At 56.2% G+C, this 69,868-nt stretch overlaps 3 long non-coding RNA genes across 7 annotated transcripts; 1 reads left to right on the forward strand and 2 right to left on the reverse strand.

The window, feature by feature from the left end:
* Positions 1–22,531: 22,531 nt before the first annotated feature.
* Positions 22,532–25,183, reverse strand: LOC124508036 (uncharacterized). Its single transcript, XR_006961205.1, has 2 exons — positions 25,144–25,183; positions 22,532–24,069 (listed from the first exon to the last, which is right to left on the reverse strand). It is a non-coding gene; the product is annotated as an uncharacterized LOC124508036 (long non-coding RNA).
* Positions 25,184–31,089: 5,906 nt separating this feature from the next.
* On the reverse strand, positions 31,090–45,359 carry LOC124508435 (uncharacterized). Of its 2 annotated transcripts, none has more exons than XR_006961242.1 (4): positions 44,407–45,359; positions 33,155–33,936; positions 32,174–32,365; positions 31,090–31,129 (listed from the first exon to the last, which is right to left on the reverse strand). It is a non-coding gene; the product is annotated as an uncharacterized LOC124508435 (long non-coding RNA). The 2 variants fall into 2 exon arrangements; XR_006961241.1 differs by having other exon boundaries at positions 32,764–33,936.
* A 9-nt stretch (positions 45,360–45,368) lies between these two features.
* Positions 45,369–49,176, forward strand: LOC124508434 (uncharacterized). Of its 4 annotated transcripts, none has more exons than XR_006961239.1 (3): positions 45,369–45,561; positions 46,006–47,453; positions 48,189–49,176. It is a non-coding gene; the product is annotated as an uncharacterized LOC124508434 (long non-coding RNA). The 4 variants fall into 4 exon arrangements; XR_006961238.1 differs by having other exon boundaries at positions 45,371–46,205; positions 46,340–47,453; XR_006961240.1 differs by having other exon boundaries at positions 45,376–47,173; positions 47,266–47,453.
* The last annotated feature ends 20,692 nt before the right edge of the window (positions 49,177–69,868 follow it).

A 69,868-nucleotide genomic window follows, 5' to 3' on the forward strand; every position in this document is an offset into this window, starting at 1 on the left:
TTTTTTTAATGTTTATTTTTGAGAGAGACAAGAGAGTGAGCAGGAGAGGGACAAAGAGGGAGAGAGGGAGACACAGAATCCGAAGCAGGCCCCAGGCTCCGAGCCGTCAGCCCAGAGCGGGATGCGGGGCCTGAACTCACGAACCATGAGATCGTGACCTGAGCTGAAGTGGGACCAACGAGCCACTCAGGCACCCCCCCGTTCTCCACGTTTTAAGGAGCGATGTGTCGTGACGTTGATGTGATCAGGTCTCAGGTAATGATAACCGTTAAAAGCTTATTTGCCTTGTGTCGTAGACTTGTCCTGGCACACGCCATTGGAGGACTCCCCCGGAGCCTCAAGCGTGCCTATGTGATAACCCCCCCACGACAGTCATAAGGGGAGGGGGCTGAGGCCCATGTCACTAAGCGTGGGCAAGGTTACATGGAGACTCGGATGCCAGCACTCTTGTCCAGAGCCCTGCCCCAACTCTGCTGGCTACTGGCCGTGCTGGAGGGGGACTGTGTTGGGTCAGACGTTCTTTGCGGTTCTGCTCGCCAGGAGGTGGTCAGAAATGGGTACACTTTCTTCTAGGTGTAGAGGAGAGCAAGCTCTGGGGTAGAGCAGCTTGCCAAACAAGGGGCAAAGCAGAACTTTCGCCGCCTGACTCAACGGCGGTGAGCCTGGGGTGGGGGTCGACGAGGAGGCAGAAGCAATGTTAGATTTCTGGAAGGGGGGTTTCCAGTTTTTAGAGAATCTATAGACTCCTAAGGTGACACACCCCATATTTAAAGGTTGCAAATACCAATTTCATAATAAGGTGGAGGCTGGCTTTCACTGATCTCTATTAATGGCATTTACAAATGATTTACCGATGAAAAGGAAGAGAAAAGAAAATCACCCCCCCAAAACCTCACATCACTATGATTTATCTGATGCTAAGGTTTAGGATATCCTGAGCAAGAGCTGTGGCTTAAAAAATGCAGAAATAAATTTTTCAATACCAAGGAATCAATACACTACACTCAGACGGAGGCACAAGGTAATGTGTAGAAAGAGCTCTGGAGGTCATAGATGTCTAAGAAGCTGTGTATATGTGAGGATGGGTACATATATGTGTGCGTTGTACGTGTATCTGTGTATATGAGCGTGTAGGTATGTGTGTGTGTTGTATATGTGTGTGTCTGTGTGTACACGTATGTGTGTTTTATGTAAGTGAACGTGTCCGTGTATGTATAGCCGAGTGTGTGTGTGTGTGTGTGTGTGTGTGTGCGTGTGTGTGTGACCTTGGACATGTCCCCTCTGTGTCTAGCCTGCAGTCCCCCCAATGAGAAAACGAGAAGTACAGCGGCACCTGGGTGGCTCAGTCGGTTAAGCGTCCGACTTGACTTCCGCTCAGGTCACGATCTCACAGTTCATGAGTTCGAGCCCCGTGATGGGCTCTGGGCTGACAGCGTGGAGCCTGCTTGGGAGTCTCTGTCTCCTACTCTCTCTGCCCCTGCCCATTCGCATTCTCCCTCTCTCTCTCGCTCTCTCACCTTGGGTTCATCACAGAATCACCAGGGATGGGGGGGTTGCATTTAGCAGTAATGGTGTCCAGCCCTTCAGCAAGTGAATCAGAATCTCTGAGCGCGAGGACAGGCCCCAGCACTGCCCATGTCCCCCGATGATGCGAATGTCAACAATTGCAGTTGAGCACGCCTCCCTGGTGGCCGGAGAACATCCAGGCACTCTGGACCGTCTGCTGGTCTCACAGAGACCCAGTTAGGTCTTCAGCCATCACTCCGCTCCCGAGCTTTCTGTCGACCTTGGAAACTACAGATTTCAGGACCACCCCGGAGTTTCTGATTCCAGAGGTCTGGCTCGGACCCGGAAATCTTCACTGAAACTAGCTCGTAGGCCCCTGATGGTGACGCAGGGGGTCCTTGGTCCTTCTCCAGCCCAGCAGCGGGAGGCTTCAGGGGCAGGGCTGCGTAGCAATGGAGGGGTGCCCCAGGGCCTGTGCACAGGCTGCTTTAGAATAAAACGCTGTCGAGGGGCGCCTGGGTGGCTCCGTCCATTAAGCATCTGACTCGAACTCAGGTCACGATCTCGCGGTTCGTGAGTTCGAGCCCGGCGTCGGGCTCTGTGCTGACAGCTCCGAGCCTGGAGCCTGCTTTGTAGTCTTTGTCTCCTCCTCTCTCTGCCCCTCCCCTGCTCATGCTCTGTCTCTCTCTGTCTCTCCATAAGAAATAAACGTTACAAAAAATGTAATAAAAAGAATAAAACGTCGTCGATGGCAGGAAACCCTAGCTCCCACTGCTCTCGCCTCCTCAACCCTCAGACGTCCTTAAAAAAAACCAGTCTGACTTGTTCCTTCCTTCCTTCAGTGGCTCTGATGATGAGACGCTGACCCCTAAACCCCTGGCCCTGCCCGGGGCCTCTCCTCGAGCCCGCTTGGGCGGCTGTGGGGCCCGTCGTCCCCGAGGCTCCCTGTTGCCGGCCCCCCGACCTGGCTGAGCTAAACCTCCTGCCCGCCTCTCCGAGCCCTCCTGACCCCAGATGGGTCCGGGTCCCCAGTTTCTCCCGCCCACAAGTCCCCAAGCCCCAGGATGAAGCCCAGCTCCCCCACAGACCACGTCCTTCGGGAGGGCAGGCCCGTGTTGCTGGCACTCGCCACTCTTACCTGGCATCCTCTTGTCTGCCCCGGGCCAGCCATGTAATAAGGGCTCAATAAATATTTACAGAATGAATAAATGACACAGCGCAAACACACACTTCCTCGGTCTCGATGATTCTCACCCCCAATAGGTTTTCCAGCCGCGCTGAGTGAGCGGGCGGGGGAATGCATAACTGAGGATGAAAAGAACGCCAGCCACCCCCGGCCCGTGTGTACGCGTATGTGCACCTGCATGTGTGCGTGCGCGAGTGTGTACGCATATGCGCGTGTGCGTGCGCGCGCGCGCGCGCGCGTATGGTAGCCAGAGGCTGCATTTGGGTCGCGCTCGGAGGCAACTTGACGCGCGGCCTTTTTCCAGCGATCACGCGGCGGCTCCTGGAGTCTGGTTTTTTCCTCCGTGGAACAGGGCCCTCCCCCCGGGGCCTGCGGGGCGTGGCAGCGCTCAGGGCCAGACCGCCCGTGGGAAAGGGGACAGGGGACGTCTCGGTTTCGGTTTGACCACTGTAGCTTGTGGGTAGTAGAAAGAGCAGAGCTCTGAGTCTGCTCCGGGTTCAAGTCCAGGCTCTGCCTTTTCCTCGCCAACGTCGTGATCTTGGACCAGTCCCTCCTTGTCTTCTTTGGCCCAGTGGGAATAACACCGATGACCCAGCCCGCTGGGGAGGGGCGGGGGCGGGGACTGGCAGGACCAGCTGCTGATGCCATGGGGTTTGGCTCTCACTTTTTTAAAGGGAATCTTTCTTCAGGGGCGCCTGGGTGGCTCAGTCGGTTGAGCGACCGACTTCGGTTCCGGCCATGATCTCACCGTTTGTGAGTTCGAGCCCCGCCTTGGGATCTGTGCTGACGGCTCAGAGCCTGGAGCCTGTTTCCGATTCTGTGTCTCCCTCTCTCTCTGCGCCTTTCCCGCTCATGCTGTGTCTCTCTCTGTCTCAGAAATAAATAAACATTAATTTTTTTTTTTTTTAAAGGGAATCTTTCTTCAAACATCTGTCTCCTCCTCCTGATCTCCCAGCAATGCCCGGCACAGGGCAAGGCATACAGCTAGCGCTTAATAAAATCTCGTTGGCTTGATTTAGCCCCTAGCCCAGAGGCTGGCACAGAGTAGGCACTCAGTAGCTCCCTTTCCCTGCTTGTGATAGCGCTGGCCCGAGACTCAGGGGCCCGGCATCACAGCCCGGCTGTGCGTGTGCACGCGTGTGCCCGCGTCCCGTCCCCCTGACCTTGAGCAAGCACATACCCTTTTTCCGGGCCTCGGCCTCTTCTCAGGTCAAAGGAGGGGGCCGAGCCCATGCTGCTCCCGTGTTAAGTTCTGCCTTGGTTGAAACCAACCTGCCCAGGAATGGTGTGGGCCCGGCTGGGGTACCCCGGGAGGCTGGTGCGGACTGAGGGCTGGCCATCAGCACCAAGCTGGGTGTGTTCCTATAGGAAGGGGAGCCGTGTGCCTTTCTTACCTGCTGATAATAGAAAGCTGCTCCTTCAGTTGACTCGTTCCCTTCTTTCGCCCTAAGCTATGAGGAGTAGATTGGATGAAAATTATCAAGCCTCCTCGTCTAGAATAAATATTCTTGAAATGGAGCAAGTTATAAATAAGCAAGCAGCAATATCCTGTGTTATGAATATATAATTTCCATCTTTAATAGCTGACTAGGCCCCAGGGACTGTCTGAAAATGGCCTGTCTGGTCCTGATATTTGATGTGTTTTTTTTTTTAAAGGCCCCCCAAACTTTTGTTTCTTAACCCTTGGAGAGTTAAGTCTCTGAGAGAAATAATGAGAGTTGAAAGTCACGGCGAGCCCAGGTACCAAGGGCAGGTAGTTTCTTTTCGAGAAATTCTAGAGAGTGCAAAGGCTCGCACAGCATCAGAGTGAAGGCTGGGAGGGGCGGCTGAGTTTGACTTCGCCTAAGCCCTCATTTTACAGAATCGGAGTGGAGGCCCAGAGAGGCAAAGAGACTGGCCCGAGGTCACACAGCGATGAACCATATCCCAGAAGCCCTAGAATGCAGGCCTGTCCGATTCCCCAGGCTACTGGCTGGCTCTCTCTCCTAAGAGGCTGCATTCACAGGTGAAGGGAGAGCCTCGGGACCCCCCAGTTCTGCAGTCAGGGCTCTCCCCACACTAGGGCTGTGGGGTCTCACCGATTGGCCCCTCCACCTCCTGGCTCTGCTCAACAAGCTGGTTGGATTCTCTCAGCCTTGATGTCCTCATCTGTCGAATGGGTATGGAGACGGTTGCCAAGGACTAAATGGGATCGTGGGTGGAAAGTGACCAGGAGGAGGCCAGGCAGGAACCAAGGGCTGTGAATGGCATCCATCCTTCCAGGGCTGCACGCTGAGTCCACATCGCTGCAGCCGTGACCGTGACTTACCGCAGACCAGCCCCCCTGAGAGCCCCTGGTGTGGATGAACCAAATGATTTTGCGTTTGTTCATCTCACTTTCCAAGGAGAATGAGTCTTCTCCAGAGCCCCACATCCGCCCCTCTGGCCCCCAACAGCGCTCAGTAGAGGGCTGAGTGCCAGACAGCAGATATCAGGCGTCGACTGACTATGTGTTACCTTCAGAAATGCGTTGACTCATTTAATCCTTAGCATAACACTGTAAGATGGGCATCGCTAGCCCCATTTTAAAGATGAGCAGGGGCGCCCGGGTGGCTCGATCGGTTAAGCGTCTGACTCGGACCTAGGTCATGATCTCGCCATTCCCGAGTTCGAGCCCCGTGTTGGGCTCCGTCCTGCCAGCCCAGGGCCTGGAGTCTGTTTCCGATTCTTTGTCTCCCTCTCTCTCTCGTTCTCTCTCTCTCTCTCTGTCTCTCTCTCTCTCTCTCTGCCCCGCCCCCGCTCACGCTCCGTCTCTCTCAAAAATAAATACACATTAAAAAAAAAAAATTTTAAAGATGAGCAAAAGAAGGTTTGCTGAGACGATTAGGAAACTTGCCCAAAGTAATGCGGCCAGGCACCGTGGGGCTACAGCCTGATGCAAAACCCCTTGTCACTTCTCTCTGCTTCCTTCCTGCAAGATGGCCCGCTTTTCCCAGGATCAGGGTAAAACTGGAAAGCCAATGAATTCAGCAGCAAGTTCCCCGATGGTGGGAACAGGGGCGGCGAGGGGGGAGATATTAATGCTTGTGCAGCGTGTGTGTTAAAATGTAAATGTCCTCTCCTGTGGGTCTCGAGGTACGCTCCTAATTACGAGCCAGCGTCTGAAGTTCTGATCTTGATGGCATTCGCTTTAATGGCTTTATTTTTTTTTTTAAGCTGTTTAATTACTAATCAGTGCTGCCTTGCAAGCTAATGTGAGATGCGCGCTTTGCATATGAGGACAAGGGCCTTCCTAGGGGTTGGAGGGGGGGCGAACAGCTGAGAAGCCTGCCAGGGGCCGTTCGCTAGGCCAGCTGGCCTCTTTCCCCTTTGAGGGGTCCCCCATCGCCGGTCCCCAGACCTCTCTGCTCTTTGACCCTTAGCTCTGAAATCACAGAATCTCATCCCCTCTGGGAGGAACCTCAGCAGTATGCTAGCCTGGTCCCTCCCCCCCTCCCCCCTCACCAAAGGGGAAACTGAGGCTCCAAGTGGGTTGCGATGACCAGACTTGGTAGGGCTCCTTTCTCACTTGCTAATTGATTTCTAGCACATATACTCATTTGCATTCCCAATTTCAACAGTCAAAAACTTTCCAATGCTAAAACCTCATTTTCTGAAGCTAATTTAGGTGTCATTTTCATTAATAGCTTGGCAACAATCACGCAGCGGAAATTTCTTCCAGGTCAGAGTAAGAGCCTGGGCCAGGGACTCAGGGTATCTGACAGAGCCTGCTGTGCGTCTGGACAAGCTGAGTCACCTCTGGTCTGCAGTGTCCCTTCACGATCCGACGGTGGGGGGGATCGAGTTATCTCAGTGTTTTTCCAAACACTAGTCTAGAAACCGCTCTGTAAAACAGAGCATGCCACAAGACGTAAATATTTGTCATTCAGAGCCGACAAAATTTTTTTTTTTTTGAAAGGTTACAGGGTCTACTGAGCTTGGGCCATGCCGAAGGCAAGGTAATCAAATTGTTGCTTTTGTTTCCTTCTGTGTTTGTCAACGTGTATATGCTATGCGCATTTCCTATTCTAACCCAGCGCCTGGTGGCTTTCTAAGGGGTTATCTTTTCAGGGCATATATGTTAGTGCCTTTGGAGCACACGGGTTCCCGGGAGCATGATATGGGAAACGCTGGTGGGGACGGGTCCCAGGTCTCTTCTGCCCTCACTCTACGGGTCTCCTGGGACCCCAGGAGACAAGGAATAAAGGAGACAGCTCTCGAGACATCCCCTTCGCCGTCAGACTCGGACCAGTCGCTTCCCCCAAACGTCACCAGGCTCTGATTCAGGGACACCCTCAGGCTTTGCACCCAGGGTCCATCTCCGGGCCTTGATTTTGCCGCTCTTGGCCAGGAGACGTGGGGTTGGCCATACCAAAGCTCGCCTTGCCCTGCCTCGCGGCCCTGGACAACTTTGGGTCCCCCTCGGCCCATCCTTCTCTTCACATGCTTTTCCCCAGTCCTGCCCGTCACGGGAGCCTCGTTGAGAGGTACAGCCTCAGTGCCCTGGCATGAGCCCGGGCTTGAAGTCAGAGTCAGATTCGGGGCCTGTGTCTGCAGTTTCCTCGTTATATGGCGCTGGTCCAATGGCTGAACTTTCCTAACCGGGAAACGAGAAGCGATCGTGGTCCCGACCACTCGGTTTGGGGGCGCGGAATAAAAGGGCCCGACCTCTTGCCTTAGCCTGAGCTCCCTAGAAAGCAAAGCCCGGGGCAAAGGCTTACGTGCTACCGCTGTTTTAAGGACTACGGCTCCAGAGATGCCAGAGTGAGGGAAATGATAAGCAAAGCTGGAGAGAGAGAGAACGAGAGAGAGAATGTTGGCCGCCCATGCTGTCAAACGTGGCTGATGCGTCGATCTCACGAACACGGCTCTCAGAAGGCCAGATGGTGGCCGCGCCATAGGATTGCCCACCCAGGGAGAGGAAGGACGAAGAACGCACCGGAGGCTCCCGCAGCCATGGCTCAAAGGGGTCCCCGTGGTCTGTTTGGTCCTCCCGCTTCCTCATGCACGGGTATGGGTGCCGCGTGGGTCTTCTACTTCAGGCCTCCACAGAAGACCCCCCGCAGCAAGAATGGGGCGTGCGTGCGTGGGGCCGAGACATGACCGACAGTGCTTCGGGCTCGTGCCCGCCTTCGCTTATCAGAGTCACACAGCGTGGGCCACTGCGGCGGAATGAGGCAGGAGCAAGTGTCCCAAACCCCGGAGACCGGCGAGGCCAGGCGGATCCCAAGTGGCATGTGAGAAAAGCGTCCCCCTGTGCGGCCACCCCCTGTACCGCCAGATCTGCTCTGTCCCGGCCCCCTAGCAACATCTGGGGCCCCAGCTTCTTCTGAAAACAGAAGGTTCTCAGCTGTGCTCCGGCGGGAGCCCGCGATGGGTCGCAGAGTCTCCTTCCGACCTCTGGGAAAAGTGAAGGCAAAAGGGTTGGTGAAAAAAGCCTTAAGGCAAGCAGTGATGGCTGGTCCCGGGGCCCCAGTGGGGTGACCCAACGCTTCGAAGCCCCACGACTCTGCCTCCGCGTCCCCTCGTCCTCAAGCAGCAGCTTGGCCGATCTGAGTTCCTTACCGGGTGGGGCGATCCGGACCACCATGCCCTAAGGGATCGGCGCCCTTAGTTTGCCACGTCTTTATTGAGTTGCTCTGTGGCTGCCACTGCTCATTCACAGATCCTTTTCATCAGGCCAAGGGCCACCAAGACCCCCCCAGAGGGGTCCTGCCTTCAATGGCGGCAGCACCTAATCGGGGTGAGTTGCCCCCCGCCGGGACGGTGATTGCTGTCCTTGCTTGCTAGTCTACTGATATGATCAACCTAAAGAGACGGGGGTGGGGCTGGGGGTGTCACAGCTTTAAGTCCACCGGGATCACGGTGCCACCTGCCAGGAGTGTGAGCCCCACGATGGAGGTGTCAGCTGCCTGGGGACCACGGCCCCTCACCTCACAGATCCTGAGTTTTGTGGGGACAGGGGGGCGTAAATTCTGCCTGAGGACCCCTGGGGGTGACGGTGATGGCAGACGAGCCCTTGTCGCCGAGGGCCATTTACTGCTTTTGGGGTTAGGCCCTTAGACCACATTCTAAAGGACAATAGTCCAACCCCACAGGGGATTGTCCGCAAGCTGGCACCTCAGTGCCACCTTTAACAGGCCCTTTCACCCTTGTAACAGGTCCTGCTTCTGGGCGATGGGGACACAATAGACCGGGGGATCCCATGGCCCTGCGCTCACTGTCATACCCCTTTTACCCAGATGGGCCACTTGATGGGAGCCACTGGCATGTGGGAAACTGTGTAGGTAGGTAAGGTGTTCTACCCAGTGATGCCTTCGTATTGAGCGTAGGAAGGAAAAACCCCCATGCGGCAAGAACAGATCGCTTTTCTCTCAGGGATAGGAGGAAGGCTCTCCTGCGATCCCTAGATCCCTCTAGTGCGACTCCAAGAAGCGGTGGGGTCGTCTTCTGCAGGGAGGGTTGTACGTTGGGGGTTCAGAGACGACATTTGCTTTTGGCAGACCGGGCGCTTTATAGCAGCAGTAATGAGATGAGCCTTGGTGAGAGGGGTTCCTTGCTGCTGGGGCGATCCATGGCTCCCTTCCTGGCCACCATGGCTGATGAGGTGGGGACAGAAGCTAGTGGACACCCGCAGGATGAGTTGTCCTGCCCTCCTGATTGGTAAATGCCTCCCCAGCAGTGGGCGTTGACGTGAGCCCCCAAGACCTGCCCGCTGCATGCCTGTTCTTAAGTGCATGCGTGTACTGTGCCTTTCCTTTAGTCTCTTATTCCTTCCAGATCTTCCCATTTTCTTCCTTCCAAGCCCTTGACCACCCAACAAGCCGTTTCCCACTGCCTCTTTGTACATGCTTTCTCCAGGTCACCTTTCCTCGCGGCTCCGTCCACCGGGAGAATGTCCTTCCACCGCTGTCCCCTCAAGCCACGTGGATTGGGACCGTCGCCCAGCACAGTCTGTTTTCGACAGACGACGAGGCTTCACGTTGACCGATCTATGAACCAGGCCTGAGTTGGCTCCTGAGTGATCACGGAGGATCCCTGCCCCGTGAAGTGCGTCGAGAGGAATCAGTGCAACAGTCTGGACCACCCGTTTGTGTAATTTACTCGTCCTTCTGGACGTGATTGGCCTCGATCCTGAACGTTCTGTCTCCATCGTCAGTAAACTACCCAACCTGAGGACTTGGCGCATGTGATAACACACGGCTCGTGATGGGCGGGTCTGGTCCCCCAGTGACTCAGTGTCCCATGCCAGTTCCGGGTGGTGTCCAGAGCAAGAGCTCCCCGCCATGAGATTGATGGCCTTTCCCTGGAACCTTGAGGGTACATCTTGCAACTTTTCAGTGAGTGCTTGCCGCGCATTTCCGCAGCCTTGTCTGCTGTGGAGACGTCTAGCAGAGGTCCTTCTGGGTCAGATGGGTCCAGCGGTGGGCGGTTCCAACCACAGCCTGGACGTGCTCCGGAACCCTGTCTCGATCTCAGAAAGCCAGCTTGCTTTAGTCACGTGCAACTTACAAGATCTAAGAGGGTAGTAGCTTTGATTTTTATTAATTTTTTAATTAATTGTTTGAATAGACAAGGCATTCAAATAGTTCCAAAATTAAAATGTAAAAAAGGCATGTAGTCAACAACCTCCCCCCTCCCCCTGATTTTCTTTCTAGGAGAGACCAACTGTGTTTACTTGCTTGTGAATTACTCTAGAGATAAATGCGTGCGTGCGTGCGCGCGTGTGTGTGTGTGTGTGTGTGTGTATCTTCCAACCTCCCACCATTAGCTAAAACGATTGGTAGTTTATAGCTCTGTCCCTTAGTGTAACTCAGCAGTGTAATCCCAGGGGCACCCGGGTGGCTCAGTCAGGTAAGCATCCGCCTCTTGGTTTCGGCTCAGATCACGATCTCACGGTTTGTGGGTTCGAGCCCCGCATCGGGCTCTGCGCTGCTGGTGCGGAGCCTGCTTGGGATTCTCTCTCTCCCCCTCTCTGCCTTCCCCACCTTCTCAAAATAAATAAATAAAAATTAAAAAAAAAACACAACGGCATAATCCAGCCATTTTCAGACAGCAACACACAAAGAGCTTCCTCGTTATAGTTCACAACTTCCTGGGAGGTCATCTCATGGATGTGCCAAACCATGTAAGCATCGTCCTAGGGGTGGACGTTTCATTGTTTCCAATACTTTGTAATCACAGAGAGGATAGCAATGAATAACCCACTACACATGGAAGTACAGCTTCCCGGGAGGCGTGCCCTTGTCATTTTTAAGGATATTTTCAGATGGCTCCACTTGAAGTCTGTACCGATTCACATCCCCACTGATGATATAGAAGGGTGCACATCTTCCCATACCGCCTCTCTGAGTGCGTTTTAATTTTTGCCGATCCGATCAGCAGAAAGTGTCATTTCCGTGCACTTTCATTTGCTTGTAGGTTGTTTTACGAAACTTTGGTGGGTTTATGCCTCGTGTCACCGGCCAGATTTGAAGGGACTTGGGCTCTCGCAGACTCCGTGTCGTAAGTCTTGTTATCTAATCACAGAAATGAAGGAGGGGAGCGAGCACCAGGCCTAGCCTGTTTCTGGCCCTCTCCCTAGTTCCAAGTGTCTGGCGCCTAGTAAATGCTCAATAAACACTTCTTAAAGATGGGCTGGATCAATCAGGCCTGGGGCCTGGGACTCTGAGTGCAGTAGACTTACTGCTGAAAGGTCAAGAGGCAGAATTTGAGTCATGGTGGCCTTTATGGGTCATGAAGAAGCCACAAGCTGTGAAGAAGGACTGAGGAAGCTCTGAACGAGCAGAGGAAGCCGGACAGCAGACAGGGAAGCCAGAAGTGTCCAGAAGTGAATTTCTTCATGTGATCCCAGGAAACAAAAAGTGAGAGTGGTTTCTGTTACCAACGGCTTCCCAGTTGAGTCTCGTGATTCCTGGAAATGAATTCAGATTTCGGTCCTTAGATTTCCACCTGACCCTGGCGTGACCTGACAACAAGCGTTTCTCTGCTGGAGACTTCCTGGATTGAGGGTCTGCTCCTTGCCATCAAAACATGGATCCCATGTTACAAATGTGGAATCTGCGACTCTGAGGGGTGGAGTCCAAGTTCTCTGCCTGCCACGTCAGCTGGCTCCGTGAAGTTGGAAGCTTGGACCAATGCACGTGGGAAATAGTCAGTACATATTTGGCCATCGCTTGATTGGTTGACTGGTTTCTCAGTGGCTTGATTTGAAGCAACAATAGATTTTGTAGCAGAATGTATTTTTCAAAATGGCGGCAACAGTAACTCCTGTCCCCCGTGCTCTTTGGCGATGCAACTTTGACCTTGCCACTCTCCACTTCCTTATCAAGAAATGGGCTCGAATTCATGTTTCTGGAAAGAACTGGGCTCTAATTCATGTTTCTGGAAAGAACTGGGCTCTAATTCACGTTTCTGGAGTCTGGGCTGGGCTTCGTAACTCCCTTAGAACCAACACAATGCTTGAAGCTTTTGCTTGGTCTCTTGGAACACTTGACCTTAAGATGCTCTCCCTCTCAGAACCCAGCATCCATGCTTCGAGAAGCCCTATCCACCTGGAGGGCCCACATGGGGGTCCTCTGCTGATCAGCCGGGCTGAGCCCAGACTTTGAGATATCCGGCCCAGGTACCAGACAGGTGAGTGAAGAATCCTCCGGAAGATTCCATTCCCCAGCAGTTCAGGCTACCCCCAATGCTTTCAGACCTTCCCTGCTGAGGCCCCTGACATGTCAGAACAGACACAAGCCATCCCCACTGTGTCCTTTCCAAACTCCTGACTTCCTGAAGCTATGAGCTTAATAAATCAGGCTTTATTTTACCCCACTAAGTTTTGGGGTGATTTGTTACTCGATAGGTAACTGAAATTGCTCACTGGAACAAATTTTCTTTCCCCTAAAATTGTGACTTCACTTCTTATTCACGTCCAGCTGAGGGGTAACAGATAAGTTCTAAATCCAGTGAATATTACCCTGACTTGAGTCCATACACAAAGGCAGAGTTTTCCAAGACCGGGACTGGCTATAAAAAGAAGTTTCCTTGACTTTAAGCCCGAGAGAGCTTTGTCCTTCAAAGTTGGTGAAAAGAGGTCTTCCTGATACATGAAGGAATGACATCTGTTTCTTGGGTTAAACGCACACACACACACACACACACACACACACTCTAGCCTGGCTTCCTGTGCAGACAATGTAGGCTCAGTTTCTCAGTTTTCCGGGAAATAGTTACCCAGTTAGGAAATTCTCCAGTCAAGAAAGCCCAATCTGGCCATTTTGCTCCGGGGAGGGCGCTCTGGCGGAGGAGTGGACCAAAGAGTCATCTCTTCCGGCAAGCGTCCTCGGGGAAAGCTGGCATCCCCAAGGAGCCCCCCAGTACCCACATTGCCATCCCGCGTATACCGCAAGCTCCCACCCGGCGCGCTGCTTTTGCAAACTGTGAAGAGCTCTCCAAATGCACAGCTGTTAGCCTGGACGCTGGCCCTCGAGTGAGCAGGCTTGGGAAGGGAGGCGACTGCGACATCCCAGGGAACGCGGATTTCCCTGGCGTCTTGGCATGGCTGAGGGGAGCGTCCCACATGGGGCTCCCTAGCTGTGCTCGGGACCGTGCGGTTGGCACAGAGGTCTGTCTTACTGCCTTCGCTGGCGCCTTCATCCACCAGCAAAGTCCTATTTCCATCTCACTAGCGCCAACCTGAAGCTCAGAGGGGCTGAAGACTGTACGAAAGGACACACAGCTGTTGGGGGAGGGGGGTGGTAGGAGCAGGGGCTGAGACCCGGGTCCCTCTACGCCTCGTCCTCGGGTGGCCCTTGCACGGCGCCTGGGGTCACTGCTCCTGCCGTCTGCGGAGCACTTGACTGCCGGCAGGTGCTTTCATAGGCAACATGTCAGCAGAGTGGCAGGACCCGTTCCCTATCTGCACGTTATAGACGAAGAATCTGCGGTTCAAGTGAATTGCCCTCGGTCCTGTGATGGAGCAAGTGGCAAAGCCAGGCTCTGAGCAGGGTCTCGCCCTCAACACAGGGCAGCATCACTGAAACGCGTTCATGTGCCTCTCTTCTTTCTCGGCCTGCCTCCTGGAACACTCAGGAGGCCGGGCAGGGAGGCCAGCGGCCTTTGAGCAGCGACATCCCTGCAATTATTCAACCTTTATTAAGTAGCCACAGCATGTAAGACACTGTCTAGCCCGTCGTGGCGGCGACTGACGTGATATTAAAGGGCAGCCGTGACCTGGGCACCGAAGGGCTTGGCACGCTGACGTCAGGTCTCCCGCTGGGCCCCTGTGGCTCTTCCCAGGCCCCGGGACACCCCACCTGCACCCCAACATTGGAGGGCTGATGTCCCAGGTGCGGCCACAGGAGAGCAGGAACCCCGGAGGCTGCCGTGTGATTAAACTCTCTGTTGTGAGAAAGTGACACTGTGGTCTGATTCATACCAGTAAATATGTGATTTACATTTAATTCTGAGTAACCTTTCTGGGCTCGGCGAGGTGTGAAGGAATCTGATGGCTCCGTGGAAGAGGAGACGATTCATATTCATTAAGACCTCTGCATCAGCCAGCTAAAGGGTGACAGGCCCCAGCCCGCCCTCCTCCCTCTCGCCCTGCAGGGTCAGGGCTCCCGGGAGGCCAACAGCCGGGCAGGCTGCCACTTGGGGTGGGGAGGTGGGGGGTAGGGGGGAGTAGTGGAGAGGGCCAGAGGCGCCGAGGGAAATCGGGAGGAAAATACACAGCAGGTCCACAAGTGATACTGCACAGGCCGACATTGCTGCATTAGCTGTATTGATCTCTCGAGGGCAGGGGGAGGGTTATCGATTGAGGAGGGTGGCGGGTCTCTGAGCCGCCCCCACCCCGCACCCCCCGCCCCGGCCCATCTCCTTTGTACATATTTGCAGGGGACTGTTCAGTCATCACTGGTTCATACAGGCCTGGGGCGGAGAGGGAGAAATGCCAAAGAAAGAAGGTCCCCTGGCCCCTCGGGGCGTTTGTTTGGGTCTCGACTACCTTAGCTGGGATCACGGCCGGTGCCTGTGGTCTGTTACGCTTGAGACGGCCCAAGGAGTGCTCTGAGGGGAAGAACTATACCTTCTCCCATGGACAGGCTGTCCGGACGCTCTCAGACCCTCAGTTTGTCTGTCCTCTTAGTGGGAATAACTGCCATGACGAACAGCAATTCTGATGTCTGCCGACGGGGCAGGAGGTGGGGGGGGGGGCGGCGAGGAGCTCTCACTGAATCCTTCTGACAACTTTCTGAAGAAGCCTTCGCGTCCGCAACCAGTCTGTAGATGAGAACACCCATCATGATGATGATTCCAGACGACGGGCCCCACTGGATAACACGCAGACAGGAGTGAAGTGACTGGGGGCCGCGGCCTGTTCGAGGGGGGATGCTTACTCCCCGAGGGGCAGAGTGAGGCAGGGAGGGTGCTCCGGGAGGACTCCCCGGGGCAATGGCCACTGAGCTGGGAGCTGAAGGTGGATGGAGCACCCAGCAGCTGAGAGACGGGGAGAGTGTCCCGGCTGCCCCGGGAGAAAGGATAGGTGGGATGTCATGGGGAGCGAGTGGCCCCCAAGGGCGGGCAGTGTCTCTGTGCTTCAGGACGGCGGACAGGCACGCCTGTTAGTGACTCTGAACTTACTCCTGAGGATGACAGGGACCTATTGAAAACTTTCGAGCAGGAGAGTGTTAGAATCAAGTAGGCTTTTTAAAAGCTGGCTCCAGCTATGGGGAGCGAACGTGGAGGGCGAGAGACCCCGGTGAGGCGGCCGGGCCATCACCAAAGGAGGGCAGGGGTGGGAGAGCCGACTGGGCAAGGAAAGGGTCCGAGGTGACTGGCTGCTCAGGGCGTAAAGTTGGGGGGTGGGGGCAGCCTCCAGGACGATGCTCTGATTTCTGGTGTTTGTGACTGGCCCAGCCTGGTTTGGACGGAAGGATGACGGGCTCCACTTTGGACCCGCTGAGTTTCGAGGTGCCTGCTGACTGCTGCGGGGTGGGGGGCAGTGCAATGCCGACGTGAGGGGCAGGAGGGAGGTCTGGGCTGGCGATCACGACGTGGGGAAGCCGTCAGCTCAGGGAAGGCACGGGAAGACGCCGGTGTAGGCGAGGGGGGCCGCCAGGGAGAGTGGACGTCTGAGCAACAGGCCGAGGGGGAGGGAGGGGACGCTGTGTGTGTGATCACAAGGGGGCTGCCAGTGGCCGGGGGAGGCCGGGAGACTGCGTTGTCTAGCAGCCAAGGCCAGAAAGTGTGTCAGGAAGAGGAAGTGGTCGGCGATGCCGGGCCCCCTCCACAGACCACGTGGGATGTGGAGTTAAAAGTGTCCATTAGATTTAGCAACCAGGAGGTCAGAGGTGGCCGAGGGGGGCCAGCCTCGGGGGCCTGGGGGCCCAGAGCCAGACTGAGGGAGGTGGGTGGGGAGGAAGTGGGAAGTACTTAAGACAGACACCCCAGTTAAGAGGTTTGGCTGCGGAGGAGAGGCCAGCGATGGGGCAATAGCTGGACGGGGCCAGCAGGTCAAGAAAGGGATGTTTTCAAGGCAGAAAAGGCATAGCCCATTGAAATGCTGGTGCCAGGAGCCAGGAGGGAGGGAGAGAGGTGGGGAGCACAGCAGATAAGGGGCTCGGGGGTTGAGCGGGTGTCTGAGGGGGTGGAGGTCTGGAAGGGGCAGGGGAACCAAGGTGGTGGGGACAGGGAGGAGGCAGGGAGGGCAGAAGGGAAGGAGGAAGGGGTGTGGACGCCAGCCGTCTGCAGGGTGGTGCACATGCTGTGGTGCGGGGGTGGGGGGAGGAATGGGGGGGGCTGGGGGGGCAGTGGAGCCGTTGTGCTCCCAGGGAGACAAACAGGGTTTTAATCCGTGCTTGGCATCCGCCATGCAAAATGTCACAAGGTGACGGTGTAGGGGACCGGGCTCCCACACGAGGGTCGTCCCCAGGTGGCTGTCATCACCCCGGCAGGCAGGCAGGCAGAGCACGCCTCCTGCAGCCTCCCTGCCTCTCCTGGGGTCCAGAACCAGGCCCCTCTCCTCCCACAGAAGAGACGAGACGCCTGCCCGGTGGGACCAAGCCCACTGCTGTGCGCTGTGCCTTCTGGCTGTAGCCACTTCTGTTCTTACCTCCAGAGGCAGTTTCTCCACCACGCAGGCCCCAGGTCCCCACGTCCCACTGCTCCCTCAGGAAAGAGTTGCCACGATCCACAGAGAGCACTCCAGTTAATTTTGGTCTTTTTCCTTCCACAACATATGCTGGGGGAGGAGAGGGGGAAACTCGCATAGTTCTCATGAAAACTCTACCCTTTTGGAAAGCTTCTGGGGGGTCGGTTGGCCTCCAGAAAGACGAAAGGCAGGCAGGGCCATCGGAGAAGGTTGTGCAGGGCGTGCCCTGCTCAAAGACACCCTGACAGGATGAGGGGTGGAGCCAATGGAACATGAAACCAGCCCTGGGTCCGCTGGCCAAGTCCAATGCCCTGCGTGTGCAGAGGCACCTCTCTCCGGTTCCCGCAAAGGCGTCGTACAGGCTAGCCGAGTTCCCTAGAGAAGCTTCCTGCACCTGTCTCCAGCGAGGTGACTCCCTCGCTGGGCCACGATGACTCCCGCAGACAAACGATTGTGACGAGAAGCTTCTGGCAACCTGGGCATGCTGCTCTGGTGGCCAGGAAGAGAGCTGGGAGTCAGGGGATTTTCATCTCACCGGTCCCATGGAAGGGCAGGGGCGGACTCAGGGTGAGGCAGGAATGGGTGCGCGGAGGGTCCAGGAGGGCAGGTTCATGGCCAGGAAGGGGAAAGGTGAGCAGAAGATGGCACTGGCCAAGGGCATCCAGGGACCGACCACCGCTCTCCTGGAAGGCTCTTGGCACATCACGTTCCCTCCCTATGCCTCAGTTTCCTCGTCTGACGAATCCAGAAAAAGGGAGGGCGGGGGGGGGGGATGGGGGGAGACCAGAGCAACGACTTGAAGCTGAGGTCACAAGAGACAGAGTCAAAGCGACCGTGGCCGGGTCATTTGACACATCAGAACTTCACGCCTTCCTCTGGTCCCCAGACGGTCATTTTTGCCTCCTCTTTTTAGCTGGCCGCCCGGGTGCCCTCCCGCTCCCCGCCCGCCCGCCTCTCCTTCCTGAAGGGAACAAACCAGAATAGGACTTGTCTCTCCTTTGGGGGGAGGGGGTTCCGTTTCCCTCAGCCCCAGGGAGAGCAAGAGGAACAAGAAAATTACAGTATCAGCATGGAAATTACAATTGGAGGCGTCTGATTCACCAGGGAGAATGACTCCTTCCTCTTTTTTTTATTTTTAGTCGCTATTATGTTGGTAAGGAGGCCTGTGCTCATTAACCTGTATGGCCAGAGCAGAGACTCTGTGAAACTGGCGGGTGAATAAACCTGTCCCCACCCGCCCCCTCCCCTCTCATCAGTTATTTATAGCCTTCCTTCCCTCTGGTGAATTAATTAACTTGTACTAATGGCCTCAGACACTGGCTCTTGTGTTTACTTGGGCGTCCCTTTGAGGCCAGGAAGAGAAGCATGTGGAGGGCCCGGGGCCAGGGAGGTCCAACCTCCCCCACGCCAGCCCTGAACCCTGCCCCGGACCCTCCCCATCCCCCCGCAGAGTAGGATCGAGGGGTCCTTGTGGACCCCCAGCTTCCCTCCCTAGAGGCTTCAGAGGTTTGGGACTGTAAAAGCCGGCCAATCTGTCCCCATTTGCAGAGTTTCACAGCGTACCAGGAAAACGAAGTCCAAAATACATCCGTTTCCTTCAGCGGGGGAGCAAGGCACCAAAACATAAGGGCTTCAGAATTCTCTGGGCCCGGAGCGGTAGGCCACTGAGTGCCGAAGTGCAAGGGACAGGGGGTCCCCTGGAGGTCTGGGGGATTCTGGGGCAGGATGCGGAGCGGGGAGGGCGCCCCCGTAGGGACCCGGTGAGCAAGGATGGGGAGAAGGGCTGGGACACAGGAGAGGGAGCCCCTTCAGGAGGGGCTCCTCAGGCCCAGGCTTCTACTTCACAGATGGAGAGACTGAGGCCCAGAGAGGCAGTATCCTGTCCATTCATTCAGCCACCCCTTCCTTCATTCGACACACGTTTTTCAACTTCCCGGGCGGTGGGTGAACTAGGAACCTGTTCTAGGGGAACTGGTCTGTCCCCGCGGGGGTCCTGTCCAACGGGGAGCCAGTGTGCCGCAGGGAGGACGTGTCAGCCAGGTGACATCTGGCCCGCTCCTGACAGGTTGCAGGGCTCCGGTATCACTCAGGGACTTCTTCCACCAAAGTTACTCCCGGAGGCGAGCCCACAGCCAGCACTTCAACCGTCTCCCCCATCCCCCCACTGGCACTCCCAGGGCCCCCAGACTCACACGAATCGGGTCTAAAGAGCACCCTGGCCTTGCCAACGCAACCTCCAGGCCCGTGCCCCAGGTGCTCCCACCCCTGGTTCCCCCGGAAGGATTCTCCCGCATCCTGTATCCCAGAGCCCCTCCCCCATCCCAGCCACACCCAAGGTTCGGACCCCAGGGCGGGCTTCTGGACAAGGACACACGCAAGGACGAGCCCTTGTCACCTCCCGCAAGCCCAAGGTCCCAGACACCCGCCATCCAGATTCACTACCCCCTGACCCCAAAGCGTGTGGCTGACCTGGCTTTTGGTCACACGGGAGGTGCACGTCTCCCGCGGGAAATGGACTTCTTGCTTCTTTTTCCGCCCTCGCCGTGCTGACTCCTGGAGGAAGGGGGTGGGACTGGGACTGGGCTGGGGCCCCACCCATGACATTGAGGAGCACTTATTCCTCGGGCCACACTGCATCGCTGCTCAGAAAGCGCTTCTGGCCAGTGAGTGCCAGGGTCCCCTGCTCCAGCGCCGGGTCCTGTGCCCCAGAAGTGGCCTCCCAGGGTGGGTTCCTGGTCCAGCCCCCTGCGCCGGCCTATAAAGGGTGTCAGGCGACTGCCCTCTCCCGACACCTTGAACAACCTTGCTGAGTATTATGATTAATCCTCATCAGCACTAGTGATAATATGAAAATTATTACAGTGAAAGCTGCCAGGCTGGCCTTGCTCTGTGCTGCCGGTTACGTGAATTGCTTAGAGGGATGGTTCCCACCTCCCGGCCCCACGCCCACCCCCCAGTCCACCGCCTTGGGACCTTCCCAAGGTCTACACTGCAGACCTTGCTTCCTCCAGCAGTCCTGTCTCCCCTCGGCCCCCCGGGGGCTCAGGCCAAGTCCTCTGGGCAGTTTTGTGCCTAAAATTACCTCCTTACGCCTGCAGTTTGCCGTTTGCACCTTCAAAAGCCCCGGCAACTGGCTAATTGCCATGGCAATTAGGTAATCGCAGGTGCAATTAGCAACTCTAGGAAAGCAGAGGGAGAGGGAGAGGAGACAGAGGGGAAGAGGGAAATCAGAGAGAGGAAATGCAAGCTGACAGAGGTTGTGAGAGAGAAACCGATGGGTGGAGCAGAGGGAGAACAGGGATGGGTGGACCCGGAGGGAGACTGGGGTGGCTAGAAAGAAGAAAGAGGTGTGCACCATGCAAAATAAGTCCACAAGACAAGCCCCCCAAGCCGAAGGCCTACAGTGAGCCCAGCAGGGCAGAAAGCCGGATGCAGGAGCAGGGTAGGCTGGGGGCTGGGCTTCGTGGGGAAGCTGAGCTTGGACCACAGAGTGGGCTTTCCGCGAGCAGACAAAGGGAGACGGGCACTCTGTTAGCCATCAGCACAAGCAAAGGTCCTGAGGCGCGAGAGCCCAATCTGGGGGCTGAGAGAGGCTACGTCCAGCACTGTCCAACAGAACCTTCTGCCACGATGGAAACGCTTTACATCTGCACCATCCAATGCGATAGCTACCAGCCACCTGTGACTACTGAGGAATTGAAATGTGGCCGGTGCAACTGAGGAACCGGGTTTTTTATTTAATTTAACTTTAAGTTAAAATACAAATAGCCACATGGTTGGCACAGACGGCTGGAGGAGGGGCAGTGAGGTCCGAGTGACAGCGCGAGGCCTTCCAGAAGACACCCATAGAAGGAGGGGAAGGTGGGTCTGGGATGGGGAGGACAGGGGAGGAATTGAAAAGAATGGGCGGGTCCCCATGTGCGCATGCGGACTCTTTCCGTTTGGGCACAGACAGATCACCAGGAAGAGGTACATCTCACAGGTGTCTCGGCCCCTCACAGGTGTCTCCCGGTGTCCCATTTCATGAACGGCCCATGGTCCGGGAGGAAGAGGGGGCCCCGCATCTCCCCGGCCCTCCAGCCCCACGTCCCCAGGCCCTCCCCCAACCCAGGCCCCCTGCTCACCTTGACAGTGAAACAAGAAGTAACGCGGGCTAACAGGACTGCCGCCCCCACACTCACGTGCACACACACCCAAACACACATGTACACCCATGGCCACACAAGCACACTTGGACCTGCTCACGTGTGCACCCCCCCCCCCCCGGAGTGCTTTGGATGGCTGTTCCTGCTGGTGGAAAGCCACAGAAGGGCTTGGCGGGGGCGGGGGGGGGGGTCTGCCCTGTGCAGGTTGTCGGGGTGAGGATCGCTGTCAGCACCAGTGCGAGCAAGATGCAGGGCCCCAAGACTCACTACAGGGATGCATTCTGCGCCCCACGATCTCTGGGTCCCCTTCCCTTTGGTACCTCAGGGTGGGCAGGGTGGTGGCCTGGCTGGGGCCAGGAATGCCAGGCTGCATGTGGGGAGGGGTGGGATCCTTGCCCTGCTCCGTGGGGTGTCCTGCCTTGCCCCAGCCACCTCCTCACTCCCTCCCCTGCCTTCCCCCCCCCACCACCTCCCACAACCCCACTCTGCCCACCTGCTCTCCTCCCCATCTCCTCTCTGTCCCCTTGTTCCGCCTCTATGCCCCCTCCCTTGGGTCCTTCCCGGTTTCCTTCCCTCACCATCTCTGGCCCCCTCTCCTCTTGCGCTACACCCCGACATGCTAACCAACGTGAAACTCCCATCCAGAGACTGCCATTTGAGACTTCCAGAACATTCTTTTCTTTGCCCATACGGGGGTCTGCCTGTGAAAGTTCTCGAGACCCAGGACTGGAGGTCCTCAGACTGCAGCAGCAGGATGAGTAGGACGGGCCCCCAGGCTGGCCGAGGTGATGGTGGGCTTCGTAGGTGGCCAAGGGGCTGGGCCTTTCACATACACGTCCGTGTGTGTGTGTGTGTGTGTGTGCACGCGCACACGCGTGAGGGCTGCAGTTTCCTGTCGCGTGTCTGTCCCCAATGTGCGGCGCCCTGGAGAGGACCGAGGAGGCAGCCCAGAGCAGCCCGGCCTTGGCTGGGCCTGTATTAGATTTTACTAGAAAGCAGAGCACTGTGGCCAAGACAGTATGTGACGACAGAGGTGCCCTTCCAGCCCCGGGACCCTGCAGTAGGAGGAGGGCTGGTGGCCTCTATCCTTGTTCCCCCCGCAGGGCTCGATACAGGCCTGGGAACAAAGCGGTAGGTCAGCCAGAGGAGGCCTGGAGGAGATGGCCAGAAGCCTGAGCTTCTGAGCTCCAGCTCTGTCTGTCTGTCTGTCCCCTCGTGGTTGGTGCTACTCAAGTCCAGATGGACAGCGAGGAGGTACGAGACAGGCGGTGGGGAGACCCCACCCCGGGACTCAGCGCAGTGCAGGTGGAGGCCAGGCCGTGGGACGGCCCCCACCTCCTCCATACCCCTGTATGCACCCCTGTACATCCTCATTTTGAGGCCCCATACACACAGATGAGAGCAAGGCAGCCCTGTGCGTGGAGTTCCCCTGCATAACGTTCCAGCACAGCCTCGACCTGTCCTTCAGAGCCCTGTTGGGATTCCCCTAGGCGGGGGTGGGGGGCACAGAGGGCCGAGGAAGCAAAGGAAACCCAGTGTGTTTAAGGAGAAAAAGGATTTATTGAAGGATTCCAGGCGGATGCCAAAGTCAGTCTCTGGGGGAACCAGAGGCACAAATACCCCGCCCGCAGCCGCACCCCTGCCAGACGGGGCCTCCCCACACCTGCATCGACACACGCCTTCCTTGGGATCCACGTCCCTGTCAGGCTGAGCCAGGTCTGTGGCCGCACCCAGGCTGCAGAGGTGTGGTGCGTTGCCCCCAGGAGGGCCGGGACTCCCAGGCGGAGGGAAAGTGCCAGTAACCAGAAGGCCTGATGAGTGGCCCTGATCCCCCAGCAACTACCAACAACCTGCTCCACCGGCCCGCCTCCCCAGCCCCTCACTGAGGACCCGGTCCTGTTGCTGTCCTCACCCCTTCCCCCCTGGTTTTCAGAGGCCCCGGTCCCACGCAATCTGCCCCAGGAGGCCCTCCGCCTTGGGGACCCTGTGTGCACAGCAGGTTTCTAGGGCTCAAGGGGGGGGGGGGAGTGTCAACACAACCACAGGCTGTGCCTTTCCGGTGACATTTGGCTCAGGCTGAGGCTGAGGTTGGCCCCCCCTGACACCTCCGGCTTCGACAGAGAAACCCACCCCCTCGAGCGAGCTGTTGTAAGAAGGGCTCTGCACGGAGGCGCCCAGAGCAAGGGGACCCCTGGTGTCCGTGGAGCATGGCCATGGCTGCAGCCACCACTTAGCGGGCGCTGGCTACATGCCAGGGGCCACGCCAAGCTCTCGGCTCTTAGAGTCCCTGCGGCAACTTGGTGAACGGGGAGCTGTTCCCACCCCCCGACAGGTGAGGCCACCAGGACGGGGCAAAGAGAGGTTAAAGAATGCACCCGGGCCACCCAGCTGCTACGTGGCCCCTTACACCGCGTATCTCCCCTGAGCCTCTACTCTCCCTCTACAAGATGGGGCCCCAGGAGGTCAAGGGACAGCTCGCGTTGGTGACGTTAGGGCTCTGCCTGCTGCTGGTTGTGTGATTTGGGGGAGTTTTTTAACAGCTGTGGGACTTAGTTTCCTCCCTGGCAGCCCAGGGCAACGGAGTCCCCCAACGGGGCGTCTGTGGGAGTAGTGAGGGGTGGGTGCTTGGTACCCGGTGCATGGCAGAGGTCCAGGAAATGTGCGACCAAGGGCATGGGAGCCTGAGCCCCTCAGATGGCCCCCTAGGATAAGCAGGCTCTGCGGCCCCCTCTCCCACCAATATGTCAGAACATCTTAGATGCCCAGAGCAGGTGGGATCATGCCCCCCTCCCCTCCCTAGGCCCCTCTGGAAAGCCTTATGCCTCTGTCTCCACGTGTCCTGTGTCCCCTCATCACGCAGGTCCCTCCTGTCCTGAGGAAGCAGCCACATGCCCTCCCCACTGTGGGCCCTGTGGTCCTCGGGACCCACGCTTCCTTTGACCAGAGGAATGCGGAAGAAGGCAGCGCTCGGCCCCATCAGGAAAATGCCTCTTCTCCATCGAAGGGGAGGGAGCATCTTGAATAGGGAAGTCTCTCCAAGTCAGAGAAGAGAATCTTCTCAGAGAAGAATCTTCCTGTGGGAGGGCAACAGATTCTGTGTTGGGTTACCGTCTCACAAAACAGTACGTGGTAGCTGCCTGGAACCCTGTGTGGAAGATTCTGGAAGCGTAGCCTGACTTAGTGGGAAAGAACACTGTGACTGATTACTGATGTCTGCCTTGGGCATGCTATCTACTTGCCATTCTGGATCCGAATGTCTGCCCACGGGGCCCCGAACCTGTTCTCTCGGCCCCAAAACTGTTCTCTCTCCCCACCGCCCCCGTCCCTTCTCCCCACAGGTGCCCTAGAGCAAGGGATCTGTCATCCAAGTCACTTTCCAACAAAACTCGCCCATAGACTTCAACCATGGCATGGTTGTTTCATTTCTCACGCAGTCCTCCTTTTCTTCTAAATAAGGAGGGTCCAGAGCAGTGCTTTCAGTCGGGGGCATTTTTACCACGTGGGGGAAACATTTGTCAATGTCAGGGGACATTTTGGGGAGCCAAAATGCGGGAAGTGGGGAGCGGGCAGAGGGTGGCGTTACCGGCATTGGTGGGTGGAGGCCGGGAATGCTGGTAAGTGTCTACAATGCACAGGACAGCCCCCACATCAAAGAGTTATCTGGGGGCGCCTGGGGGGCTCGGTCGGTTGAGCGTCCGACTTCGGCTCGGGTCATGATCTCACAGTCCATGGGTTCGAGCCCCGCGTCGGGCTCTGTGCTGACTGCTCAGAGCCTGGAGCCTGTTTCGGATTCTGTGTCTCCCTCTCTCTCTGCCCCTCCCCTGTTCGTGCTCTGTCTCTCTCTGTCTCAAAAATAAAAAAAAAATGTTAAAAAAAATTAAAAAAAAAAAAAAAAAGAGTTATCTGGTCCAAACCAATAATGCCGAGGTTGAGAAATCCAGACCTAGAGAATAGACAGCTGACCCTTGAACAGTGCCGAGGTAGGGGCACCGCCCCCCCTCCCCCACGGCCAAAAATCTGCCTATAACTTTTGACTCCCCAAACTTAACTACTAAGAGCCCACCATGGACCAGAAGCCTTACTGATCACATAAACAGCCGGTTAACACAAATGCCGTATGTTTTCTGAATCACATAGTATATTTTTACCATAAAGTAAGCTAGAGGAAAGACGATGTTATTAAGAAAATCATTTACAGGGGTGCCTGGGTGGCCCAGTCAGTTGAGCGTCCAATTTGAGCTCAGGTCATGATCTCACAGCTCGGGGGTTCGAGCCCCGCGTCGGGCTCTGTGCTGACCGCTCAGAGCCTGGAGCTTGCTTCGGATTCCGTGTCTCCTCTCTCTCAAAAATAAATAAACATTAAAAAAAATTAAAAAAAAAAAAAAGAAAATCATGTACAGTACGGTATTGTATTTATCCAAAAAAAAAAAAAAAAAAATTGGGGTGTAAGTGGTCCAGCCTTGCCTGGGCCTGATCCGAGGGGCCAGCCCCTGTTGGAGTCCCCACGGAAGAGTGGCCCTGGGGCAAGACGCTTCACCTCCTTGTGTCCCCACCCTTCTGTAAAATAGGGATAACAATCAGACCTACCGATGGTTGTCATGACTCAATGAGTTGATGTAGGGACAACGCTTAAGGCCATGCCTGATGCGTATCAGGGGCTAAACGCCGATCATCACGTGATTACCCTGCTCACGTCATAACCCCCGGCTTGAATGCTCTCTGAGTGTCCCATTTCATCACGGCTGTTCCCATCTGGGAACCATGACTGCCTTTGCACTATGGCTGACTCCTCGTTCCCGTCCGATCTCCTCCCGAACGTTCAGATGCCCCAACCGCCCTTCCAGATTGGGCCCTCCCCCTTTCCTCCCCTGGGCTCCTGCAGGCCCAGCCTCCCTCGTCTTCCTTCTGCACCAAGCCCCCTTAGAAGCCCGACAGCACCCAGCACAGGGCCAGGCCTCTTATATTTCCTGGGGAAGTCCTTGCTGGGTGAGGGAATGACTAATGGCACTTGTCAGTGGGAGCCAGGGGCTGCAGGGAGGGGGAGTGGAGGCCGGGTGGGGGGGAGGCGGGGAGGTGGGCCTCTACAGAAAGCTCGGGGGCTGTTTCCAGGCTGGCTGATTGGTCTTGACAAGCAGGATGGAGGCTAAGCAGCCCCATGTCCTCTGCACTTTAAAAGGCCAGCGCCCCTCCCGGAATCTTTCCTTGGAGACCTGCTAAAATAATACATTTAGACCTGCCAAACCCAATCGCTTCCGTCTGTCAGGCTCCCTGCAAATAGCACTTCTTAGCAGAGCTCAGCGAAAATACGATTCCAAACAGCATGGGGGCAATCATACATCAATCGAAGAAAAACATTTTTCCCCTTCCCTTCCACCAGCCCCCATAATTGCATTTTAAAGCCGTTCCTGCGTTTCTGGGAGAGACACCACGGTACCTGTTGCTTTTTAACTCAGAGCCGAGCGATGCGGCAGAACGAAGCTAAACACAGCAAAGTTGTTTTGATCTCTCTCCTAACGTTCGGAATGTGGAACTTGCTGCGGGGACTCAGCCGCGAGAAGACGAGCTGATGAAAATGTATTTTTCCCTGTCGTTACTCTTAAATAGACGGGTGTTTTATTCTTCCTTTTTGCCACTTTGCTGTGCTAGACTGAGCTTTATGGCATCCTGGCATGCCTGCGTCTTGCTTCTCAGTGTCAGAACGGCTGCCCCTCTCCCCCCGCGGCAGAGAGCCGCAGTACCCCAGGACAGATGTCACCTTGGGGTTTCTGCCGTGCCCTCTCCAGGAGCCCCTTTTAAAGCGGAGCCCCTCCTGAAGGGGCGGGGGGGGGGGGGTTGTGCCACCGAGGCTTTGCCGGGGATGATTCTGTAGCAATCCTCTCCTCTCTGCCTGGGAGTCAGGGAGAACGGGGGAGGGAGTTTGAAGGAGCCGGAAGGAAGGGAGGGAGGGAGAGGTGGGTTTGAAGACCAACGTGGACAGAGCCACCACCTGCCATTGGCCAAAGCACACCTGCCAATGAGTTTAGAACGCGGAGCCCTGGATCTGACTCGTGGTTCCACCATCTGCCATCTGGGAGGTGGCCTCGGGTGAGTCCCTTATGCAGAGTGGTGTTACGGGTAACTTGACTCCCTGCCCTGCGAGGTCCAGGCCTTAGTCCCCATCACCTCCACCGGAGGGGCTCAGAACCCTCTTCTTCCTCCTCCTCCTAATACCTGCTAAGTCTGGGGTGCTCACCGGGGGCTCAGTGGCCCAGGCCCTCTGCCTCTGGCCTCCTACGGCCAAGGGGATCTCCCTTGGGCTGCAGACCATGGGGCCTCCGGGAGTCATCTCAGCGCATCCTGCCTCTCTCCCCTCACTGGAGGCTTGCGGGTCAGCTCCAAACCTCCTCCCTCCTCTAGACAAAGTGGCTTCCTCTCCTCCCGAGGGGTTCCCTCCCACCCCACGGCCTCATGCGTTTTCTCTTGCAGAGACTTTTCTCTCCCTTAGAGAAATTCCATCACTGCTCCTAAGGCTGTTCCCACTTTGCAAGAGAGTGAAATGGATTAACGAGGGGCTAGAGAGCTCACCCCAGGACCCTGCCTCAGGCGCTCTGTTCTAGGGGAGGCCCCTTGGGGGCTGAAGAACCACTCCCCACCCCCACCCCTGCTCTGTCCCCACAGGCTCTAAGGGGTAGGTGGAGACGCTCTGATCCCCAGCGTGTCTCCCTTTCCTCTTTGCTGTTCCAGCTGATGCTAAGGCCAGCGTGGGGCACCTCGGGCCCCACCCAGGTGGGTAAGCAGGCTCCACGCTTGAAGTCCACGTGGCTTCTTGAAGGCTGAACGTGAGGACAATTCTTCCTCCTGGAGAGCACTGCTCTGGGGAGTCAGCCCACCTATGGTGCTTCGTACATGGCCTTGGGGGCCAATGCATCCCCCCGAGCTTCAGTTTCCTCGGGTCAGCATCTATGCGGACTGTGATCCCGGTGCCTGCCCGATGCAGATGTTCCCCGCAGTCTCTTCACACAAGATAACGCGAGCCCTGTGCCAACCCCAACATTTCCCAGCCCGTGTCCCCGGTGAAGAGGACATGTGATGTCCCTCTGTAGATGGGGGCAATGGAAGCCCGAGAAGCTTCCCTCAGATGCTGGCTGGAAGACCCCGGTGTTCCCAAATCCCCGGGCTGTGTCCCGAACACCTGCGTGGAGAACAAGGCCTCCGGGCAGCCCGAAGGGAGCTGCTTGCCAAGCCAGGTTCAAGGGTGGGCCCAGCGGGTTGCCACGGAGACACCAGTATTGACTGACTTGATGGCGGGGGCGCACAGGCTCGTGGCATGGGTTACAGGGCCTGGAGCTCCCGGCACAAGTGACCTCCTGCTGTAAGGCAGGTCACAGACCCTTGCCCCCCACGCGCCATGGCCCTGGCGGGCCCTGGGCGGTGGGACAGCGCGTTGGGCTTCCCTGGCCGCCGACTGCCATGATTGTCCCTTTGCCCCTTGAAATCTGTGAGCTCGGGCAAGCTGCCAGCCTCTCCCGTGCCTTATGTGGGTCCCTCCCGGGGTGTGGTGAGGGTAAGTAAGGTGAGGAGCACTTCAAACTGTGCCCGCATGTAAGAAGAACTCTGTAAACGTAAGCTGTGGCTTTTTAATCCATGTTCTCTGAGGCCCAGGAAAGGCGAACATCCAGGGCAAGAACCACAGGGTCCTGGCTGCCACCGAGGTCCCCTGTCTCCTGTACCAGACAAATTTTTGCCCGTACTCTTCGCAACCCCCTGAAATGTGCTTCTACCCGGTCCCCAAATGAAATCCTGACCCTAAAGTCAGGCTCGCGGGCATCCAAGAAGCACCCCCAAGCCCTTGGGGGGCACTGAAACAGGGCCCACTCTCCCTGCCAGCTTCCTGGCCACACCGCTGGCCCCACCCTCCTCCTGGGGACCACGGGCTCCACCGACACAGAGTTACAGAAGCCTCTGGAAGTAAGCCAGGGGGCTGAAGCACAGACCCCGGCCCTGAGCGACACGGGAGGTGACACGGTGGCTGCTGGTCCTGGGGGCTCCCCCCAGGCCAAAGCCCGGGCTTTCTTGGCTTTCTTGGCTCTTGGCTCATTCGGGCTGCACAGCCTTACCCTTCAGGTGAGAAAACACAGGCTTCGGGCAGCTGAATAACGTATCCAAGGTCACACAGCAAATTGCAGAGCAGGGGCTTCTAGAACTTTCTAGAACTCAGGCCTGCATGACCCACAGTCAGGGATGTGAGGTGCCTTGGGTGCACTGAGAACGAGGCCAAGAGGGTCAAAGGCCAGATGTCAGGATACAGCTTGCCGCTATCACGGGAAGAAGGCCCAGAAGCCTCTGCCCCGCCTCTCCAGCCCTGCCTGAGGCTCCCGGGAGTGGATTAGGATGATTTCCTTTCCCAGCAGAACAGGAAGCTATGGGAGTCTCCCCCACTGAGGAAGGTGTGGGTGAGGAGGGGGTCTGCGGCCCCCACTTCTAAAGGCTTCCAAAACACAAGGTGAGGGGCCGGGCTTCAGCTGGGCCTGGTTCTCTTACCTCTGTAGAAACTGTTCTGGCAAAGAGGTCAGCCCTGGAACTCGGAGGGGCATTTCTCGGCCTGTTCCCCCTGCCCAGCTCCCCACCCCTCTCCCCTTCCCTGCTCCTTGAGGAGGGGCAGGGGGAGCGGGCAGAAGGTCTCAGGGGTATTCTCTAATTCGAGGCTCGTGGCAGCCAACTGGGCCGGACCGAGAGCAAAGAGCCTTCTCCGGGGACTCCGAGCAAGTCGGTTTCAGTTCAGTCCCCCCCTCGGGGGAGCCCCCGCAGGCTGTGGAAATCATGAAGCTGTCCCCTTGTGACACCACGGCCACCTTCCACACCGCGTACCGCAGAGGAGCAAAGCCAGCTGAGCCTTGGGAGACCTTCTAGAACGGGGGACGGGAGGCCCGGAGAGAGGGACAGCGGTGGGTTAGACGGCGGAGACGGAGGGAGAAGGGAACACACCACAAATGAGGAGGGAAAGACGGCCGGCCCGGGAGACACGCGTGCCTTAAATGCACATATGCAGCGCGGGCACTTCAGGGACCGTCAGCCCCGCCCCAGGCAGGTGGGCGACGGTCCCCTCGGTGTGGTTTTGGTGAGGTGGTAGGAACTTGGTTTCAAGTTGTCAGAAACAAATCAAGAGAAGCGTGAACAGGGAACCCGGGGCGCGTGGCAGGAAAATCCCCCTCTGGCTGGGGCTCCAAGCTCTGGTTCCGATCCCGGCCCTCTCTTGCCCGGTGACTCGATGCCGTTGCCAAGCCTATCCGTCTCCTTTCTCCGTCAGGTGCGGAAAATAATCCCACTGCGTCACCTTCCCCGGGGGGGGACGGAGGATCCAGTACATGAAAACAACCAGACAATTATAGGCCCACAAACAGAAGGGGCTGTTTTTGCTCAAGTACACAGAGGGCGGATGAGGTTGGCCTCGGAGGAGGGACCAGGATTTAACCCTGCGAGAAAGTGTGCGTCAACAGAGAGGCCGGGCTAAGAGCTAGCATTGACAGAGCCCTGCTGGATGCCAGAGGAGCCCCCCGGGGAGCCGCCCCATTCTGGACACTCTTTGTGATTCTTCGAGATGGCCTTCCCTTTGCCGATGAATCATCGGAGGCCCAGGGCGGTTAAAGAACCTGCCGCCGGTCACCCAGCCGGTACAGGTGCAAGAGCGGGAACATCTGTTGGTGGCCAGGAAGAACGTATACCTCAAAACTGCATCTCGGGGCGCATGGGTGATGCAGTCGGTTAAGCGTCCGACTTCAGCCAGGTCACGATCTCGCGGTCCGTGAGTTCGAGCCCCGCGTCGGGCTCTGGGCTGATGGCTCGGAGCCTGGAGCCTGTTTCCGATTCTGTGTCTCCCTCTCTCTCTGCCCCTCCCCCGTTCATGCTCTGTCTCTCTCTGTCCCAAAAAAATAAATAAACGTTGAAAAAAAAAATTAAAAAAAAAAAAACTGCATCTCAATTGCTTCTAAAGCTGAACATGGTGGGGCCCCTCCCCGGGTGGCTCGGTCGGTTGGGCGTCTGACTTCGACTCGGGTCATGATCTCGCGGTTCGTGGGTTCGAGCCCCGTGTCGGGCTCTGTGCTGACCGCTAGGAGCCTGGAGCCTGCTTCGGATTCTGTGTGTGTGTCTCTCTCTCTTAAAAAGAAATAAAACATTAAAAAAAAAAAAAAAAAAAAGCTGACCATGGGGATCACAATGATTAAAATAGTAAACGGGTCCCTGAAGTAGTTTAAAGGTCATCGAAATGACTCCCTGGTCCCAGGCAGGGCTGCCCCTTGGAGGCCAGGGTGCTGGGACCACTGGAGGCCACGGTAAGACTCAGGGAGGCACCTGCCGTGGACGGGCCTCACAGCCTTCCTGGTGAGGAGCCTACCCCGCTCCCTCCCACTGGCTTGGTCCCTACTCTACTCTCTCTGGGCGTTGGTGGGCGTCCGCAGGGCAGACCTGCTCGTCCCGGGGGGCCTCACACTCGGACCTTTCCCGAAGCCTTCGCCAAGCCCGCTTCCGGCCGCCGTCACCCAGGCTGGGGAGTATGGCACGGGCAGAGGCCCGGGCCGTGGGAGGGGACTGGAGAAAGCGTGCTTGATGGCCGCAGAAGGGGGCGCTTCTGCTCAGTTGGAAGGAATCCTGGGAGCACGGGAGTGGGGGGAGGTAGCGACAGGAATTGCGGGCAGGAGGAGCGGCCGGAGCAAAGGGGACACGCGGGAATGGAGGCAGGTTTGGCCTGAAGGGTCCAAGGGCGAGAGCAGGTCACAAGGATCTAGAAATCAAGGCTGATCTTGGGCGGGGGGGGGGGGGGGGGGGCGTGAGAGGAAGTGGGGAGCCACGTGCAGGCTCTGGGGCAGGTGAGGGAAGGACGAAGGGGGTCCGTCCTGCCTCTGTGAGCGCTCTGTTACTCTGCGGTCAAGGGGTGCTCAAGGGGAGACAGAGGTTCCTCGGAGCAATGCCATCCGCCCCCACCGCCACAGAGGCGGTCGTGTGACCCTGTGCTTGCACAGGTGTGGCTTTCGTGGTCTGCCTTTCAGCAGGAGGCAGAGCCAGCCGCATGCCGCCCCACCGGGAGTCACCCCCACGGTGACCCCGAACGAAGGCGGCCTCAGCACCAAGACAGGCTCATGCAAATGAGCACGGAAAAAGTGACAAGGGCCCCTGAATGGAAAGGTTTCCTTTCCCACTCACCCTGTCGGGAGGTGGGGGGGGAGGCAAGCAGAGGCCGGTGGCTATTTTGAGCGTGGCTGGGTTCAGCCCCTTCACCTCATGCATCAAGAGAAGCACAGGTTCTGTCCTCAGGGCCGGATCCCGGTTCTGGGTCTTTCTCCCACGCACCAGGTGACCTGGGCAAGCCACTTCTCTCTGAACCCGGTTTCAGATCTGTTGAGAGAGTGAAAAGCCCGGTCTCATCTGCATTTTCACCGGCTTTCTCCCCTGTGACCCAGGCGCCCTGCATGCACACGGAGGGGCCCTGAACTTGAATGCCTGCGGGCCGGGGGGCGGTGATAGATTGCGCACAGGACGGGGGCGCACCAGGCCTCCCAATACGGGGACCAGTCCGGGTCCTCTGGCTTCTAAAACCTCATGCAGGCCGACACACAGAGTGCCGGCCCGAGGCCACTGGCAGAAACCCTTGCTCCCCTCCTTGTGAGGGTCAGAGGAAAAGCTGGCAGGCTCTGAGCAGATAGGACATCTCCCCCTCTGCTCGCTTCCTGAATCCGGCCAGAGCAGGGGGTGAGGGAAGGACCCCGCAGCCCGGGCTGGTCCCAGCCTCTCACCCTGGGCTGGGCCAGGCGGCCTGGTTGCAAATGCGAGCTCCTTCTCCTCTAGCTAGGTGACCTTGAGCTCTGATTGAACTGGGGCTGACGAATGCATCTCCCTACCAGGCGGCTCGAGGAGACAATCAGTTAGGCCGCGTACGGCATCCGTAAGGTGCCCAGCGGGACCCAAGTTGGTGACTTTTATTCCGACGGGCCCCGAGGAAAAGCTCAGCCCCCCGCACCCTTCCTTCCCGCAGAGATCTCTGCAGATCACGTCTGGTCTTGGCCGGTGGCAGGCAAGGGCTGAGTCTGAATCGAAATGATTGGAAGGGGAAGGAGTGGGCGAGGAAGTGGTTCTCGTGCTCCCCTGGGGGTGCGGCCCCGGGTGCCCGCGGAGGAACCAGCTCACGTGTTTCTCCAGCAGCTCTGACTGGCCCACGCCCACGCTGGCGCCTCCTTGGTGAGGAGCACGACCTTCTGGAAGCTCACACTCCCTCGGAGGCAGGCACAGGGAAGGGACAGCATGGGGCAAGAGTCCACCGAGAGCTGCCTTGGCGGCCCAGCGATGTCGGGACAAGATGTTATTGTTCCCACTGGGCGGATGAGAAAACTGAGGCTCAGAGTAGTGCTGGAACTTGCCCCATGTCACCCAGCCAAGGAGCTGGCTTAGGACAGAAGGTCTTGCCGGGCACCTTCTACCGCACCGAGCAGGCTAAACACGTCCGGGCTCTGTTGCTTTATCTGTAGAACGGGTTCCGAGCATCCGTCCCATGTGTGGCAAAGGAGGCGGGGGAGGGCCGGGATCTGAGCCCAGAGCCAGGCCACACAGCTTCGCGAGCCCGACAGGAAGGCAGGCGATGGCTGGCCCGGCCCTCGGCTTCTGCCACAGCTCCAGGCCTGACAGCTGTGACTCCTCGAGGGCCGTGTCCGTGGCAAGGGCTGCCCAGCCGCGGTGGGTCAGACGCTGAGGACAAATATAGCTGCATGGAAACTTCACCTTGTGGGGGCAGGGCCCGGGGGGCGGGCGGAAACCTCCCCGGGCCAGGCTACGCAGACTTTGGGGCATGCCCACCCCCCCCCCCGACCCCCCTGCAACCTGGACGCCCATCCTGGCACGTCTCTGCCTCGCCCTGCGGTGTGCCCGGAGGCTGTTCGATCCATTAACGGGTGCAAGCTTGTGTGTCAAAGCTCCTGTAAGGGTCAGAAGAGGCAAAAAGGTGTGCCTCGAAAACCAAGTCCCCTGCCTTCCCCCGCTTTCACCCGGCTCCCCTCCTGGGAGCCTCCACTTTCACTGGTTCCTTTAAAGCCTTCCAGCAACTACACGCATTTGCCCACACTGTGCGTGTGCGTGTGTGTGTGCCTGTGTGTGTGTGTGTCTTTTCCTCTCTTTTCTTTTTAAAAAAAATTTTTTTTAACGTTTATTTATTTTTGAGACAGAGAGAGACAGAGCATGAACGGGGGAGGGGCAGAGAGAGAGGGAGACACAGAATCGGAAGCAGGCTCCAGGCTCTGAGCCGTCAGCCCAGAGCCCGACGCGGGGCTCGAACTCCCGGACCGCGAGATCGTGACCCGGGCTGAAGTCGGACGCTTAACAGACTGAGCCACCCAGGCGCCCCTCTTTTCCTCTCTTTTCACACAAACAATGACAGATCAGTATGTCCTCGGTCCTCTATCCTTATAGGAATATATACATCCTACTCTCTTTTTCAGCGGGTTGGAAACACTAGTTCATTACTTTTATGTGGTTCTGCGGGGCTGGCAGGTTCGTCTTCGGTCCCATGCGGTGTGGCTGCTTCCGTTTAACAGCTCTGGGGATTCCCGCTGCGTGGACACCACTACTTAATTAATCAGCCCCCCGGAGGGTTAACATTGAACTGATCTTCAACCCTTGCCTTTTAGAAGTCACATCACCATGAACAGCCGAGGACACACTTCACATGCTTATCTGCATGATGCGGTCGGCTGGGTCTGAGGGCAGAGCACGTGTGGCTGGGACGGGGCTGCCCCCTTGCTCTGCCCGGAGGTGGCCGAGAGCGACAGGCCGGCCAGTCCCCTCTGCCGGCGCCTGTCCCCCACGCCCTTACAGTAGACAGCGTCTGCTCTTTTCCAATCTGACAGTTCAAAGGGGATCTCTTCTGGAAGTTTCGACGTGCCTTTCTCTTACGAGGAAGACGAGCTTTTCATATGTTTAAGAGCCATTTATACATTCTTTCGAAACCTGTCTTCCTAGACTGGGCCCATTTTCGAAACTGGACTATTGGCATTACGAGCTGCAGTTTTCTTTCCTAGGTGGCCATCTGTCATTGTGAGTGGGGTCCATTCTTCGTGTCCCCGAAGTTCAAAGGCCTTTGGCAGGAGAAACAAGTTTAGCTGCCAGCCCCCAATGTGACTCTGGGCTGGGGCCAGGGGCCTCCCCAGGCTTGGGTCCCCATCTGTAAAATGAGAGGATCCGTGATGCTCTGAAATCCCTCAGGGTCCCCTGCACCGAGATGGGGGCCTAAAGCCCTGACTCGTTGGACACGGGATCGAGAGGCTACGCACGCTGGGAGAGGGAGGGATGGGGCTAGAACGCTGACAGGGGCCAGAAAGAGGAAGTGGGAGAACTGGAGATGGGCGTCTGGCTTCAGTGCTGCTGGGGGGCCGTGTTGCAGTCACCGCCCCTTCCCAGTGCACAGGGGCGGCCCGGCGCGCTTGGCCAGGGTCCCGGGGGGGGCTGACTCTCTGCCATGAAGTCTCCCACTGACTCTGAGCTTGAGACCCGGCTGGGATGACAGAGGCGAGCTCCTGCTTGTGGCAGGTGGCTTGGGAGAGCCCATGGACCCTGCAGGCCATGGACCCACGCCCAGGGAGGTTGAAGCCAAGACCCAAGGGCCCAAGGGCTCACCTGAGGTCACCAACAACAGAGGGGCTGTGGAGCACGTGAACCTAGAAGTCCCAGGTCTCAGCGCACTGTTCTGTCCCTGGACCAGTCCCTGGAAGGCTCTAGAAGAAGGGTCGCATGCCTGTCACCCTTGCCCATCACCCCCCACACACCCATTTCATTCTTCCTAGGGGAGGTTCTGTTGTATTGCTTTCTGACAGATGAGGAAACTGAGGCAGGTCTACACACACACCCAGGAGAAGCAGAGTGGATGCAGGAGAGAACACAGCAACTGTCGGTCGGCAGAGAGGTCCGGTCTGAGCCCTGGGGGCCCACACCGGGACACTGCTTGGGCAGCAGGTCCCTCGTAGGCTGAGCAGAGGATTTCTGCCTCCCGGGCCCGCCTGGGGGGCCTGAGGGACCTGAGCCTTCCAGACTGGTCCTGAATGGACTCCCAAGTGCAGCTCTGTCTCTCTCCTCTTCCCGGCACCCAGCCTGGGGCCTGACCAGAGCTGGTACCTTTGTCGCGTGAATCAGAGAAAAGTTTCAGGCCCAGAAATCAGGGAGTGGGGAACACAGCACGGCAGAAAGGAGGAGAGCTCTGGCTCAGGACTCGCAGAGGGCCCTTCGGTGGTCTCCTCGATTGGCCTTGGCCGCCCAAGGAGGGAGTTGGGCCAGATCATGAGGGTGGCCTTCCGTCACTGAAAGCAACGCCACATTCTAGAAGCGATGGCCCTTCCCAGAGCGCCCGACGCCCCTTCATCACAGCCTTGTCCACGGGCCCTCCACCAGTGGACGCCCTGTGAGGTCCAGGAGGGCGACGGCCAGCTGGGTCCTGTGTGGCACTGGCTCCGGGCGCCCAGCACATATTCACAGAAGTTTGCTGAATGAATGAATGAATGAATGAACGAGCGTAAGTAACGCTGCTGTGCCTTGTCGCCACCACCAGTGCCTCCTTGGTAGCAGAAGACAGGGGCTTATGCAGGTTAGCTCTCCGTGAGGGGGTCAGACCATCTAGCGGGGAGGGCAGCTCAGCAAGGGAGATGAACGCCTCTGTCTTGCCGCGGGGCACATCCGGAGGACCAATGCGGATTGTGGCCAGGTTTATCAGCACCCCTCCCTGGAGCACAGTCCTGCTGCAGGCCCACCCCCAGCTACCTCCCAGAGCAGGAGTGTCCACACTTCATGCCCCAGAGGGGAGGCCAGGCCTGGGTGGGGGAGGGGAGGTACAAGGCGGGAGTGGGGGAGGCATAGACTTATAAGCTGAATAGGCCACTCCCCCTGCCCCTCCCCCCCGCCAAGCTTCCTGGCCTCTGTGCCCAGTGTGTTTTTCACCCGCTTTTCAACCACCAGAGAGAGCAGATGCCTTGCATCCGGCAAAGCCAGGCGCTCCCTGCGTGTGCCCACCGGGTCACTCAGCGGGGCAGAGTCCTCGCATGGTTGTCCCTCTATGACACCTAACGGAGGAGGCTATGGGATGGGGGGGCAGGGGGCTGGGGGGCGGGGGGCAGAGCTGGCCGCTGGCCCAGCACCTCGTGTGTTTTGAGGCTGGCGCCTAGCAGGGGGTGAAGGAGGCAGGGAGAATGCCTCGGCTCCCATGCTTAGTCCCAGATGTTCAGAGTCCACAGTGGCCGATGAGCCTTTCTGGTGGGTTTCCTTCATCACATGGAGACTGGGGCAGGAAGGCTGGAAGGGGAGACATTTAACCGGATAGGCAGCCGCCTAAGGCAGACAGCAGACGCCCTGGCCTCAGGAATCAGGCAGCACTGGGGGTGGGGGGGATCCCGGCCTGCTGCTCTCCAGCTCAGTGGCCTTGGGCAAGTGGCTTAACCTCTGGGGCTCCGATTCTTCACGCCAAGTGGCGATGGCCCCGAGAGTTTCCATCCCGTAGGTGACTTAGTACGCGGGAAGCGCTCAGAACGGCGCCCGCACAGAGTAAGGGGCGGGTACTACCCTTGACCTTCTCTGCCATCTTCTATGGTTCCAGGCAGCAGGTGCCTGTCCTGTGACAGGGCCTGGGCAAGCCGCTTTACATGGCTGCCTCGCAGGATGTTCCGTCCCGCTCCACGAGATGGGGATGGCCACCCCAGGTCCCCAGAGTGGAAGACCGGGGCTGAAAGCTGAGTCGTTTGCCTGAAGTCACACGGCCGCTGAAGGGCAAAGGGGGAGGCGGGCCCCGGGTTTGCCTTCGTGTGTGTCCTGTCCGCGAGGCTGTTCTTTCCCGGCCCCTAAACGCTCCATGTGACCGGGGTGAGTCATTTGGTGTCCTGGGCCTCAGTTTGTTCATCTGCGAAATGGCCAAGCCTCTAGCTGCCTTTTCTGCTTCCTGTGGACATGCCCTGCTTTTCTCCTTCTTGGTTGCGGGGCCATGAGCACATTCATTCTTCAATAATTCAAAGTATCTAATGAATGTAGAGCAGGAGGGGCGGGAGGGGCGGGGTTGGTCAGGAAGGCTGAGGTCCCTCGACCTCAGCTGCCTTCATCTGTAAAACGGGACCACTGCCGCCGGTCTCTCCGAGACAGAGAAGCCACGGCGGGCAGTGACTGTTCCAGCCTCGGGGCCCTGGAGTTGGCGGCTGCGGGAGGGGCCTTGGTGTCCAGCTTTCTAGATCAGCAGTCACGAGGGATGGCCCTGCCGGCTGCTCCCCTCGTGCCTTCTTGCCACAGCGTGTCCACTGTTCCCATTTATCCAATAGTCTTTGGGGTTGAAAACAGGTCAATCTCCCTTCCTTGGCTTTGTGAGCAGGAGACAGCAGTTTGTCGAGAACGAGGCAGATGGCCGGCTAGCCTGGGTCACTCCTCTCATCTCCGCGTACCTCCAGCCCAACAAAGACAGGGGCGATGTCGGTCATCTTACCAGGAAGCTGGGTCTGGGAAATGCTGGCCCCGCCCACTCTCCTCCGGGCCGAGGGGTAGCCCCTGTGCCCCCTGGACCTGGCTTCCACCAGCAGCCCCATTGGCTCCTCTAACAGATCGGGTCCCCCGGGTCCTGAAATGCTGGGGTCTCCCTCCCACCCTGGCCAGCACGGCCGACTCTCGTAAATTCCTTGGATTAATGTGAATTGACTGAGTAGAATTGAATTGACTTGAATCTAATTGAAGTGAATTGAATCGGATGCCAGATTACAGGCTTCATCGGAGCCCACTGAAATTTGGTGTTTCTAAACGCTAATCCATAAATCTGAAAGGCCAATTTTCACCCCTTGTTTCCATTTCCTCCTTGTTGGACAGAGTGGGTGGGAGGCGGGAGAACGGCGGACAGGGGGAGGGGACAACCGGCGTGGGGTTCGGTGACGGCTTCCTCTGGAAAACACCACCTTCCAGCAATAAGCCCCAGTGCATTTTCCCACTCGAGCTTCAAAATGCCATGAAGTCTCATTCCCAGAAGCTAAGCAGAAGCTACTTGAAGATTCTTCCTTTGTTTCGATTGCAGGTGGCACACGGAGTAAGGGCAGAGCCGGATGGCTAAGCTCTAGATCAGTTACCAGTTGGGACCCACACAAGAGCATCTGGGTGTGACTGGCAAGAAGGATGTCAGCGTCCTGTGAGTGAATGACAGAGCAGACATTTTCGGGATCCGCTCCCTTGACCTCACAGGACCCGGCAGCAGTGAACACGTCCTGGTGACCGGCCCGGCCTCGGCGTCTGTGTTTCCTTCTCGGTCCCCTTTGCAGACCGGGCCTGGCTGCCTCCGGGGCTGGGGGCGCCCCTCCCTGGTTCTATCCCTTCTCAGGGTTAATCCCATCCTTTTCCCCTTGGAGGGGGAGGGGCAGGCCCCCCTCAGCTGTTTCCACGACTGGGCTCCAGTCACCTTGCAGATCAGAAAACTCACCAGTAGCTCTCAGACCCCACAACCATCTGAGCCTCAGACCCAGAGAGCCACCTGCCTCCTTAACTTCCCGGTCGTGCGGCTCTCAGGTACCTGCCGCCTGAAATTTCCCTAAGTGAATCCCCTGGCTGACGCCGCCTCTGGCCTTCCCCAGCTGGGTCAATAGCGACAGCAGCCATCAGGATGTCCAAGCCAGAAACGGCTGCTGTCCTTGGCGTCTGCCTCTCCTTCGTCCTTCGTGGGCGATCCATCCGCAAAACCGTGGCAATCTTACTTCCTGAGAACCTCTCAGATCCCTCCGGTCATGTCCACTGTGGCCACCTGAGCCGTCCCTTGCCTGGACCAGTACGGTAGCCTCCCTAACTGCTCCCGCACACCCACCGTGGCCACCTCGAGCCCCTCGTCCGCAAGCAGCCTCTGTGAAATCGCCAAAACGCAGACGGAGCACATCAACAGCCTACGCCTTCAAAGCCCAGAGCTCTTTCCTATTGTTTTGGGGTTAAAGGCCAAGTGCATTAAGACGCAGGGGAAAAAAATCCCACTTACCCTCGCCACCTGCCTCCCTCTGGGTTCCGAGTGCTTAGACCGACACGCTCTTTTCTGCCCAGGACCTTTGCACATGCTATCCCCTCTACCTGGAATGCACTTCCCGCTCCCCTCCCGGTTAGCTCCTACTCATCCTTCAGGTGACGCCTCCAACATCAGGGAAGCCTGCCTTGGCTCGAGCAAAGGCCTGGTCGCACCACGTACCCGTTGCTCGTGTCACCAGCCCCAGCTGGAACTGTACATTTGTTGGCATGGCCATTGATTGGCGACTGTCTCCTCTCCTAGACAGTAAGGTCTGGAAGCTTTCCGCTTCCACCCTATTTCCAGGAGCAGCTCTGGGCCCTGCAAGGCAGGGGCTCGATGATGAATGAATGAATGAATGAGTCGGTGAATGGATGAGTGCAAGCCAGCAAAGAGGGCCTATGCCTAGACGCTTGTGTCCCCTTCTACCAATGTGAGGCCAGCCTCCTTTGCTACCCCTGAGACAGCTTTCTCAGTGTCGCCTCCCGGGCTTTGCTCACTTGTGACCCCGCCTCTGTCCCGTAAATCTCTTCCCTCTTCCCTGCATCTAGCTAAATTCACCCCTTTCGAGGCTCAGCTCATGTTCAGTTCCAAGAAATAGTTATGAAACAATCATCAGGAGGATGGCTGGGAGGGGACACTGTGTGTTGAAACTGTTTTCTACCTCATTCGAAAATAACACTCAGTTCCCCATGGCCTGGCAGTGGTTCCTGGTAGACAGAACCTGAAGAACACAAGCATATGCTTTTCGGTCACATTTCCAGAGACAGAAACTTTCCCACTTGCCGTGGAGGCTGAGGTCTGAGAAATCTCCAAATGCCACCAGCCCTGCTGAGAATCTCATCTTACTGAAACCAAAAAGCTCCGAGGAAATCAACCAGAAAACTCGCCGAGCACGAACACGGGCTGGGCCCCCGTTAAGGGTGGGGGTGGCCACGGTGTGACCCGAGCTAAGCAAGGCCCTGGAGGTTCCCAGGAGCACCAGGGAGAGGTGGGGAGGTCCCCTCACCTTAACGCTACCAATGCCTCATTTACAAAAGGGACTTTTAAAGGCTGAGCCCAGGAGGGGAAGTCAGACACCTCTGAGAGCTTGGGCAAGGTTTAGTGCCCAGGTGTGATACCAGAGATGAGAATCAAGACCGTCCCCGCAGGGAGGAGAGAAAAAACATCAAGTCCCACATCCTGGCCATGAGTTTATGAGTCCCCGGGGCCCCGGAGATAGTGCTGAGGAACATTCCAGCACAGCAGGAGAATCATTGAATGGCAGGGCCAGAACGGGCCGTGAAGCTCATCCAGTCCGATCCCCCATTGGACAAACAGGGAAAGTGAGTCCAGAGAGGGCCCTGGACTTTCTCAAGGCAACCAAATGACCTCGTGGAGCGATTAGGGCTACAACCTGGGCGCCTAGATGCTTCTGTGCACCAAGCTACGTTGCAGCGTAGATGGCTCAGAGCCCGTCACCCTGCCTGGCTGGCCCGCTGCCCCTTCTACCCAGCGACCGCTACCCAGGGAGGCTGAGGGGAGGCTGGCCTCTCCTGAGCTGGGGACCGGTTGAACGGATGCGGGTTGGGGGCAACCCCAACACGGACATTGATTGAATACGCATCTCAGAACCTGACACTGTGCTTTCCGTGCAGGATCTCGTGGTAGATTAACGACCGCTGCGATTTTGCGCTTCTGCTCTCATCCAAAGGTGAGGTATCATCTCTAAACCTGGGCTGGCCTTGGTGACCCGGCCCACCAAAAATAACAGGCCGGCGGAATGCAGCGGAAGCGACGTTCCGGGTTTCTAAGGCTAAGCGACGGGAAGCCTGGCGGCTTCCGCCTGGGGTCCTTGGAACACCTGGTCTCAGGGGCGGCCTCTCAGAGCCCCGTGCTGTGAGAAGGCCAAGTACACGGGAGACCACGTGTGGCCATTTGGGTCGACGGCCCCGCCGAGCTCTCAGCCGACAGCCAGCAGCCAATGACAGCCAAGGTCGGGGGGCCATCTTCCACATGCAGGGCAGGTGACCCCCATAACAGGAGCCCAGCTGCCATCTGATTGCGACCACCTGGGAGACCTCCATCAAGAACGGCCGGGCTGAGTGCCATTGACCCACAGAGCCGCAGAAGAGACTAGTGATTTCAAGTCACCGAACGTTGTCGTGCTTTGCACGGCTCGTCCACGGCAGTAGACCGCTTCAACATTCACTCCCCCCTCTCAGAAGATGGTGCTGGGGCCTGTTTCCAGCTCACAGACGGGGAAATCCAGGTCCAAAGAAGTCACTTGCTCTAAGTCACCCCGCTAGATAAACGGCAGGTCTAAGAATCAGCCAGCCCACGAAACTCCTCCTGGCCAAAGGGTGCTGAGGTATCACTCCCCGGCACCCTGACACATGTCCCCCTGTTTGTACTTCTGAACTTGGTCTCGTAGGGGCCGGGGGGGTATGATCAGGGACCTCAGGGTCGGACCCAAACTGGGCACAGGATTTGCCTGGCTCCAGAGCAGGACTTCTCCTGTGTGAAAGGTATATTCGTGTAGACATGTCTCCCGAGGTGCCCGTGCACAGCACCCTCAAGGACTTCAGGGTCTAGGGTGGGGGAGGTCACCAGAGACCAGTCACCAGAAACTGTGCCACAGGGGTTCACCGGAGGTGGACGAAGCTCACGGCCCACTTTGAGGGAGGGCGGAGGCACTGTCCCTCTGTCAGGTGGTCGAGGGCGGTCAGGAGGCGACCTTGCTACCTCCCGAGGAAGCAGCCTTGAGGTTGAACTTGGAAGGATGAGGAAGACAGCACCAAGAAGAGACAGAGAAAACACAACACGCAGAGACGCGCAGATGGGGAAGAAGGAGTGCCGGGAGGGTAGGACTATGGCAACGGCTCCTAAAGCTGGGATGTGGGCTCCTTGGGGAAGCGAGGCCCCAGAGCGCAAGCCTTGACTAATGGGTTAAGACATTTGGGCCTAGCCCCAGGACGAGGGGGAGCCATGGAAAGTTTCAAACAGGGAAGTGACACGCTTTCGAAGGACCACTGGGGCCAATAGGCAAAGGAGTGCCGGACGGGCCGGGCAGCGGCCGGGAGCTCGGAGGACGAGGTCCCGAAACGAGGCCCCCACTCCACCCCCACACGAACCTTCTCTCTGGCTCTGACCCTTCCCCGACCACTGCCACCGGCACCACAATCCCAGGGCAGCGAGAGTGAGGGAAAAATGGAAGTGAGGCAGGGAAGGAGGGAAAGCAAATATGAGCCGGGCACGGCTCACCGTCCATCTCTCGGCCACCTTGGATGCCTTCCAGACAGGCCGCGTGGGACTGCTGAGTCTGGGAACGGGCCATTATGAGGAACGGGGAAAGATTTGCCTTCTGGCTCCTGCCCATCTCCTGACTCTCGCGGGTCAAGGTTATCTCCGCGGGGAGCTAACACTGTCCTACAAATGTGGGTCGCACCGGGGCCTTCCCGGCAGCCTCTGGGAAAGCCAAACCCGATACCCCTGGCGTAGCCCTTCATCCATTGCGGCTCCCACCACAGCAGGCGTGATGGAGTTTGTGTCAAAGCCAGGCCCTCGCCCCCGGAGAGGCGGAGGGGGTAGCTGGTTTGAAGAATGAGATGCTCGACCTCACTCACCAAGGGGTCCGGAGGGGCCAGCAGGGCTGGGCACCTCTGAGAAGTACAAAAACCAGACCTGGTGTGAGAACAGGTAACCCCTCAAGACCCACAGAGGCATCATGGCTGGGAAACAAAGTCCTACAGGAACACCGGGGTCAGGGGCTGAGCGGCCTCCCATAGCAGGTGCGGCCCACGGTCGTCCCCTCCCTCAGGGCCCCGTGCGTCCTGCCCCTCTTCATCCACCGTCTCCAGAAGCGGCCCCTGAGATGAGGATTCCCAGGAAAGCGATTTATTAGGAAAGGGCTCCCAGGAGAAACCAGTAAACGATCAGGGTAAGCAGGACAGGGATGGCGGGGGGGGGGGGGGCGGGGAGGGGGAAGCAAAGCCAGGTTGGAACGTGACCTTGGACGGAGCTCAGCAAGGGGCGGCCTCCACCTGCTCCCACAGGGGACCCTGCAGTTGAGTCGCTCCTCAGAGTTATTCCAGTCGAGACAAGGGAGCGTGGCTCCGTACATCCCCACGCATCAGTCATCGGTCAAGAGCCACCAGCGGGGGGGGGGGCTTAGATGCCAAGTTAGCTCTCTGCTGAACTCTGAGAAAAGAGCGGTCGGGTGATTAGAGAGCAAAGGCACGCCAAAGGTGGAAAAAAGACGGAGGGAGCGGAGTGAGGCATGGCCTCTTACTTCCCAGCGCGTCTACGACAGACTGCTCAGACAAAAAGGAAGCACTAGTCTGTCCTTACTGACTGCTAGTTAGTGAAAGCTGCATTTTCAGAAGTCCGGGATGATTGTTGAAGCACCGTTTGGGGTTATACGCACCACACTTCTGTCCAGGGTTTTGAAAGGCCCCTTGGCTTTGGTGAGCAATGAAAACACTTGCTGGGGCCCGAAATCCTGCAGCTTGGATGATAATGATGACGACCGAAAGGTGTTGGCTTGAAAATGTTCTCCAGGTCCCAGGCTCCTTAGGTGTTCCCCTGGACTTTCTGTTTCCAGAGTCTGCGGCTTGGGCTGTAACCAAGGGACTGGACCCGCGAGTAGAAAATCGGTCCCTCCCCCGAGCCACATAGAACGTCAGACGGTGTCACCATCCTACGTCCCTGGGGAAACAGCCACGCGTTACCCGTCTTCGCCTCGAAAGCTTCGTCTGATCAGTCACTAAATGGCGGTTGTAGCTGCCGATACCGACGACATCAGTAACGGTGACGGAAACGCGGGGGGCATTTCCGGCGTGCCGTTCTAGATGCTTTTCCTACATTACCTCACTTAGTCCTCACAACTACCCCAGGAGGTAGGGACCGCTGTGGTCCTCATTTTACAGAGAAGGAAACTGAGGCACGGTGCAGTGAGTAAACTCATCCAGTTACACAGCCGGTCAGTGGGGGCCCAGGATTGGACCCCAGACAACCTGGTTCCAGAGTCCAGAGCTCTAAGGTGCCCTTTCCCGTGTCGCCGGGTCACAAAGCACCACACCCGGCTGGCGTGGCCCCGTGTACTTACAGCCGCAGCAACCCAGAGCCGTGAAAGTTAAGCTCGGAGAGGCAGCCGGGACCTCAAGGAGAGCCTTGGACGTCAGGCGGCCTGTCTGGCTTCCGTGGCCACGGGGAGCCACGAAACACAGCAGTAGTAAAAGCAGCTGGCGTTTCCTGAGTCCTGGCTGGGTAGCAGAGACTTGGCAACGACTTCACATCCAGTGCTTACGAAATCCCGTGAGATCTCACGTACTGCGTCTGAAGAAACCGAGGCTCGGGGCATTGAAATAGTGAGTCCGAGCTCGCCCAGCTCTATTAAAGTCTCAGAGCCTAGAATCAAACCTGGATCTGCCCGGCTCCCACACTCACGCCTAAGAGCACACGCCCCTGGAAGATACTCTCCCCAGGGGGATGTCCCAAGCAGAGCCAAGTACCAGAAAGTTCCCTGCGGCAGCACTGGCAAGATGGCCTTGGGGCAGTGGTGTGGGAAGTGAGTCTGGAGGTAAGAAGGCCGGTTAGGAGACCGTAGCAATCATCTTGGTAACAGGGGATGGGGCTCTGTCTTCATTGGATTGGGGCTCTAGGCACGAGGAGGTCAGAGTCAAGGCTGAAATGCGTAGGATTCCCTGCACCACATGCTTCTCGAAAAGGGGAAAGAAAGTTGCAGGAGCCAACCTCTTTAAGCCAGGGACTCTGAGTCTGGATCTCAGCCCGGGGACGGTCCTTCTTCCTCAGGGGCTCCTTCCACAAGGGAAGGCCAGGAAGCCTCATCGCAGGCCCCCCTTGACCTTCTGAGATTGCAACACGACGAAAGAGGAACAGAAACGCAGGCACCCAAATCACCAGCACAAAGTTGATAGAAGACACGGCCTTGGGGTTGGCTCTGACATACGGTACTTGACATTCAGAGTCTTGAGTTCTCACCCCAGCCCTGTTCCCTCGCCAGCTGTGCGGCCGTGGGCAAAGCCACTTCCACTATCTTGAGAGCCACACCCAGCTCTGTCGTTCTGGGCCTGCCTCCGTCTCTCCTGCACTCGCGTAAGAATCGAGCAGATCCGACCGTCGCGGACAAAGGGTCACGCCGCTGCACCCTTCCCGACACCCGCGGCCTCTGCGGCTCGACTTTGCGGCCACCCCCGTGAAGAGGTGGATCCAGCCCCCGCCCCCAGCTTGAACCTGGGCTGGCCCCGTGACTTGCTCGGGCCAACGGGATGTGGCAGCAGCGACCGTGCGCCCGTTCCGAGTCCAACCCCCAGCGGGGCTCTCGTGCTTTCTCTTAGAACCCGGCAGCTACCTCGGGAACTGGCTCGAGCAGGCGTGCCGGAAGGCGAGAGACCCGGGGCGCCCCACCCCAGACCAGCTCGTAACCACGCGAGGACGTCCGGCGAGGGGTCAGCGAGGCTGCCTCCCTGCCCACCTGCGGCTGACCGCACACCAGATGAGACGGGTGCCCACGACCCCGTAGCGTCTGGAGGAATGACGATCGGCTGTTGAAAGCCATCAGGGTTTGGGGGGGTCTGATCCGCAGCAATGATTCTGGCAGCTCACAACTATTACCCCAGAGCTTCGCGAAAATCCCGTGGGTTCAGATGTGGCACCCTCACTTGACGCGAGGAAACGGAGGCTCTCGGAAAAGGGAGGTGATTTCCTTTGCGTACATAACCGGTAAACCACAAATCTGGGGTTCGGGGCCAGCCCACTTGACTACACATCCCGAATTCCTTCCACCACACTTCGCTGCCCACAGGGGATCCTTGAGCGGTCAAGGACGCTTCCTCCGGCCTTCGTCCAGTCCTCTGGTATCATGTCCGTGAGTAGAATGGGGACGGCGAGGCCACGCCCACTGGCCAAGCCTTCACAGCGTGACACTTAGCGCGACTCTGTCCGCTGCGCCTGCTTCTTCCCTTTCGCGCTCTGCCCCCGGGTGGGCGGGAGGCATTTTTGGAAACGGGGGTCTCAAGAAACGGTGTGGTCCTCAGGACAGTGGGGAAGGCATTCGCCCTGTGAACAAGTCCGAGAAGCTTCGATGACCCTGAAGAGGGGAGGGGATGGATGAGTAGTTTCTCCCCTCCTGAGACCCAGGCCCCGGGAAGGGCTCTGCTCCGGGAGTGCAGGTACCTGGCCCTGGGCCTGCCCGGCCACCAGCTGGCCGCATCTTTGACCAAGGCCATTTCCTTCTCTGAGACTTTGTTTCCCCATCTGTAAGGAGCCCCCACCACGCCGAGGATGCGGAACAGCGCGATCCCGGAGTTGAAAATCCGTAAAGATTCCCAGAAGTTTTACGAGGCCAGGACCACCGCCAGGTCCTGAGGCTCCCAGTGTACGAAGAAACGTGCAAATGTCAAGGCAGGGTTATAAAAATGATGGCGACCGTTCGTGTTTACACAGAACAAGGTAACCCTTAAAGTCCCTCACCCCTACCCAGCGCACCGTGTTTTAGAGGATCGCTAATACGAGGTTAACACTGAAGCAGTTGGCGAATGTATCCTGAGCCTGAAGGCGGGAGGCTGGCGGCTCAGTGACCGGCAGGGGCAGGAGGGAGACTTGTCACTCACACCGTTGCGCTAGGAACCCCTGTTTGGCCGCCTTTCGAGGCCAAGCCCCAGCGGGGCCCAAGGCCAACGCCTCCGCGGTCTTGGACCTCCGACAGGGAGGGAGCAGGGACTAGTTCCTGTAGGCAGTGAAATGCCTGGTTTGCATCCGAACTGGCAGTGCCTAACGCGGCATGGCAGATACAATAAAACAGATCATGGAAAATTTAATGGCCCGTGGTCGGCAATCACTGAATTATTTATGCCATCCTTGCCTCTTCCGAATTCTCAACTGCTCGGCCCCCGGCACTGAAGCCCTGGCCAGGTGCAAGCTGCCGAGAAGCAGGGCCTGAAAAGAGAAGGGGACCCAGGAGCCAAGAGGCCGGGGCTTTCCGGGCCACCTTGGGCGACGGTTGAGGGGAACGCTCTCAGCTTGTATCTTCCCATCCGCCCAATTAGAAGGTCGTCTTCCATGAACGAGTAACAACTTAAATGTATGCCGTTGTTTTTGTTCAGAGATGATTCCCACATCCCTCCATCCTTTCCCCGTCCGTGGGAGGAAGGCAGGACGGATGATGCTATCGTTCCCGTTTTCCAGGTAATAAATGGAAGGCCAGAACTCCGGACAGCCTCGGCCAGAGTCAAGAAGACAAAAAGCAGTGGAGAGGGCTTCCCACTTGAGACGTAGACCGAGGACGAAGAATTTAAATTCTCTCCATACCAAAACCCTGTCGAAGGAAAAAAGCCACGAGCAGAAGAGTAAATCCACAGTAGGACGTAGGCAAGGATGCTACCCGTGATCCAGAAATGCGGAGAAAGGTAGCGGGAATGTGGTATCCGACTGATTGAGAAGCCGGAACAAGGAAACCACAGGTCAGCATAGACCTAGGAGAGCCTTTCACGGAAACTAGAGCCTCCGAGAAGCTCTACCGAAAGCGAGGGGGCCTTGGGGCAATTAAAACCCCTTGAAGCACAGCTGGGCCAGGTGTCCCAGCCTCTCTTTGAATATACAGAACGGGTGGCCTTGGCATTCAACCCCAGGAAGAAGTCCTGAGAATAACTCTCAAAATCAAATGGGGGTTCTGCTGGCATTTCTGTAGACTTGTCCTTCCTGACGTCCTCAGCAGAGAGGGGGGAGGGGGGAGAGACGACGACTCCACAGAGACGCAACGGGATCTGTTGTGGTACAAAGCGGGTCTCCGCCATCCGCACTGGCCTCTTACGTGACTGACACGTAGGCGCGCGTCAGTACAACGCGGAAGCTGCATTGGCTTCTACACAATTTTCCCTGCACGCTCCCCAGGCACCCCCGGTGCCTCTCGGGGCCACTTGCCTCATCTTGGGAGGGGCTTATTACAAGGCACGCCCCCTTCCCTGTGCGTTTTGCCCTCGTTTTCGTAACCCAGAAGCCTACGCCCTATTCCACACCTCTATTAAGCAACTCTATTTTTTTTTTAAAAACAGGTAAAGAAAGCCCTGTATTCACCGTACTATGTTTTTATCGATTAGAAATCTAACGCGCAGCTTTTAACACACCAGCATTTTTATCAGTGCTATTTTTATTAATGCTTCTGATAGTGAAAGAATTGTGAGTAGCTTGTCCCTAACCGTATTTTTTCTCATCAGTCTCATTACGCTGAATTACAGTTTTGAAGACGTTAACAGTTTGGGGGGATCTCATAGATCAAAACCCTGTAATGGAGGCTCGCCACGCTCAGAGGGAAGCCTTCGTTCCTTCAGCATGGTGACAGGTCGTGAGCCTGCATTTCTGTTCCTTGTAACAAGTCTCACCCAGACACTTCCAGGACCCTGGCTCATCCAGGAGAGACGGCTATTCTACAACCATGCAGGGGAACATCCCATCCCAGCCAGTACTGGTGAACCTGGCTGTTTACTCATGCATCTTTTATATATATTATATATACTTTTAATGTTTGTTTATTTTTGAGAGAGAGAGAGACAGAGCGTGAGCTGGGAAGGAGCAGAGAGGAAGGGAAACACAGAATCTGAAGCAGACTCCGGGTTCTGAGCTGTCAGCACAGAGCCCGACGCGGGGCTCCAACTCACAGCCCGTGAGCTCATGACCTGAGCCAAAGTCGGGCGTCCAACCGACTGAGCCACCCAGGCGCCCCAATTCACACATCTTTAATGGATAACTGAGGATTATGGAGCTTTGAGGAAAACAAACCACATTAAAAAAGAAAAAAAGGGATCAAGATGAACAAAGCAGCTGAAAAGGAAAAACAGAGATGATGCAGCAGACAGAAAAACACTCCTGCTGATTCATTGGGAGGATGCTGCATTCATAAAACAAAAGCAGCTTGCTATGGGGGGAAGACAAGAAACAAACAAAGAATAAAACAGTTCTTAAGATGAAAAATACATTGGCTGAAATGAAGAGCTAACAAAGGGCTGAATAATAGAATAGGAGACCAAATCCGAGATGGAGACAATAAAGCCTAGGAAATGTCTCAGAATGTAGATTAAAACGTCAAAGTGATTTTTAAAATAAGGAAAGGTAAAAAGGAGGCAGAGACGAGATCGCAGAAAGCCGATACCCAACTAATAGGAATTTCAGGACAGAAGGGAAGCCATAAAAGGGAAGGAATGATCAAATAGGAGGAGAAAATTCCCCTTAGCGGACGGAAGCAGGGACTCAGGCAGTGAAAGGGATCAGTATCTCATCAGGCTTCTCTTGTTTACATTTGGACACCACAACTCAAAATGGGTCGTCCTTCTCTCCCTCTCCACCCTCCTCGCTGCTTCTACCCTCCTCTCCTGCCCCCCAAGTGGGTCCATTCCCAGGCTGCCGCTCTTTGTGTAGCAGCTGAGGACTCCAGGGGTCCCAGCCTCACTCATCCTGGCACCAAATCCACAGAACTGGGTGTCCTCCCCTCTCTGCCCACATCCAAATAGGTCTCTAACATGTTCTCTGATTGGCCCAGTGTGGGTCACATGTCCAGCCCTGACCCAATCCCCTGGCTGGAGAGATGGGACGCTCTGATGGGATCCCCTGGGGCAGGAATGAAGCATCCCCTCATTAACAGCACCGCCAAAGTCCTAGGAGTGAGCGAGTTAGTGGCAGTTCCCATGGGGAAGGGAAGCAGGCCAGGTGAAAAAGCAGCTGTCCGCCACTATTTTCACCAACTATAGACCACGTGCAATGGAAAAGAGAGGCAAGTTTCACAACAAAAGGGGGACGTTTCTGAGGTCCAACGATTAAAAGGATATCTTAAAACATCGTAAGGAAAAAAAAAAACAACTTAGGGTATCTAAAAGGAAACAGCAATCAGTCTGGCGTTAGATGTTGCACATGTGATGGAACTTTCTAGAAAGCAACAGAACAATGTCCACAGCGTTCTGAGGAGAAATCTCTCGGACTCTCTTGTTCCAGTGGGAGCGCACGGTATAGACATTTTTAAGTACTCGAGAGTGCAGATTCCCACCACACCCCCACCTCTGGAATGCATACTTTCTGGGGGGGGGGCGCGAATTTTGAGATTTTACTCTGACAAAATGAAAACTGAATCCAAGAAAGAAGACAATAGGTTCAAGAAATCATAGAACTCACCCAGGATTCGAAGGGGCACATGCACCCTGAGTTGATAGCGCCATTATCAACGATAGCCAAACTATGGAAACAGCCCAAGTGTCCATTGACCAATGAGGGGGTCAAGAAGTTGCGGTAGATATATGCAATGGAATATTACTCAGCCATAAAAAAGAATGAAATCTTGCCATTTGCGACAACATGGATGGAGCTAGAGAGTATCATGCTAAGTGAAATAAATCAGTCAGAGAGAGACAAACTCCATACGTGTTCACTCATATTTGGGACTTAAGAAACCAGATGGAACTAGGGGATGGAAGGAAAAGAAGAGAGGCGGGGGGAGGCAAACCATAAGAGACTGTTAACTATAGAGAACAAACAGGGTTGACGGAGGAAGGTGGGTGGGGGGTGGGCTAGATGGGTGATGGGCGATGGGCATTAAGGAGGGCACTTGTTGTGATGAGCACTGGATGTTATATGAAAGTGGTGGATCGCTAAACTCTACTCCTGAAGCTAATATTACAATATTAACTAACCAGAATTGAAATAAAATCTTGAAACAAAGAAGAAGAAGAAGAAGAAGAAGAAGAAGAAGAAGAAAGAAGAAGAAGAAAGAAGAAGAAGAAGAAGAAGAAGAAGAAGGAGGAAGAAGGAGGAAGAAGGAAGAAGGAAGAAGGAAGAAGAAGAGGAGGAGGAAGAAGAATTATTAACCCGGGAGATCAATGAAAAGACGTACCAGTAAGACAGCTCTGCCCCTGGCCTAAAAAGCAATTAGCCCAATTGGAACAAGTTCTCAGACAACTCCATGAAGAATCACCTCAAGAAGAAAACAGCATTGCCCAATTTTGTAAGAAGCTGGAACGCTCAGAGCGGCCATGGAATGAAGGCAGGTGACTCTTCTGAGCAACAAGGAAAAGCGAGGTAGAGACTCCGGGAAAAAACAGGGAACTGTAATGAAGGTCATGGTCCAGATACAAAGTGAGCTAAGCCGTGGCATGATTCCGCAGCCACAAATCGAGGGTAGGAAATCGTGCTTTGTGAGCCCACATGAAGGCAACCTGCCATCGGCCAGCGAATGTGGGAAGAAACGGAGAATCACGGAAGGCTTTGAACGCGCACGCAGCCTGCTTGGGTTTGTGTTAGGAACAACTGATCATTGGCTCCTCGTGATATCTTTGTTCTTTTTGAAAGTGACGAGAGAACTCAGTAACTGCTGTTGACTAATTACGCTAACAGTACGTCTAGCTCTTTTTTAATGGTTTTAATTTAAAAATGTATATATGGATTAGGGCCATCTGTTTGTTGAGAGAGAAGTTGTGCCTTCTGATTGTTATAAGAGAAATGACCAAGCTCTGCCTAAACTAACAACCATGAAGAAGCACGGAGTTAAAACAAAACATCACAACTCCAGGGCGCCTGGGTGGCTCAGTCAGTTAAGTCTTGATTTCCGCTCAGGTCGTGATTTCACAGTTCATGAGTTCGAGCCCCACATCGGGCTCTGTGCTGACAGCACGGAGCCTGCTTGGGATTCTGTTTCTCTCTCTGCCCATCCCCAATTCTTTCTCTCTCAAAATGAAATAAACATTAAAAAAAAAAAAACAGGGGTATTTGGGTGGCTCTGTTGGTAGGTGTCCAACGTCGGCTCAGGTCATGATCTCACGGCTCGTGAGTTCAAGCCCCGTGTCTGGCTCTGTGCTGACAGCTCAGAGTCTGGAGCCCGCTTTGGATTCTGTGTCTCCGTCTCTCTCTGTCCCTCCCCTACTCACGCTCTGTCTCTCTCTCCTTCAGAAAGAAATAAACATTAAAAAAATAAAAGAGGAACTCCAACCTCTCAATTCCTCTAAAGTAAAAGAAAAAAAAACAAAGAGAGAGAGAAAGAGAGAGAGAGAGGGAAATTGTATAAGGACCCAAGTCTCTTATTTTGAAGAAAAATTCACTTGGAGTTCCCCAATTCTTTTTCTCTGACTTTAGTTTCCTCTTCCATTATTGTCTAGTAAAAGTAAATTTTATATGTTTTTCCTCAATGTTAATCACTATCTCTAGATCATGAGATTTTAGAGATTTTAAGATGCTGACAGATTTGGGATTTCTTTCTTTTTTTAAACATTTTTATTTTTAAATTTTTTAAATTTTTTATTTTTTTAAGTTTATTTATTTGGAGAGAGAGAGAGAGAGAGTGTGTGTGTGTGTGTGCGGGGGAGGGGCAGAGAGAATGGGAGAGCCTCACCATCAGTGCAAATCAATTGCTAAGCGTGAACAATGTCTGTGTGTGTGTGTGTGTGTGTGTGTATGTGTGTGCATGTTTCTGAAACCTGGAAAAATAATTGTCACTAAGGAGTGGGGTACTGGGACCGACAGGATGAGGGATAGAGGGCCTCTCATTTGTTTCGTTATTGTTCTGGGCTGCACCATCTTTTTTATAATGCACACGGAGTGGTTTAATAATTAAAGATGTTTCTAAAAGCAGTGGCAGAGGGAGGCTGACCCCTGAGCTTTCAATACTAGAGCGGTGCTAGTCCCCCTCCCTTCTCCTCTGGTGAGAAGCCACATTGCAAAGAATCATCTCTGTTCCTTCCTCTAGATGAACGAGCTCTCCAGATGGAGAGGCGGTCCCATGGCGGACGCAGAGAAACATATCCAGGCTTCACCCACACAACTGCTGCCCAGTGGATTCTGGGGGTGAGAGGGAACAGCAGGAGGAACACCAAGGGTAGACAGGACACGTACCCAACGTGCTTGGCCACAGAGAGTGGCATCAGCCTGGAAATGTGGTCCATGTAGGGACTGCAGTCTAAGAAAGGGTTTGCCCACCATCCAGGTAGGCAGCCGGCGATAGGGCATCTGTCAGGAGACAGGGACCCTCCCCTCCTGAGTCCACACACCCTCCCTGGGCCATCCCATCTACCCTGATGAGTTGGTAGCCATTCCTAGCCTGGTGAGTCCTGCATTTTTATTCCCAGCTCTTGCCTCTATCTGGGGCTTCAGACCTGGCTATCCAATCATCGTCTGAAACCCCCCACAGACATCTCAAGCCCACCCGCTCCCCACTCAGCACGCTGTCTTTCCCTTCTCCAGGCTCTATGCCCCACGCCCACCGGCTCTCCCTCCATGACTTGGTCAATGTCACATCCGTCTACCCCACCGGACAGACCGGAAACTGGCAGTCATCCTTGACCCCCACTCTTTCTGCTTCCGCCTCTAGTCAATCCCAATTCTAATCAATTTCTAAATCTCTCTCCTCCAAGCCCCAAACCCCACGTCTTCCCCATGCTACTAGAGCAGCCCCTGCCTCCATCAGGGTCACATGGCACCTGCTGTCCGGCAAATGGTCCCTCCACCTCCCCAACCCCGGTCGCCCTCCTGGCCTTCTTTCCTCCAATCTCTGTTTCCCAGAGCGACCTTTTAAAAGATGCGAATCTGATCGTGACTTTGCCCCGCTTACAGGCCCCTTGAAGGCTCCTCACTGCTCCCGGTTCCTGATTCTTCTCCTCTACTGGACAAGCCAGGCCTGTGTGATCTGACCCCAGCCATCCCCTCCAGCTTTATCCTGCACCCCCTCCCCTCACGTGAGATCGACCAGGTAGAACGTCCTTTATTCCTTTGAACCTTCCACACACTCACTCATCTTTACCTTGGTATTGTATCGTATCTGCTTCCTGCCTGGGACAGTCTACCCCATTCCTCTCTTCTCTTCACTATCTGCCTGGAAGATCCCGGTTTTGGTGCCCTGGGAAGCGTGGCTGGGTCAGGTGTCCCGCCTATGAGCCCATAGTACCCTATACCTTCCTCCCCTTATGCACAGATCACACCGTCTTAATACATCTGTATCCCCCCACTAGACAGCCTTCACGGGAGCTTTTTTTGGATAGGTGAATGGATTGACAGATAGGGGGTTGGATGGATGGGTGAATGGATTGACAGATAGGGGGTTGGATGGATGGGTGAATGGATTGACAGATAGGGGGTTGGATGGATGGGTGAATGGATTGACAGATAGGGGGTTGGATGGATGGGTGAATGGATAGGTGGATGGCGGAATGGGAGGGGTGGATGGAGGGGTGCATGGACGGATGGGTAGGTGGTATTAGATGAAGGGGTGGGGCTAGCTGAATGGATAGGGTTGGATGGGTAGATGACTACAAGAGTGAATGAACGACTTAATGGATGAGTATATACACAGGAACTGATCACACCCGTCCAGAGCTTGGTTAGCCTGAGGCAACAGGCAGGTAAATAGAAGGCTCAGGAACAAAAGTACGTATCTAATTATTAGAACTGCCCAGACAGTGCTGAATTCCAGAGCACAGGATGGCAGCTGCTGGACCACGGACATGCCCCAGTCTTCTACAGATCCTAGGGACAAGGAATGGCTTGGAGACAGGGTGCTACATCTACAGAAGAGGACCAAAAGCCTCCACGCCATTAATTCATTAAATAATTTATCGCCTGTGTATTTCCTGCGAGCTTGCGGGGCGCTGACTCCTGTATTGGGCCCGAGGAATTCACAGATGGGTAATTCAGAGTCACTGTCCTGCAGTAACTCAGTCAAGGGACCGAGAGCCCCATTGCTGAGGACCTAGGACAAACATCTGAACACTGCACGCCATCACGGATGGGAGAGGGGCTGATTTAAGGGTTGGATGGGTTGAGGGGACATCCTGGGGGAAAAAAAAAATCCTCTAGGAAGAAGCAGCCCGCGAATGTTAGGAGAGAGAAGCAGGCCAGGTCTGTCTAAGCAATAGGCAGGGACCCGAAGGTCATCAAGAAAACCCATCACACCCCTTCAGACTGTTCCCGAAGGGAGAAATGAGATAAAATCGGTGAGTTTATCACTGCGCCTGGCACACAACAAGCGACACAAGGTAGCTATTACTGTACCAACCCCCTAAATGTACCAAATGCTTGGTAAGTGGCAGGCCGGGCCAGGCAAGGAAGAGTGACCAGTGCCTAGAAGCCCTTAGAGCAACCCTGCTGGGGAAGGACAATCTCTCTCTTTTCTCTAGTGCCGCAAAAGACCCAGAATTGTCAGAACCCACTGCCAGCAGAAAAGAAAAAAAAAAAATTGTATATGCAATTAATTAGGCCTCTGCTCCAGTGCTCTGCTCTCTCTGTTTGCCTTCACCAGCTTAGCATCCAATTTTTTAGCTGAGAAGGCGGGGCGGCAGGTTTCTGAGATATTTTTTGCTAATGGGCTGAAATATTACACCCATAATTATAGCCTGGCTGCATATTTTTTCTTTTGCTCATTTTGTTCGGCACAGCAAACACTGTATCTGATTACAGCCATTCATGTCTCCCTTATAAAATAGGGTTTATCACACGCGGCAGAAGGGATCAGTGGCGTGCGAGAAATGGTCCAGGCTGCAACCCCCTCGGTGAGCCCCTGCCGGGCGTCGGGGGGGGGGGGAGAGTTGACGGTGCTGGATGCTGCCTCCTCGGAAGAGGCGAGGAGGGAGGGAGAGGGACTGGGGCAGGAGGCAGGGAAGCAGCCTGGCCCCACTACCCTCACCGGCCTGGGCATTTTCCTCTACGGCCCCCACCGGCACTCCTTCCGCCCCGCCAGCCTGAGTCTGTTATCCCTGCGGTCGCGGGCACACCGCGGGCCCGCTCCTTCCTCCAGGCCTCTGCTCACCCTGCCACTCTCTCTCACTCCTTGGAGAATGCCCTCTCCCGTCTTGTCCTGCCTAAACCAGGAAACCCCCACGTGTGGACCACAGGCCCGCAGCCTCAGTACTCCCTGGGAGCTTGGTTGAGATAGAGCCTCACCACCCTCTTCCCCTCTGCCCTCCCAACTACTGAATGGGGGGTCTCCACGTGTTCCTGGCGCTTTCCCCAAAGCCCGAGAGCCACTGAGGGAGACAGACCCTTAAAGCTAGGGCACGGAGTCCTAACGGTCTGGGTCCTTGGTGTCTGCCTCTTACTCTGGGTCATCGGACGAGCTGCTTAATCTCTCTCGGGCTTTAGTTTCTCATCTGCAGAATGAGGACCACGCGTAGGAGGAATGAAAAGAATGCTCTTCGGTTGAGCCACGGCGAGAGGTCGGGTTTTGGAGGCCAACGGTGCTTGAGTATCAGCAATTTCATGGGGTTCGACCGAATAGTTCCCTTTGTTTCGATCCCGCAGCGCTCAGTTCACATCACACCTCCACCTTGAGCCCTCTGTGATTGCCCAAGTCCCCTAAGGGTGCGCCTTCTCTGTAATAAGCCCAGCACCCCCTTCCTGTGCTTGTCAGTTCCCTACAGAATATCTCCGGTCCTTCCCTAGGGCTCTAAGTCCATACGATGGTCTCTGCATGCAAACCGTACCCTCCCTGGAAGCAGGGTGTCCTGGCCTCGTCTCCTTCAGGGGGAGGCTTTTAGCGACTTTGGCTCTGAAAAGAATCACTTACTAAGGCTAGGTGAGGAGATACCAGGGAAAGAGTGAGCTAAGACCCCAGGTAGGTAGCACCACGGAAGGTGGTAGGAGAAGACAAGTTCAAGGTTGACAGGAGACAAGGAACGGGCAGGAAGCAGACATCTGGCTGCATTTTGTGCCTGGAAAGGAGACATCAGAGAATCGGAGAACCTCGGGTATGAGAGAAGCCGTCGGGCACGTTAGTGCAGAACTACTCAGTCTCTGGTCCCTGGAACAGCAGCGCTGGGCGTCACCTAGCCGTGCATCATCTCTAGGCTCCGAGTCAAGAGACCGGGGTGGGGCCAGCACTCTGTTTAACAAGCTCTACAGTGACTCTGGGGCTCACTAAGTGTTGAATCACGGACCCCGGGCCACCCCATCCAGGGCTCCAGTCCCCTTCACAGCATCCCGCAGGGCTCGTGGAGTCCACCTTGAATACCTCCAGTGACGGGAAGCCGGCTGCCTTCCCCTTCCACAGCAGCCTTCCCCCTCCGCCCCCCCCCCCACTAAGCTGACATCTCAGAGCAGAACTGGCCACACTGGGTGGAGAGGAGATGTCAGCATGGGAAGTGATTTATCAAGATGAGGGCGTTTTCCCCAGCAAGATGCCTCGTGGTCAGATTGGCCCAATCAGAAGAAGTGTAATGCCCACCAAGAGAGTTGGGTATTTGAAATTGCCTCTGACTGTAAACTACATAGATGACAGAACTTCTAAATTGCCCATGAAATAAGTTAGTATAGGGGACTGTGGATGGAATGGGGAGGTGAGGGGGATGTCTAAAAATCAAGGATAGGACACAAATGCCATCTAGTCAGGCTATTTATCTCAGTATGCCCAATGCCTAACCATGACCTACCCGTTTATCGACTACAATTCTGGGCCAGGTGCTGTTCTAGGCATTAGATACACGTGGTGTTGAACAAGACAGAAATATTTTCTGCCCTCACAGAATTTACTCTTTGGAAGAGAAGACAGACAATAAACAAGCAAACAAGGCCCTCATATAATTTCATGCTGTGATATATGCCATGATTAAACAAAAAATAACAATAAATATAAACAGCCTTTCTGATAGGGCTATTTGTTCAGACTACCCTATTTAAAACCGCAACCCCTTCTGGCATCCACGATCACCCTTAACCAGCTACATTTTTTTCCCCATAGTATTTGTCACTTTCTAGAAAGACACGTAACTTTCTTGTTCTATTCACTGTTGCTCTCCTCCCAGGAAGGCTGGGAGATTGGGGGAGCCGAGTGGAGACAGATGCTAATGGTGGCATCTGTCTCATCCCCTGATGTAACTCAACCTTTTGGATGAGCATGCTTCCCAGCTGGGGCTGATTTTGCCTCCAGGGGACATATGATAATGTCTGCAGACATTATTAGTTGTCACAACGGGGAAGGGGGACACTACTGGCATCTAGTGAGTAAAGGCTAGGGACGCTGCTGAACATCTTACAAGGCACAGGACAGCCTGACCCCACAACCCCACAACACAGAACAATCCACTCCACAATGTTGATAGTGCTGAGGGTGAGAAACCTTGTACAGAGTCCAAAAATATGTGTTGAGTGGGTGGATTTGATGAGAAGAGAATGCCCACTGGAGGGGTTCTGTTTCACAGAGGGTGGTCACGGAGAGCCTCTTGAGAAGGGGCACTTGACTTCAAGGTGCCGGGAAAGAAGTTTCCAGGCCGAGGGGCCAGCAAGGGTGGTCTCGGTTCTTCACACTTCATCACAGGGATCTTACGGACCAGCTGACATCCATTCCCTTCGAGGCCCCAAACATATGTATCAGGAAAATTCTATGCAAACTTCTAAGGAGTATGGGGGAGAAAAAACCTAACCCCCCCCTTCAGGAACTTACGTCCTAGGGAAGGAGACAGACATTCAAAAAGCTTGGGCTCTACACGTAAATCTATCGCAGAGATTCAAATAATGTGCAACAGAGGCGCAACGAAGCGGGAGACGGATCCCCGCTGGAGAACCGGTAAGTGATTTGGCATCGAAGGATGGGTGGGATTTAATGGCCTAAAATTTCTAAAACAGGAATCACCTAACTCCGGAGATGGAGAAATTTCAGATTCCTGATGACCCCGGCAGCATCTGAGTGTGACGATGCCTTTCCCATTTCCCGCGGAATATCTGAATGGCGCCAGGGAGAAAAGACCTAACCCGATATGTGGTTCTAACCCTAACAATGGCGGGCAGACCGGTGTCTGGGACGGCATTTAACCGGAGACGTGGATCATTTGTTTGGGTTGCATCCATAAGACCACCAGAGACGGTGAACTGAGGAGGACATTGGCGACGACACTGTTGAAGATGTGGGTCACATAGTCAGCAACATTGGTAATTCCATACCAGGGGGGGAGATTAGTGATGGCCCTGATGCTGCTGCTTTTTATAACATTGATTATGACGTTGATATGGACTGGATTGGCGACAATGGCCATACCATTGCTAGCGATGCCAGTGCCGTGAATAGTGCTGTTGGCATTTGCGGTGACTCTACTGACAATTTTGATGGCCCCGGTACACGTGGCCTCAGGACACCGGTCGTCATGACACTTACGAGCCTGGTATGGACTTTCAACGATCTTGCCAACGACAGTATTGCTAAGGGTTAACGGTGGTGTTGATCTTCAAACGAAAGTGGCCGTAATGATATTGGTGAGATTGCCTCTGATACCGATGAGGTCAACCTTAGCAATGACGTGGATTCTGGCGACGATTTGGGGAACAGCTGAAAAAAAAGATGCCTGCTGTGTGATTTGGTGCGGCTGCTGGCGGATGGTAATGATAACGGCGAGGGTGATACTTGAGACAATGTTGCTGATGATGCGGAGCATGGCGGCTGAAAGCTTGTTTGGGAGCCCAGCAGACCCGAGCTCACATCCAGAGTCTGGCGTTTACCATTATGCGCCACTCGGAGCCTCAGTCGCCTCCCCTATTAAATGAGGATAATTATAATGGGGCCTATTTGCTAAGATTGCGGTGCGGATTCAAAAGTACCCTGCATGTGAAACCTGGCCCACGGAAAACGTTCAGTGAAATGAGCACAACGCTGGGGTTGGCGGTGAGAAGCCATTGGGGATAATGGCACTGATGAGTCCCTCGATGAGGCAATTAAAGATCATTGATTGATGATGATATGATTTCAGCGATTGTGACGCAGCTCTCGATGGCGAACAGACCGATCGTTTTGATTACGATTGTGACCAGTGGAAACAGCGTGGTGTAGTGTTTAAGACCACTACTCTTGGAATCAAACGGCAAAGGTTCAATTTCCAACCCTGCCTCTTAGGTTCTGTGTAACCTTGGCCACGTCGCAGCACGTTAAGGGCTAGAGGGCCGTTTGGAGCCCGTCGACTCCACCTCCCGGTCTGACAAATGAGGCAATTCAGGCTCAGAGAGACGAGGTGACTTTCCCCCCGTGTCCCCGTCACTTGGTTAGCGTGGCAGAGCTGGGGCCGGAAGCCAGGCGCCCTGGCACCTAGTTCGGTCCTTTTGCCTCCTCGGCACATTTAGTCTCTTCGGACAGGAGCTTCGATCCCTTTGCTGAATGTGTGTACTCGTGTGCATGTGTGTCGGGCAGGTGTGTGTGTGTGTGTTCGTTCTCCTGGGCATTTCCCCAAAAGCATCTACCAGAAGAGCAACCAGCCCAATTTTCAAAGAGCCATTTTGTGAGAAGTCAGGCCCCGGGTGTCCCTCTGCAATCTTTTTCCTCTCTCCCGACAAGCCGAGGCCGAGGACTGCTTTGGATTGGCTCTGGCTGGACAAGGAGTTGAAATGGGTAATATTTGCCTAGTTTTTAATGTCTGGTGTCTATAGCTTGCACTTCCATCATTCTATTATATTGATGACAGGCAGGCCCAAGCCACAGAGAAGAAACAAATTACCTAATAAATCAAGGCCCCAGGATCTAAAGTGGACAGTGTTATTAGACGAGGGGAGAGAGGGATGCTAAGTGATAGGTATGGCTGCCTGGGAAAATGGTCCAAGCAGGGAATCATCTGTCTAGTTCTCCATAAATAATTACACACAACTGATATGCATCTGAGACAGAACATGATATGTTATTATTAACTAAACAGTGGGAGGGAGCGGGAGGCCGTGCGGAGGAGGCCAAAGTAGCACTCGTGATCCGGGGCTGGCAAAAAGCAGGAGGGGACGTGACGGCCTGAGAAGCTGCCATTCAAAGGGGCCAGGACCTTTATTCCGAACAGACGAGGGAAGCGAGGCAATCCGGAGGATTGTCAGAGCGAGCTAACACGTACTGAGATCCCACGGCATCCCAGCCCCCGTGGCTCAGTTCTGCTCATCCGCTACTCCTTAGCCTTCATCATGGCCAGTTCAGAACCTGCTCCGGAGCCGTATGGCCTTGTGTTCAGAATCCCTGCACTGTGCGATCCTGGGCGACTCACTTATAACCTTCTAGGTCTCCACTTGCCCTTCTGCAGAATGGGTATGTTCACCACAGCACCAACCGCATAGCATCGTCGCGAGGAAGTGAGTTAATGCTGGCAAAGCACTCCAAACAGCGCCCGATGCAGAGTGAACACGGTATTAACCAGCACGCGTTAAATACGTGACGGCCCCTATTTTACAAATGGAAACGAGTGAGGTTCAGAGGGGAAGCGACGTGGCCGAGGTAATACAGAGCGCGAGCAAAAGTAGCATTAGAACCCATATCTGGTCAACTCTGAGATTCACACTCTTTCTGCTACCAAGGGGTGGGCAAATTGTGGCTGTGGGGGACCAAACAGGTAACGTTTTAGGCTTTGTGAGCCGATCTCTGTTGTCACTACTCAGCTCTGCTGTTGTAGCTTGAACAGCAGCCGCCCTAAGCAATCTGTAAAGGGATGGGTGTGGTTGTGCCCCATAAAGCTTTATTTATAAAAACAGACAACAAAAGGATTTGGCTACTGTTCGTTGTCCCCCGCCCAACACTCTTCTAACAACTTAGCTCAATGATCCCCCAGTCCATGGGGCACCTGGACAGTCGGTTAAGTGGCCGACTTCCATTCGGGTCACGATCTCGCGGTCCGTGAGTTCGAGCTCCGCGTCGGGCTCTGTGCTGACAGCTCGGAGCCTGGAGCCTGCTTCTGTTTCTGTGTCTCGCTCTCTCTCTGCCCCTCCGCCCCACCCCCCTTCACGCTCTGTCTCTCTCTGCCTTTCAAAAATGAATAAATGTTAAAAAAAAAAAAATTAAAAAAATGATCCCCCTGTCCAAGCACACATTGGTAAACCTCTGAACTCTGTACAGGGTAGACGTTTTCTGACCCTACTCATCCCTTTACCCCCCTGCAGGCACAGCTCACAAAGGGCCTTGGCCCCTTGGCTCCTGGGAACATCCTGTGGTTGGGGGGTGGGGAGGGGGGGAAGCGGGGGGCACCTCAGGCCAGCCAGGCAGAGCCCCTCTGCCTGGAGAAGATTGTGCTTTCAGAGAGCAGTGCCCCGAGCCAGGAAGCAGCCTGCTTCCAAGCCTCTGTAGGCTTTGCCTAGAAGCCCCAGGATAATCTTTTGTGGGCTGTTAATAAGCAAGTTGAACCCCATAATCACCCACTGCTCAGCTTCCTGGCTTTCATTTCCATGAGGCTGGAGAAAACAGTGGCTGCGGGTTTTGCTTCCAGACAAAAGCAGCAAACATTTACCCCCAAAGACATCTCGATGCAGGGCTGGCACTGCCCCGCATAGTTCAGCCTTTTGGCTCCCGCACACGCAGGCTTAAGGAGCCTGGCTGAGCGGGGCCGCCTACACTGCCCCGGAAACCTGCCTGCACGCTGGGAGACCCAGGAACAAAAGCGTCTTGGCGGGCACTTCTCCCGTCTGCTCAGGAAGGCATCTGGGCAACAGGCTGAGGGGTGCCCCGGCTTCGCGCCTCCCACAGCCCACCCGGGACCTTTCCGACGCTCCTGTTTGGGGACAACAGATAGAATCCGCCCCCCACCCTCCACCCCATGACTTCCTCCTCTCTCCAACCCTGTGGCCCTCCTCCAGAAAGATAATGAGGATGTATTAGGTTTCATTATTTGAGCTGCCATTTGCCAGGCAGATCATTTGGTATTTCAGCAGAGCAAAACTGCCTTCGGTTCAGCCTCAGTGGCCCCGTGGCCCCCTGCTCTGTTAGGAAATCTCGTTCCGGGGATCGTTCTGGAGCGCGGAATGCCACGCCAGGAGGGAGAGGGCCGCAGAGCGTTTTCAGCCCTTTCGTGCAAACAGAACCAAAACCCAGCAGTTGGGCATCGGGCACCCGGCTCGGAAGCTGAGGGTGTGGGTACGAGCGCTGGCCCCACAGCCCCCCGATTCTGCGCCGTGAACGGGCCACCGATTCTGCTGACCTCCCTCCCACGTCTACAGTGGTTGGGTCCCAGCTCTGACACAACCCGCGTTGGCCTCGGGGGAGTCCCTCGGCTGCTCTGAGCATAAATCTCAACCTTCATGTGGGCTGCCGATCCCTGCCCCACCCATCCTTTACCCCCAGGTTGTGGGTAGGACGGCCCTTTGACACTTATAGGACAATGGGGTGGAATCAGGGCTTCACAGAGTAAGCGCAGACTGGGTTCTGCCGGGAGCCGGTTCAAACCCCAGCTCTCCCCCACCCCCACTCCCACCCCCACCCCCACCCCCGCCCCGACCCCTTAGCTGGGAACCGATGACTAGGCACATGGCCTCCCTGAGCCTGAGGACTCCGTCTCTCCACCGAGGGTAAGAGCAACCGCCCCCGCAGGAGGTCCGATCAGTTTCGAGTTCAAGGCGGGAGCCCTTGCCTGCGACAGTCTTATTGCTGAGTACACCGCGGCCAAGTGCAGGCCTTCGAGGAGGCCGGGCGAAGCCATCCTGTTGCTTCCGTGATGACTCCGTTGTGGGGTCCCTGAGCCTGGAGACAGGCCTTCGGTCACGGCACGGACACTCGAGGCAAGTCGATGGCTTGTCAGACCCGGGAGCGGGGAGCACTGGACAGGAGTCGCAAACAGCATTACCCTGCTGTCTCTTTCATTTCCCTTCCGTACTTATCTCTTCCTTCCTCCGACACCACCACCCGAGCAGCCATGATGGAGGCAGGCTCTTGACCGATGCCTGGGAAACCGAGAGAAATAGCCCTGCTCTCTGCCTTCAGGGCGGTGGGAAGACAACTATAAGGAGAATTGTAAAGTAAAACCACAACACAGCATGTTCCAGGGGCGACAGGCCCCGGAAGAGGGAGGGATTGGGTGGGGGGAGGCGGGGAGACGACCCTGGACCGATGGCACTCGAGGTCAGTGGCCTTGGTCAACACACTCCCTCTCCCTGGGTGTCGGCTTCCACATCCGTCAGAGAAGCGGGATGGCCCATGGCAACCTCGCCTCCTCCCCTAGGGAGACCTGAGCATCCACCGAGCCGGAATACAGGTGAAGTCAACGTGGTAGTCTGAGCGGCGTTAGGAGTGAGACTGTCACTAGGCAAGCGAGAAGCCCACCTCTGGCATCTGGGCACCCGCAGCCCTCGGGCCGCCCTTGGCCACTCAGCGCTCCGACACCGCCAGGCAGGCCCCGAGCTCTGAACATCTCTTTCTCCACCCCCCACTGTGCTCAGGTTCCACAAACGCGGAGTTTCAGCATTCCGGAAGGCTCCAGAATTGCGTGAAGAACATGTAGGTCCCCAGGTCTACATGGCTGGGGAGAGTGGGGTCCCGTGAGAATAAGGATTTGTCTAAGTTGATTCGTCCAGTCGGTGTTGGAGAGGAGATTAGAATCCAGATTTCCTCTCCTCTCTGCACGCTGCTGTTCCCGGGGTCCCCTTCTGTCCCAAGCCATTGCCTCCTGCCTCCTGCCTGCGATGAATTGAATTGTGTGTAATTGATAAATTATGCAAAAGGGCGCCTGGCAGTTTTCTGAAATGTTGGGCTTCAAGGCAGCCCCTGGGGACACAGCCTAATTTTATGGAAACCTCACACTCTGTCTGGCCTGTTTTGTGTAAGTCAGATTGATATAACAAGACTCTGGGGAGTTGACTTGATTTCTAATTTTATTCTCTAGGTGAGCTGAATGAGATATAACTGTAATGAGTGTGTTGTCTGGGGCGGGCAGCGTAACGGCGGGGGAGAAAAATGTCTTTTCATCTGCCTAGTGGATCGTCTCTCTAGCTGGACTTCCCCGCTTCAGAATCCTGCCTCACCCCTACCCCTTTCAGAAGAAGAGCCATGTGTCAAGCAGGGAAGGGGGCGATGGAAAAGGAGATTCCATATCTTTGCAGCAAATAAACTCAGAGTCTACGGGAAGGAGGGCACTCAGCATCCTTCCTGCTGAGGACACCCCAGCCCGACCCCAGGGATAAGCCCTCGGGCAACTTGTTTTAAAGGTCCAAACTCCAACAGCCTTCACAGTGCCTCCCTCGGTTCCCCTTGGCTAAGCTAAGTAATAGACCAGAACATTCCTGGGGACTTGACTGAGTACTGACATCCAACAGAAAGCCCGGCGCACTTTGATGTTCAGGGCCTGCCTTCCACAGCGCCGCGTTCGAACCCCGTTACCCTCCCAGAGCCAGCAGGCCCCCTGCCAGCCCACGAGGGGACACGCGAGGCGGGTGCAAAGGGAGTCTTCTGTTGAGCACCAGGCACGTCGATATTTACAACAACTCAAGCAGACAGACATGACTACCCTTAACTTTACAGGTGAGGAAACTGAGGCCCAGAGGGATGAGGTCACTTGCCCCCATTCACAGAGCTACTCAGCGACCCCGTCCGGGATTCACACTCGGGTCTCTCTGACACCAAAGCCCGTACTTTGCTCCGCATAGGCTCCCTCAGGGAGGGGGCCGAGGGACTGCTCACTGCGTGGGTCAGTGCGCACAGCCTTGGCCCCGGTGCCCATCCACCTGGCAGGGTAGCCACGCCCCTTCCATGTGAGGGCGTGGCTTCATTCTTAGCGCAGTGAGTTAACCGTGGAGTCATACACGAGCCCCCTCCCTCTCCCTTTCCCTCTCCCCCTCCCTGTCTCACCTTTCTCTCTCTCTCTCTCTCTCTCTCTCTCAAAATAAATAAATAAACTTCTAAAAATAAAGTCAGCCTAGGACCAAAGCTGGATTGGATGTTGCAGCTTAAAGGGTTTCCTTTATTCCCGCAGGCGGCTTCCCAATATTCCTCCTGAGCGAACCCTTAAAAACATCCGCTGCAGAGACAGCCCCGGCCCAGCTAAGTGGACCAGATCATGGCACTCCCATCCCTGCGGGCAGGCTGGGCCGGAGGGCAGGGCCGGAAGGGGCCAGCCGGGTATGCACATTTTCCCCCAACCCTCACCCCCCACCTCCCCAGTCTGGCAAGTGCTCCCTCTCCTAGGAGATAGTGGCCAGGCACCCGTGGTCCTAGGGAAGCCGACCGTCTCAGCTGCCCAGAGCTGTGACAGTCTTAGCACCACAAGTCCACGTCCTAGGCAAACCAGAGCAGTGGGTCACCCTTGGTGTCCTAACGCTCAAGCCCCACCCCATGAACCGGCTCTCACCAGAGATCTTCCTGCCCCGGACTTCCCAGCCCTCCAAAGGTGGTCTAGGGAAGCTGCTGGAACTGGCCACCCTGGGCTTGGACAGCCCAGTCCTCCCAGCCCGGCCCATCAAGACTGCCAACAGATCCCTAGAAACTCAGGCAACACAGACCCTGCTCAGGCCTCAGCCCTGTGTCCTCCCTGGGTGGCGCCCAGAGACCCGCTGTCCCCGGTCCCTGCTCAGCTCCTGGGCCTGGCCCGCTCTGACCAGGCTGGTCCGCTCACCGTGCCCCACAGACTCACGTCCTGCCCAGGGCTCTATCCTCCTGCCAGCCTTGTGACAATAACTTTAATCCCCTCCGGCCTCGACAGCACCTTTGGGTGACACGGCTCACCTCCCGTGAGCCTCCTGACCGCCTTGGGCAGGACAAGCTAAAGCAGAGGCCATCGCCCCCTCAGACAAAAAAGCAAAGGGACGCTTGGCCATTGCTGTCAGTGTCACAGCCGGTTGGGACAGCCAGGCCTCAGACTCCACCTCCCTGCCTCAGTGACTCCCATTCTCATGACCCAGGGATAAGGAATAGGAAAGGAGAAAGGTGACGGGGAGATTGTTTAGGAGAAGATCAGCGCTGGCTTACTATCTAAGCAAAGCCATGAGTGGGTAGGACGTCCTCTCTGAACCTCGTTTACTCCGTCTGTGAAATGGAGCAGTATGCCACGTAAAGGGGCATCCTGAGGGCTGGAGGTCTTTGCCTGGCACTTGGCTCCTCTGGACAATGACCCTGGGTCCCTCCTGGCTGCCCTGCCTCAGGCCACCTCGAGGTCTCCCAGCCAGCAGGCCCTAATTTAGACCCCACCCAGGGGCCCCACCACCCCAGGTCACAGCTGGGTTGGCAGCCAGGTTCCAAGTGTTTGAGACCGCTGCTAGGTGAATGTCATAAGTCACATACTGTATTATGACATATGACATTATGACATTATGACCGTCTTGTTTACTCTCTAAAAGAATAAAGCCACAGCCCCTCTGGGAAGGTGCGGGGGTCCGGGGGGGGGGGCGGGGAACCCAGAGAGGGGGACCATCAGCAGAATCATTCAGCCCCAACCTCGAAGCACAGACACGACGCAGGGTTGTGGAGCAGGACCCAGGGGACGCGGTCTCCATCCTCGGGGGGCAGCCTGGGACAACGGAAGGATCCCCGGGGCTGGCGGCTCTCCCTGGGAGACCCCCACATCCCCGGCTTCTAACGGGACGTTGAAGAGTTGACAATCTTTGGAGGACTTTTGGCTGTCAGAGCCAAGGGGGTGGTCCACGCCAGCGTCAGCCTAACACAAGGAGGGAGGGGCTGCACGGGGACCTTCAACCCCAGCCGGAAGGGGAGGGAGAAGGGAACAGGTACAGAGCAGACATGGCCAAACGTGGTGGGTGCTGCTCGTGACCTTCTTAGTGACAGTGTTCTCTGTAGATTTCACAGTTTCAAACCAAGTCGATTTCAATCCCTTCATGAACAATGGGACACCCAGATGGCGCTGGAGGGCTTGGGTCACACAGGGGCCAGCTGGCTTTTAACCCCAGACCCCTCGGACCCCAACCACCACTCCCCCCCACCGGAGGCCACTGCCTCCATTTCTCCGTCCTTACGATGAGTGCCATCGAGCATCCTACACATTCCAAGTCATTACACGTGACGGCCAGAGCGGTGATACCGGCACTAGGAGCTGCCGGACAAAAGGAGCTGGCGTCACACCTCGGGTGGCTGGGCCATCCCCCAGCCCTGGAGTGAGCAAGAAGGCTGACGTGAACAAATACCAGGGAGGGGACTTCACGGAGACAGCCACAACCAGGCAGCAGCTGCCTCACCGCTAGGAAACGCAGCGGGGCCAGGAGCTTGGTCGCAAGCAAGACACCTGGTCCCCGTGCCGACGCCTCCTGGACCTCCCCGCGGAGCTCTGCCTTCAGAAAGCCTTCCTCCTCTACCCTCCCCGCTTTACAGTCGTTGTCATATTTGGCCCTTTACCTCTAGACTCATCTGTCACCTCCAGAGCCAGAGAGCATGGCTTGTCCTCTCTCAAGGGAAGGCCCAGGCCCCCCTCCCTTCCCCTGGCTCCGGGACCTCACCGTCTCTGACATCCCCGTGACCTTCACGGCCCACCCCGTCTGTGCAGATTCCGTGTCTCCCAGACCCTCTGCTATCCAAGTCTCGCTGTAGCCCTGTCCCTGAGTTTTGCAGCATTTCGTGCCCTCCCCCGCCCCACACCGGCCTGTCCTCTGCCTCCGCAGCTGTGGCCACTGGCTGAGCCCTGTCACCCTCAGCAATCTAACCCCAACATCAGGAGGCGGCAAAAGCCGAACACGTGCAGAAGGCCACCCAGCTGGTCATCCGAACCAGCCCTCAACCCAGGCCCAAACTCTCCGGCCCGGCTCCCGGAGGACTCTGGGCGAGGGGCAGCTGATGTGCTCCCCCACACCGCCATGCCCTCCTGTCGAAGCTTCCTGGATCCACGGAAGTCAAGTTCAGGCCCAGCTGTCCTCTGAGTCCCGCTGGCTTTGGCGGATGTGTGTGCAGAGTGGGGATCTTCTGGCGCTGGAGGCAGCGTCGAAGGGGTGAAAGGAAACCCCCGCGAGCCCAGGGAACGTCCAAAGGTCCTTCTGAGGGGAAGGCGTCTGTTTCAAGGGCTTCCTAAGTGTGATTCAAGTAGGGAGTGTGTCCTCTGCGCATCGGGCCATTGGAGAACGGGAGGGCTCCCGGCTGGGCTAGATGGGGACGGCTGCCAGGCTGAGGAAATGATTGGAAAAGCCACACTGCTGGTGCTTTTCCCAGGATCGCGCAGCGTCTGGCTTGGGCAGAGCCCAGGAAGATGTCAGGAACCACCCGC

The sequence above is a fragment of the Lynx rufus genome, unplaced genomic scaffold, assembly GCF_022079265.1.
Source record: "Lynx rufus isolate CCGP_SWC_20201006 ecotype Redwood Valley unplaced genomic scaffold, mLynRuf1.p SCAF_13, whole genome shotgun sequence".
NCBI lineage: Eukaryota > Metazoa > Chordata > Mammalia > Carnivora > Felidae > Lynx > Lynx rufus.